Source organism: Centroberyx affinis, unplaced genomic scaffold (assembly GCF_046629955.1).
Source record: "Centroberyx affinis isolate AG114_WGS23_722 - 3 ecotype Tasmania unplaced genomic scaffold, CSIRO-AGI_Caff_v1 ptg000590l_1, whole genome shotgun sequence".
NCBI lineage: Eukaryota > Metazoa > Chordata > Actinopteri > Beryciformes > Berycidae > Centroberyx > Centroberyx affinis.
In genome coordinates, this window is record NW_027279230.1 from 11016 (window position 1) to 83104 (window position 72089).

Below are 72089 nucleotides of genomic sequence, written 5' to 3' on the forward strand. Positions count from 1 at the left end.
CATTTTTCAGCATGACAGTAAAGCTCCTACGAAATGAATTGAACTCCCTCTCGTTGTCTGCAACACAGCGTATAGATGTGCAGTTTGGAATGGGAACCCACTTATTACTGTCTCTCTCTGACTCATTTTAGCTCTCCCCCACCCTCTTAGAATAAATAAAATCTCAATCGTGCTTTCTCTCTCTCACTCCCTCGGTGTCTATTTAGCTCTCATCCACTCTGTGGCTCCTTTTATGCATGTTCACTTCAGAGTGAATACTGACATTACTCTTTATCTCTGACTCTCTAACTAACTCTCTTAGAATGAGAACGGTTTGACTCTTTCTCTCTGACTTGTTGGGCGTTCAATCCAAAGTGGAAATCCATCTATTGCTCTCCGGTTTTCCCTTTCTCTCTCTATTTGTTAGAGAAAGTAAGGTAAGTAAAGGTAGGTAAAGTTAAAAATGGTGGGAAAAGACTAAATTTAATCTCTGAAATACATTGAGTGGAGATAATATTTGCACCACCCTTAAAGACAAATATTCCTATAGTGGATAATTGTGTCTCTGTAAGTTCATAGTGACCTTATTATTGTACTTTTTTTTTTTATCTTCAATTGTAACACTATGACCTTATCATATTTTATATTATTTTTATCTCCTATGGTATCACGATTGGATTTTTTTTTGTGATATATTGCTTGACCTATAGTAGCTGTGTAATATTTCTATGATTCTATTATAGTGGTATTCAATAGAGGCTTTGCAGTTGTGTCACAGATCTGCTAGCAACTATAGCTGGCACCATCGTGGATGTCCAGTGAGGAACTGGCTTATTCCTAATAATGGTTAAATATGTAACAACCAGGCTAGAAGAAGAGCTGTTGTAATCAATATATGTTGAATATATACAGTATTTACATGTTTTCTTGTAACTTCATTGTTTTTCTACTTTCCCCAACATTTAGGATTAGGATAGGTGACACCAATGGCGTAGCCACGGGTGTTCCAGGGTGTGCCTGTGCCACCCAAAGAGGCAGCTGGCACACCCAAAAATCAGATGCAGAATTAATTTTTAGTTATAGCCTTACTAAAATGTTTTGTTCGAAACTTAGGCTATTATGGTCTAATTATAATAATTGTTAATTTTAAAATAAATTCTAATTTATTTTTGTCAAAAAACAACATCCACCGTCATGCACAGCCTGCCTACCAGTCAAATTTAGTAGCTGTTGACCTGTGACCCCAGCGAGCATCACTAGCAGTGTAAAGTAAACAACGCCTGCAGCTAATGCTAGAATATAGCCGCTAGTTTATCAAAATGAAACAGAGCTCGCTGTTTAGCTTAACTGCAGGCACTCATAACAGGAAATTACCTTCCAGGTTTGCCGATTCGCATGTGACCTCTACAGTGGGCAGGTCTGCGCCCATTAGGAGTGACTTGGATTTGCATTCATTGTGGATTTCGATTCTTGACAGACAGCTTATGGAACTTAACAACCGTTTTCAGTGTGACTCCTACGGAATAATGAAGGCTGCTGCCTCCCTGCTACCCGCGTCAGACTCGTTTGGCCAGATGGAAATACTACAGGCTCCAAGCAAGCATTATGGACTTGGAGTGGAAGGGCCTGAACTAACAGTATTTGGGCAACTGATCAAATGAAAGGTGAATGGAGGTCACTCGTACCCGTCCCTAATTGAAGTCTTAGACTCATGTGATAAAGACGTATTCCCCAGCATGAACAGTTTACTTCGTGTGTTGATCACATTGCCTGTTACAAGCTGTCCCGTGGAGCGCCTGTTCTCAACAGTCAACAGGATCAAATCCAGCAGCAGAGCAACCATGCTCACAGGAAGACTAAATAGCCTCTGGTTGCTGGCGTTTGAAGGGGAACTTACAGAGACTTTGGAATCGAATTAAATAATTGAATCATTTAAGACCAAGCCACGCCGTCTTGCCCTTTAAGCTGTCAACTTGCCCAGGTAGGCTCTGTGTCCCAATAAAGTTTCATGTAAATGTAATTTGGGGGAATGCTGTGTGGATTCTAGTCTTGCCTAGTTGTTATCTATTCTATTGTAGGCCTATTTTGTTTTATTTGATAAGCCTATAAGAATGATTGCACTGTGACGTTTAAAATAACAATCAAAGAATGAACTGTACAATGACTAAAGCACTTTTTACACTGTGTTATGGCTATGTTGTAGGCAAGCCTATATGGAGAGTAATGGAAGGTTATATATTTGCGGAGGTGCACATCAGTCTACCTACTGTGTTGTAGAGAAAATTAGATGTGGCACACCCAGTTTTTCTGATGCACACCCACAGTCTTTTTGTGAAAGTGAAAGGAGAAGTCAGAGGTCAAGGGGCCCCAGCAAGCTCCTGTACAAAGCCAGTACTGTAGGTGCCAGAAGAAGACAACATAACTGATAAACTATTGTTCAGAAAACCCCTTTTACTCCTGACCATTTATGGTAATATCAGTACATTCCGTTTAGTCTCTAATAGCAGGATAAAAGCGGACTGTTTCTCACTCAAGGTTGGAGAAGGAATGAGCAGACAGGCAGATGGTGTTCATCCTGTTAGTTCTCTCTCTAGCTCTGAATTCATTCATGCAATAAACTCTGAACATCAGACTCCAGTCTCTTGGCGAAGTTGCTTCACAACAGAGCGATATCTCAAAAATATCGTTGTGGTGTGTGTACAGATCCAATGGTCTAAGTAAAAGTGAATAGTAAGTAAGGCTTTATTTATATAGCACTTTTTAAAACACACAGTTACAAAGTGCTTCACACACACACACGAAAAATATAAACAAATAAATAAATAAAGCAAAATGAATTACAATATAAAATACAACACAATGAGAAACAGACCAAAGTAGAAGGAACAAAAACACACGACACAACACAACACAGCACAATGAGAAATAGACCAAAATAAAACAAACAAAAACATATGACAGGGATAGAGATCTATAAAAAGGCTTGCCTGTAAAGATGGGTTTTTCGAAGCCGCTGAAAACAGTCCAAAGATTCAGCAAATCTGACAGATTGGGGAAGTTGATTCCAGAGGGTTGGGGCTAAAACTGCAAGTCACCTTTTGTCTTGCAGATGGAGCGGGGGATGGATAAACGGCTGAAATTTGAGGAACGAAGTGGTCGAGAATTGGAACGAGGAACGAGGAGATCGGAAATGTAACTGGGTGCAAGGTCATGCAGGGCCTTATATGTTATCAACAGGATCTTGTAGTTTATTCTGTATTTTACGGGAAGCCAGTGGAGGGATGCAAGAACAGGGGTAATATGGGACCTACGGCTAGTTCTAGTTAATAACCTGGCAACTGCATTTTGAACCAACTGTAAACGATTTAGAGCAGCTTGACGAGTAGAGGGAATTGCAATAATCTAGACGGAAGAAAATGAAAGTGTGAATTAATAGTTCGAGATCCGTAGAAGACAACATACATCTGATTTTTGCAATATTTCTTAGCTGAAGAAAACAGGACTGGATGAGCTTAGTAACATGATGGTCAAAAGTCATATACTGGTCAAAGATGATACCAAGATTCTTAGCGGTAGAATTGATATTTGAGTGAAATGGACCGATAAACTGATCAACTGCAGTGGCAAAGTTATCAGGTCCAATTAAAAGAACTTCTGTTTTGTCAGGGTTTAGGTGGAGGAAATTAAGAGACATCCAATCTTTGGTGGCGGCTAAGCAATCATAGAGAAAGGAAAGTTGATTCAGGTTATTGGGTTTGGCAGAGAAATAGATTTGTGTATCATCGGCATAGCAGTGATATGACACGTCTTGAGAGCGGCTGAACAAATGACCCAGAGGAAATAAGAATGAAACCAGTTTAAAGCTGTACCAGAAATGCCAACCCAGTTATGCAACCTATCAAGTAAAACGGCATGATGGATGGTATCAAAGGCAGCAGTTAAATCGAGTAAAATAAGGACGGAATTTTTGGAGAGAAAAAAAGTTATATCGAGTCCACAATTTACTGTAACGTGCGCACAAGATACAATTCGTTCCCTCAATTTCGTTAAACTGTGTATTTTTGGAAAAAATGCAACTTAAAAGGTTCCTTTTAGGTATTGCAGATATGCCTAGTAAGGATTAGGTATGTTAATATCCATTGTCTGTTTACACTGAATAGGCAAATCCCCCAAATATTGCAACATATTTAGCCGCTTAACCTTCAGGCCATGTAAACACAATCAGGTGGCTGCAACACACCCAGGACAGGCCACATTTAAACATAATCACCAATATGTAATATTTATAAGCTTGTGAAGAGTGCATGTATTATATATCGAGAGCACGATATCACTATTTCGAGGGCACGTTTTGGCAATTTGTGGGCACATAAAGAGGAAATCGAGGGAACGAATTGTATCTCATGCAAACAAAAAAAGAAACCGAGAGCTCAAATTACATATTGTGCACATTACAGTAAATCGTGGCCACGACATAAATTATTTTTCTCCCGATGGCCACTCCCGGGCTCCGTACATAAGTCATTCGGGCAGAACCCAAAGGACCAAAGGAATCTCTTATTGATTTCACTTGACTCATGACGGAGAGATGTAGATGAAGGGGGGGAGGGAGATAAGTTCAAAAAGATTTTTAAAGATTGAGACAAATGCGTGGATGGATTCTGCATTACTGCGTTACTCATGACTCGTCTTTTGTGTCTCTTTCTCTGTATTTCTTCCGCTTGATGAGCTTCTCATCAAGTCATAAGAACAACAACAACAGCAGTAACAGCAGCTGAAACAACCATAACCACAGTGAGCAGACATCTCTCTCTCTCTCTCTCGGCTTCTGTCACGGGTGTATAGAGCTGGTTTTGCATTACACAAGCCAGTGGGTTCAAAGAACAAATGAAGAGAGTCACAGATACCACACATGCGCACACACACACACACACACACACACACACACAGAAGCAAGGCTGCTATACAGCTGCAGAAACTGAGAGACTAATGAGAGAACGAGGAACAGAGAGAAACCCAGAAAGAGTGACAAAAGAGGGAGAGAGATAGAGAGAGAGTTGGACTAATGAGAGGCTGTACATGCCCAGAATGTCACTGACACAGCAGACTAGAGCTGTGATAAGGACCAGCTGAGCAGCAGGCTGTGAAGGACTGTGTGTGTGTGTGTGTGTGTGGGTGTGCATTAGTATGTGTGTGTGTGCATGAGAGAAGGTGAGAAAGAGGAAGAAAGAGTGTGAGAATACAAGGCTAATGAGGGTTTGCCCACTGTCAGAGCACTGTAGGTGTGATATTACACTACCGCACTAGTTTGTGTGTTTGTGTGTGTGTGTGTGTGTGTGTGTGTGTGTGTGTGTGTTTGTGCATGAATACCAGTTTGATTGCCTGCACAATGCAATATCTGAGAGAGTCTGACATACGTGCAGGTCATACGTGTGTGTGTGTGTGTGTGTGTGTTGTGACTTGTTAGCTAGCCATTAGCTGGCCAGTAGAGTAGTTGTTAGTACAAGGCCAACAAGCCGAAGAGGAAAGACAGGTTTGGAGAAAATAATTGAGCATGATGTGACTGATTGTCACCTGAAATTAGAATTCATTGTAGCTTGAGGTGTGAATATTTTTCAAGACGCTCCAAAATAATGGCAATGTCTGGCTCGGCTCATGGGAATCGCACAGCGAGCGGTTGCCATGGTAACCGGGGGACTCAGCGGGGATGCGGTTGCTATTCCTGAAGTTGCTGTAAAACATGAAATATACACCCTTGACTAGGAACACCATTTGAAAAGTTTTATGCAATGCTCTTGGCCAAGACTTGACAATCATTCAGTTCCACTTATTCACACAGTCCAACCACAGCTCTCTGCTGCTGGCCACTGGAGGTTAAAGCTGCACTAGGCAAGATTTTTTATCTAAAAAATACACCCATCCTACCAGCCTGAAACACAAAGTGGGGCTGCAAGAGAAGAAGAGAAGAGTGTCCCATCCCTACTAATTGAGAAACTGTAGATTCACCCTATTTGCCCAAATTAAATTCTGAACTCTTGTATGGACACTGGCGAGAAACCTTCTTCACCCACAGGGAGTGACAAATCAGAACTTAGATCTTTTTTTCCTCCCTCATCTCTTTGGTTTCCTTTGGTATAAAGCGTCACAACCCAAATGAATGTGCTGTGTGCAGTTTCACCTTGCGGGATTTCTGGGTATATTTAAGATGTTAAAATTCAAAGGGAATGAAAGGGAAATCAAGGAAATCGGGGGGTAATTCAAAGGGTTAATTCAAAAAAAGGTTTGGCACTTCAGCATGTCACATTACTGGTCAAATGTAGAAGTCATTTTTTTTTCCATTTGTGAGTGGACAGCACAATAGAGTTTCTGCTATAGTCAAACTGCAAACCTCAATTTCAGGGTCGGTACATTCTGTCACATTTCTTACAATTGTACTGCATAACGCTTTTAAGGAAGAATGACTTTCTCAACCTACTGCGGGGCATTTGATGTGTTGTCCACATGGCATTAATGCATATTGTCCATATGTGAATTATCTACACATCAGTGGCGTCACAGAATGGCTTGTTTTCCCAGTGTTATTTGAAGGAATTTGACGGTCCTCCTGGTGGAATTCATGCGAGGAACAGGAAAAATACATTTAGCCGCTACACTGTCCATATCTGGCACCGACTCCCGGGTGAGAAGGTGTGTGAAGTACACATATGTGGGGATTATTGGCCCATATGGTCGCTTTGCATCCCCCCCCGTGTTCAAATGTAAATGTGCTGAGAGTAGGTAGAGGGGGAGGGGTGGGGTGGGGAGATGTTTCAGCTGCAGCGGTGGAATATGTTTAAGGAGTCATACAGGAATAAAATGTTCTCTCCTTGTTATTTTCATTGTGCTGAAAGCCATTCAACCTGATGGAACCACAGCAAGTGAGTAGGCTGCGGCGGTATTGAATCATGCTCCCGTCTAGAATGGCTCAACAACGGGGCTGTGAAATTACCACACTGACGACGAGCATCAGACACATAATTATATCACCGATTTCTGTCACTTCTTAACACTTTTTTTTTTTCCCTCAGACTGGTTGTAGCTGGCTGTGTTGCCTGGAGGAAAAAAAAAAAAGTCTCGAGGAGTTCTTGTAAAGTGAGAGTTCTGGATATGAATGCATGATAAAGTGGAATCTCGGGGATTTTCAGGGTAGTCACAGCAATATGGCTGGTCATATTTTGTACCCCACTTTAAATTTCAAACTTTAGTCTCAGCACTAGTAAAAAATAATAAATCCTGTTTTAAACTGGCTGAAGAGGCTGATCCGGGGAGTCGGCAGGGTCTATAGTCTAAAACTTTATTTGTAATATAAAACAAATGTGAAGGATTAGTAAAGCAATCCTTCAATCCTGCACTGCATATTACTTCAGAGAGGTGAGTGTGTGAGTGTTTGTCTATAGTACATTATAGTAAGGCCCTAAGTCTCTATCCAGACTCTTCTTCTGTGGTTCCTCGGTGGTGGAACGAGTTACCAAACTCCATTCGATCCACAGAGTCCCTCTCAATCTTTAAGAAAAGGCTGAAGACCCAGGTTTTTAGTGAACACCTTCTCACCTGATGGACTGTGTAATTTACAAAAAATAAATAAAATGCACTCTACGTACTGCCTCTGCACCTATGTGCTGTCGGACCAGAACTTAGCTTTATGGCACTTACTCTCGTTGTTCTCTCCTGACTAGATCCTTGTTTGTGTTCTATTAAAATCTCATATGTACATCACTTTGGATAAAAGCGTCTGCCAAATGGGAAATTGTAAATTGTACACAGTTGATCCTGTGCTGAGTCTGTCTTAAAGGTCTTCTACAGCTTGTTCCTTCAGAGCAGCGTAGAAAACATCAGATATCAGGCACAGTGCAGTTGTAGAGCAACATACACTACATTGATAATTATAGGTTTTAGAGATTATGAGATTAAACAGTAACTAAACCCCAAACCCAAATCTGTGGTGAAGCCTGACACCTACTGGTGAAATGTAGGGTACTAAAGTGGCCATCTACTATTGGCTGGTCTTTGAGCCAGGTGATGTCATCTTTTATACAGTACAACAGGTGGTGACGTCACCTGGCACAAAAACCAGCCAATAGCAGATGGCCAGTTCAGCACCCTACTTTTCACAAATAGGTGACAGGCTTCACCTAAGATTTGGGTGGGGTTTAGTTACTCTTTAAGCAAAATCCTGATGACGTATAAAAAAAATGTGTTGTACATGATCAGATAGGTATAAGGCTATACTGTCACCAATGAATGTAGAAAAAAAAACACTTTCTACTTTTAGGTAATGGGAAGGCAATGTCATCTTGAATGGAATACAGTTACAGCCATGGCAGAAGCAAGCTTCTTGTACAAAGACAAAATTAGCCAGAATTCTCGAGAAACTACAATTATCTCTTTTCAGCTGTCAGAAGGTACAAAGATATGGTCTATCAAGATGATATCAGAGAGTGGTTTGAGTTTTTTTCACAAAATACCTCTTCAGGTTTTTGTTTTTTTTTAATCATTGAGAAAGAACAGGCTATAGTGTTCTTGGCGCAGGTTGGCTGCATGGTAGGGGGGTCCTTCTATAATGGCTAACAGCAGTCATATGGGTTGATTGGCCAATTATCCACGCTGGTGATTGCCCATTTATGCCACTTACTGATGACTTTAAACACAGTGATTGTAAACACTAAATTGCCTTCCAGTCAAGATTTTCACTGCAGTGTGTCTACACTTACAGCATGAGACTACCTTTCCTTTCTGTAGTCCTCAGGTACTTGTGTTCCTTGCTGAGCGGACCATTGACAGGGAAAAAAAATCCCATCCTCTATCTAAGTTTAATGAAAATTGCAATTTGAAATTTTCAACTTGAAATTTCAATCTCACATTACTGAAAAATTGAAAATATGGAAAATCTCAACATTTTTAACTTTCAAGACCCATCATAACTCAAGGCATGTCTGCTTTACATCGTTTCCAGACGATACTACAGTATGTAAATGTACGTTATACAGCGTCAAAATAGATAGTCAGTCCTTGTATCAGATGCTCAGGCAATACATTTCAGAGTGAAAAAAATCCAATACATACTTCAAGTTGTCATCGATGAACCGGAACCCGAAAATGTATCTGGTGACACTGAGACGTTTGATTTTCCCCGGGTTTAGTCGTCCTCTACCGGTAGATCTAAAAATGGCTTCACCGGCTAAGCGTCACACTTTTAAAACCTTCTGGAAGCTGTCAGATTGTGCTCTGAGACAGAACCTGACCCGCCGTATGTAGTGGAAAGTTACGAAGACATTGTGAGTTGAAGTCTTTTGATCGAAATCGCTTGTTCTCACTCTTTTTCCATATTTGTTTGGCGACTATTACTGTCTGATCTTATTACTGTGTGGGTTTAACTTATGGGTTCACTCACAATGTGCATCTAAAAGTGGGAGTATTTGCTGTGTTCTTTTATCTTTCTATTTCATTTGATTTGAACTGCACTAGTTTACTTTTTAAGTCTTTTATCTTTTGTATCTCTTGTCTGTACTTTTGCACTTTTTAATTGTAAATCTTTTACATTTACTGTATTTTTATCACTCTGTACAGCACTTTGAATTGCCCCAGTGTATGAAATGTGCTATACAAATAAAGCTGCCTTGCCTTGCCTTGCCTTGGGTTGAGGCGCTGGAGGGTTTTGTATGGATTTTCAAGGCTTATCGTTAGCCAAGATAGGAAGGATCTGTTTTGTTGTCATACTGTGAATGACACTGAAGGAGACGCCCTGCATCGCCTTGCCATGTATTTGGTACCAAATTAAAGGGAAAGTTGTGTTTTTTTTTAAATGGAAAAACTTGTGATTGTCAATTTCTTTTTATTTTTGAGATATAGCTGTTTGTTTGGGATGAGCGAGAAAATGCTGATTTAAGTGAGAATTCCCAGTGAACCGCAGCAACATTCTAGAATTCTACTGGGATCTAGAGGGTTAAGCAACTGAAACTCCTGTCTGTGGTTGCCATGTTTGCGTTGCGTTGCCTTGCTCATCCCTGCAGGCCCACACTGACACGAGGCTGGAGGATGACTCGGCTGGTGTGTTGACCGCATTTCCTTTCATGCCTCTGATGGCCGGTTTCTCGGTGGCCAGTGGCACTGTTTGTTCCTTCATTGATGCTTTTTCCTTAGCTGCGCTCCTGCCTCCCCTCCTCCCTCATCACGTCTGCCTTCTTCTGTATCTCTGCCCGTTCTTTCATGTCGACCTTTCTGATCGTGGCCATCTCTGCCTTTTCTCTCTCTGGCAGGCCTCCCTTTCCTCACCGATTTTTTTCCACTTTCGATGTTAAAGGCCTTCCTCTTCATCCGATGTGCCACAGTTTCTTTATGGAAGATCTCTCTCTCTCTCTCTCTTTCGCCATGTTGTCCCTCTCCAACTCAAAGGCTTTTCTCACTGCGATCATGTCGTGGTCTTCTCTTTGAAAGGCCTTCTCTTTCTTTGATCACTCTGTGCCTTTCCGTCTCCAGGTCCTTCTTCTTCCTGTCTTCGTCTTCCTCATCATGCAAAAGAGATGAACTTTTCTTCAATACTTCCTCTGCAGATTATTTTTCTTCTTCCTTCATCTCGTCCTCCAGCTTTTGTCTTGTCATCTCTGCAGACTGGCTCTCTTTCTCCCCGGCGATCTGAAGCTGGAGTGCATGGTGTTCTTTCACTTTCTAGAACATGGGTGGATCATATAGTGGGAAATCCGTATGCTGCAACTCATTCAAAGATCTTTTTTTTTATTACAGGCAAATGATACACATAAAACACACAACAATATGATGACATGACAATATATCCTCACAAAAAAAAGAAAAGGAGAGAGAAAAAAAGTAGTAAAAAAAAGTAAAGATAATAAAAACAATTATTCTGTTAGGTAAAATATTTATATTTAAAGCTCAAACAAGAACTAATTTGAATTTAAGTTTCTTAAAAAAATACAGTGCGAAGCCAGTTTCTTTTGGAAAAAATAAATGCTACAAACCATTACAAAGTAGCACAACACAATATGAAATGGGGAAAATTTTGCTCTAGTGAAGAGTGGGAGTATATAAAACTCTAAATACGCTCTACCTGTCATATGTATAGTTCAGTTTCTAAATGTACTGGTACTGTCAATCTAATAATTTGAATTACTGAAGGGATCCTATTATTAAGGTTAAGTGTGAGGTTTGATATAAGGGCTCCAGTGACCTTAATGTCAGGGTTAGGGTTAAGGTAAGGGTTTGGTCAACGTCTAAATAAAGGTTCTGACATTGTTCTGGTGATGCTACCTGCTCAGTTTAGCAGGATACCATGTGATGTGAAACTGAAACAATGTACTAGTGTAGACAAAGTTACTACAGAACCAGGATGAACTTAGTGGTACAACATATATTTGGGAAAACTTTGTCTGTCATACATCTATCCTGCATTAGTACTGCAGCTGAAATTTCATAAAGTACGTCTGAACAGGCAAAATCATTTCTCTCCATCAGTAACCAAACCATCCCTTTTGCATATTGTCACGTTTGAAGAGTGAACGCAGCTTGAATTTCAACTAATATCATTCCCTCCAGGAGGCTCCAGTGCAGTGAGGCCTTGCTGTAGTGCAGCAAGCTTGCAGCCGAAAAGTTGGCAATGAAACTCGATGTCGTACCGTCATTGCACTGCAGTCAGACAGCGCACTATCATGGAAGCAGAGTAGTAGCTCTGTGGTTTCACCCACTGCCTCCTTACAGCTCGCATCTACACGAGTCGAATTAGAACAACTTGCAATGCAAATATCTTTGCTGTAATGAGTTTTAATAACAGGATTCCTCTGTTCTTCTTCCTCTGCTTCTGTTACAGTGGAAGGGAGGAGGAGAGACGAGAACGCGGTGAGGGAGAGAAAGAGGAGGGCTAGAGAGATAGGGAGAGTGGGAAGGAGAGAGGGGAAGACAGACAAAAAAATACAGTGGATGAGAGAGAGGGATGTTCAGGGATGTTTTCATTATCTTTTCATTTCTTTCCCTCTGATTGAATCCAATTTTCTTGCTTTCAATTAATTAAACTGAAAGGATAAAACCCCGCGATGCGTTCTGAATATGCATACGCATCTTGATTAGGAGTTACCCACAATCCTTCCCTCCCTCCTTCCTTCCCTCTCCAAACTACAATCTCTTCCTCTCTCCACACACACACACTTCCTCATTATCTTACAAAGGAACAAGCACTGCCAATATTGTGCACATGGCATGGAATTCTTTCATCTCTGCTTTCATTTATCTCTTGCTTTCCCTTTCCCTCTCTCTATGCTTTTTTCCTTTCCCCTTCCCTCCTTCCGTCCCACAATTCTCCCCGATAAGCTTGTCAAAACAGTGAGTAGCTAACAGTTGGAATATAGCTGCTGTTTCATCTCTATACCCAGAAAAAGATGGGGTCTTCAAGAGTTCTTTGGTTAGGGTAGTGGATATATAGAGCGGTAATGACTCAAAGAACCCTCTGATTTGTGTAGATAAAAGAAAAATCATAAACAAACTAGTAAATGAGAATAAAAAAGTGGTTTCTAAAAAGTTTTTAATGCTGCTGATTGGAATATTTCATGGAATCTAATAGGGTTTTTATAGTGCCATAAAGGTGCAGAACCATTTGACCATGGTGGGTAACCCTAACCTTGAAGAACTATTTTCTGGGACTGTATAGAACCCTTTTTGTCCAAGGGTAATTCCAGTTACTTTCAACCTGGGCCTTCCTACTTTTTGCCATCATGACGATTGACTGTGTCCAATATGTCATCACTCAGCTACTTCACTGTAGAGTTTTTACATACCTCCAGGTCGCGGGAACTCTGCTCTCCAATACATACAGTACATGCAGAGCCAACCAGTCATCTCCTACAGTTGAATCCAAAAAGCAGTACCAATGATTTTATGAAGTGTGTAATCCTCTTGGAAACATCAAGGCAAAAGCACAAAATCACTTGTGTGTAGTGAGTTCTAGCTATGTGCCCTCACTGCTGCGGTCCTCATTGACTACAATCTTTCTAGCTGTTCTTTGTAAGGCTTAGGATATAAAAACATTTGGGCATAATACCGTGCTCGAGCCCATACTTAAAGATCTTGTGAGCTTAGAAGAGGAAGGCATTTATGTTCCTGCGTTTGGCAAACGAGTCAAAGGCACTGTGTTTAGTGTAGTTGCAGACAACCTGGGCGCCCATTCTATTGGAGGATGTGTCGAGAGCTTCTCTAGTTCTCATGTCTGCAGGTTCTGTCTTGGAGAACAGTCAGAGTTCCAGGTGAGGGAAGTTAGAAAAGGGGTCTTTCCACCCAGGACGAAACAAGTTTGACTCATAGCTACAGTGTGAAGAGGTAGTTCGCACAGAAAATGTAAAACATTTTAATAAGGCCATAAGTCTTCCTTATGACCAGTTCTATGACCAATCTTTTTTATCAGTGTTCCAGTTGCAAGCAGACCATTTTTGAGCAACACATCCAGGAGCTTGATCATGGTGAAGTATCTATAAAACTACAGGAATGTTCCCATAGGAAGCGCCAAATTGCACTTGCTCCAACTCCTAGTTGTTGCTCTATGCCACTGACTTTCCCTGATAGACCTCAAAATCAAACACCTTGCCACTTGGAGTACCAAGAACAAACATCTTCTGTCATAGGTAGAAACTCTGGGCCCCGCCCCTCTAGGAGGAGCAGGTCTACTGATTGATGCTCATTATGGATGATTCGGTGGCCTATTTAAACTTCTCTCTGCTCTCTTCCAGTGTGAGAGTGTTTGCCCAGCTTGTGCCTGGTAGTTTTTCCATTGCATTCAAGGACTGCTGAATTTTTGAGTTTGCCTTCAGTAAAGATTTTATTGCTTCCACTCTCTGCCTCTGTGTGCTTCTGCTTTTGGGTCCTTGCTACTGGTCATTGTTACGGCTTCAGACCAGTTTGCCTGGAAAAAACTGAAGGAAGAGACACCAGTGAAGTGAATCATTTGTTGATGAATGGAGACCTTTCCAAGCCGGTGTAGGTTTAGGTGGCCTCGTTGGACTCTCCTCAGAAGTGGCCTGACTTTCCAAAAATAAAAGGACATACGACTAAAGTTCGATTAAAGACCAAAGTCGAACTTATGGTGTCTCTAGTACTGTCTCATACTGACAGCAAGAACATTGGCAGGAATCTATCCTTGAGGTTTTCCACAAGGAAAGACTTACCATTAAACATACATTTCTAGAGCACAATCTATAAAGACTTTTGGTCCACTTGTGCCATCGTGGACTATATAATTTGAAGCTAAACAGCTTTTTGAAGCGTCGCCATAGTTTTAGAAACATGGTTGTGTATTATCTACAGGACTGTAATCTTGTCCAATCCTCTTTTGCAGGTCACACCGCACACAACGGTGGATTTGAATGTGCTAAGGGAAGACATCTAGGAAGCACTGGAAACAAAATTCCCAGGTGAGGCATGTGTCCAGATGGCAAACTTAGTATATTACAGTGGTACTAATTTCTCTTTTGGGATGATCTTGGCTAAATGTTCAACAGGTGGACTGCCAGACTTTGGACCGTTGATTGAATTTGTTGCTTAGTACCGTGTTATGAGCTTGAAAACACCAATGGAGTTGTCTGATATGTTCCCCTTAGCAGCATACATGGTTGGACGGAAATGTCTGGTGACCCTGAAGCACTATATTTGCTTGCCCTAGATGGGTAAATTCTAGCAGGCATGTTAATGAGCTGTACCTTTTTGTAATAGGTATTTCTTACTATAAGAGCACTTCAGGCCTTTGACTGTGTAAATGTTCAGAGCGTGCTGCTGACGTTGGTGTTCACTATGTACATATTCATTGCTATATGTGAAATATGATGTCTTTCCATTACAGACACTGTCTCCAATGTCTCAACCTGCTCAACTTCGGGTCATACTTCTAGACCACAATATTCATAAACTAGTATTATTCTCTGGAGTACCTTGGGACAGTGGAGGAGCTTGAATCTATTGTACAAGAGACATTTGAAATCTCAAGTATTTCTCTTTAACATCAAGTGACATAAAGGACAAAGACACAGTCAACGTGGTTTACGTTCTTGAACTCCCCCCATCAGTTTGACCTTTAGTGAAGTGAACAGTTCCATCGCTAGAGTAGCAGACAGCTCCATTCAGCCATTGGATGACACTGCCGCACCTGGATCCCAAGATACAGAGATTATTTCATCACCAGAGAGTATGACTCACCGAGAGTGTGACTCACCGGTCACAAGGTTGGTCTTCTGAATTTCCAATGCCTCGCAATGCGTACAATACAGAGCTTGCCGCTTGAATCGGGTAATGAAGCCTTCAACTCTGGATGGAACTCTACTGAGCTGTACCTCAATGCTCCCAGACGTCCTTGAGAAAGTAGCCGAAAGCATCTCGACGTGAACGCCGTGAAAAGGCAAGTAGCAGATGAGAAAGTACCGGCGAAGAATGTGAAGAAGCCAGGGAAGGTAGAGGTGAAGTACGTACCACATCACCCGCAAGGAGAAACAGATGGCAGTTTGGAGAAAGAAAGAATGGCACTCCTGAGTGAAGTGTACAAGAGGGACAATCGTCAAATCAGGAGTAAGAAAATGGCAAAAACATTCTCATCTCGCAGGCAGCATGTCTAGCGTTTGCTTTTCTCTTGTCTCTGTCTCTTCTACTTCCTCCTCTTCCTCTTTCTTGCTTCTCAGCCATGCCCTACTTCTTATCTATCTATCTATCTATCTATCTATCTATCTATCTATCTATCTAAAATATCTCATTATAACTTCAGGACTATATTCCTTCCCATTTCTTTCTCCTTACATCTAGCTGCTCCCCCCCCCCCTTCTCTCCTCCAGCCTGTTTATTACCAGTCCATTCTAGTAAAAAGTAAAACAGTCACATTACAGCTGCAGGGCCTATATGAATAAATCAACACAACTCCCAAATCAGGAAGGCTGAGTTTGGAATGCATATTTACACACCAACACACACACACACACACGCATATTGAGTTCCGGGTGCATGTGCATACACACTCACATCGCCACACAGAGAATTGCGAATGCTACACACATGCATGCACACACACACACAGGCACAATGTAGAATGAACTTGGACTGCAGCCAGTTGAAGGTCAGTATTGATTGCCATAAATATGGGTCATATTGGAGGACTCCTTTAACAATTCATGACATTCAAACACTGACGTCATGAGGGTTTTGTGGTTAGTGTATTTACTGGCATTAGTGTTGCCTTCCAGTGGGGTTCAGCGTACCTAAGGCATGCCAGGAAAACGCATCACACACTGTATCAGAGCTGCCAGAATCCTTCACCATGGGAATCTTGGGTATCTGTAGACCTTTACATACACTTTGCATCTCATTTGGCAGTTATCTGTACAAACACATATCCTCATACATAAAGTTCAAAAAGCCTATTTCAGCACATAGTCACAAAGTTTGACACGTATACCAGCACACAAGCAGCAGCACATGGTGTGGGCTGATATTATCCGGTAATGTTGCTTTTCACGTGTACAAAATGTTCCATAATCCCACAACTAAAAAAACAATTTTGAACCGAAAAATGTTAAAGGTCCCATATGGTGTAAAACAGGACTCCCCTTGCCTCTTTGATCATAAAGGAGTTGGATGGTCTATCTAAACATGGTGAAAGTATCAAAACGCACGGTCGCCAACTAAATCCACACAATCCATATTAGTGCAGCGAGCCTCTAAACGAGCCGTTTGGACTTCCGTAACTTTGTGGCGTCACAAAGGTTCGCTCATTATCATTTCTGTAAGAAATAATAGACTAACAAAGTGTTTTTTTCAAAGAGGTTGAGCGGTTGTCATTGTTTATTACCGGAGAGTTTTCCCTACCTGTAGCTGCCGGGCCGCTGTGTCTCACGTTTCACTCTTGAAACGGTCAGCCGATCGGAACAGAGGGGTCGTTAATATTAATGAGCCTTAAAGACACAGCGACAGAAACGGCCTGTTCTTGGTAAGGCTCAGAGAGATACTGGAAAATGAACGTGTAAAAATGGATTGAGAGTGTTTTTGGTTCATGACACCACACACACAGCTTTGAATGGACCTCAAGACAAAATAAAACACTGGAAAGTGGAGAATTTGGACCTTTAAATGTCAGAAAAATGCACACGTCAAAAGGACAATCCAGCAGTTATTCTGGTATTTGAAGTTCAATACTTTGGAGACACAAAGTTTTCTGCAGGCTAAAGACGATGCTTAGCAATTGGAATATTCGGTCAGGCTCCTTCAAGCAAAATCCATTTATCTGTTAAGAAAACATGTTCGGAGTTGTATTTCTTGTATTCAGTGAACCGAATTCGGCCTTGCACTTTTAACACAAGTATTTTGAAACTTGGAAAATATTGTCTGCAGGGTCCCAACACTCACAAAAACACAAACGCACACACACACACACCCTGTTTACTTGTTTTCAGTAAACTGAATTTGCTTGCACTCTGAGTATTTCTGATTTGACCCTGTTGGCCAAAATCTGTAGGGCTGCACACACTATGAACACATACACACACACATAAACACACACACACACACACACATTGTCAGAATACATTTGTGGATCTGGCAACTTTTGACTTGATTCAGTTGTCATAGCCGCCGGTATGTTGGTCTTACTCTAAAAAGAAAATTTGATTCCTGCCCGTTCAACCATGAGGTGTTACATTCTGCTTATTGTGAGCAACACAGAAAGAAAAAGCAGTTTCGATGGGTGGCTTGTGGATGTGTGTGTGTGTGTGTGTGTGTGTGTGTGTAAACTCCCAGTGGTCTTGGTGTGCGTGTGTGTGTGCGCGCATGTATTTGTGTTAATATGTGTGCAAAAATTCAGCAAGCAATGATGGAACAATGCCTCCCAAATTCAGATCAATGTTTCACGTGCCAAAAAAAATGCTAGAAATAAAAATAAGCAAAATAACTGTAAGCAACAGGGCTTATGGGAAATGTAGTCTTAATTTGGAGAAGCATTTACAATACCACTGGAGAGAGATAGAGGCAAGCAATCATGGTCTCATTTGTTTACAGTAATTACACCAAGATATCACTATTAATCTGACAATGATATATTGATGTTTAAAAAAAACTACATGTAACACCTAAACAAAAACTGCACTTAACCTCCAGCAGCTTCTTTAACATGAATCCACAGTGGGAGCCATTGATGAACCTGCTCACTGCATGCATTAGTGAAACACGGCTGCTGAATGCAAATGCTGCCTCCCTGCGAGGAAAAAAATAAATAAATAAATAACAGAAGATTTTGTTCTCTCGGCTGCTACAGGGCATAGCGAGCGTTTGGCAATTAAGTCTGTTACAATATTCACTGCTAATTAAGGGGTAGTCACCGAGCCAAAGTGCTTCTATTTTTGAGGGCTTTGTTGGATAAATGCCTCCCAAATCCAAATCAATGATTCCAGAAAAAAAAAAAACAGATATGAGAGTGAGTAATTCTGAAGTAATATGAAAAGCATAGCCGCGAGTGCCAGTTCTGCGGTCGGAGCCAAAATGGCAAAGCGGAACTTGGCATCTTTAGACAGCCGCTCCGCTTTACGCATTCATTCATCATGGTAAACTGTTTGACCATGCAAATAGCACATAGCACTTTCATAATGAATATTGAATACCAAAGCCTCCCAAATCCGCATACCATATTTGGCAAAATATGATATGAATGTTTTTTTTTTTTCCCTTCCAAATTTTTTCAGTACGATGCCGATGGTTTAATAATATGCCTGGAGAAAACATGTTTAACTGAAGATGACTTCAGAAGAGATGGAGGGGGCGGGGCTTATTTCTGTTCTTGTCCGTCTGCTGGTGTCTGCTTCACAGGGAGAGAGAGAGAGAGAGAGAGAGAGAGAGAGAGAGAGAGAGAGAGAGAGAGAGAGAGAGAGAGAGAGATGCTTGTTCATCCACTTTTTGTTCACACATGGAATTATCTAAGTATTTTGATTACTAATGTACTACTAATGTACTAATGTGAGGCCAGTTTTTTCTTCTTTTTCTTTTTCACTTGGGAGTGGATGAAGACATCATCCACATAATAATGAACGTAATAAGCACATACTGTACACTGATGCAAGTGCACACTGACTCATGCAGAGAAACGCACACACACACACACACAACAGCAAACAGTCTATTTTTAGACCATACAGCGCTGGATGTGACATCAGGTGTGTGTGTGTGTGTCATCAGGTGTGTGTGTGTGTGTGTGAGTGTGTGGTCCAATTGCTGTCCAACACTCCAGCAAATGACCTTGCATTACCTTTACACCACTCATCTGGCTTTGCTCCAGCTCCATAGTGTGTGTGTGTGTGTGTGTGTGTGTGTGTTTGTGAAAATGAGTGTGTGCGCCTCTGGCTTGCACATTATCAAACAAAATCAAACTGGAGCTCATAGAGAAAGATGAGAGAGAGAGAGAGAGAAACCGAGCTACAAAGAAACACAGAGAAGAAAGACAGGGGAAAGGGAAAGAGAGAGACATACAGTGAAAACAAAAGGGATGTAATTGATTGTTCCTTGTCGCAGCAGCATAATTGATGCTTGACACATTGTAAATGCTGCTGTGGACCCGGTATCACGACACTGTTACTGTTATCAAGTGTCTTTTATTGCTATGCGGGGCTCACGTGTCGCTTTGGCAACGCAAACTAACAATTTGCGAGCCGAGAGGGGGGGAAGAGAAGGCGATAAACACATGCATTATGTCAAGCTGCCTTCTGGATGGTGTGGTTTGTCATCTGCTGTGTGTTTGTGTGTTTGTGTGTGTTGTTACCGGTCTCTTTTCACATCTGTCAGCATTACAGAGTTATCAATGCTTAACGTTTTTTTACAGTCTGTTGACAGCAGAGACAAATGCAAGAGGGGGGTGAACAAAGAAGAAGAGAAGAGCGTCCCGAATGAAATGAAATTCTTCCTCTCCACACAGAAAGGGACCAATTGAAATTTAAGACCTATTTGGATGTGCAATGATGCCAGTGTGTAATGTTGCCCTGTGTAGCTTAAATGCAATAAATGAATACTGAATTCATAGTATTCCCATGATGCCACATGCATCTCCTACCAATATGGTGCCTTACAATATAGACAGTTCATTGGCTGCGCCTGTCGTTTGATTATAATCAGCTGTTCATTTATTACCATCACCTGTTATTTTCCTACCAAGATGGCCGTGTGATGATGTAATAGAATAGAATATTAATAATAACTTTATTTGTATAGCACTTTTCAAAAAACAATGTTTACAAAGGGCTTTACATACAATAAAACCCAAAAGCTGTGATGTGAAACTACCACAATGAATGATAAATAAAAATAAATTAAAATATATATATATAATAGAAAATAGGAATAAAAGGTAATATATGGAGGTAAACAGGTACAACTAAAAACACACAAACAAACAGAGATACAATTAAAAACAGATCAAACTTTAAATAAAAGTGTGTGCCAAAACACAAGAAAGCAATAAAATGGAGATACAGGTACAAGTAGGCTACACTACCGTTCAAGAGAATACTATGAATACCAAGGGCTAAAGGATAAATTACAACAAAATACAATGACTACTTGGGTATTAAGACCTCATGTAAAAGTTAGGCTAAAAAGGTGCGTCTTAAAGCTGCAATAAGCTAAAAAAAAATGTAACAGCAACACAATTGTAAACAAGCTCACAGCAAAGGCTATAGGCTAATAGCTAAGCTAACTGTACCTACAGAGAAGTGTCACCAGTTACCAGTCTCACTCTGTCAGGCCTTGCTCCTGCTGAAGGTTATATGTGTAGGAAATAAAATATGATATTGTGTGTTTGTCCTATATATCTTACAATGGAGTATTCAGTAAAGGATTGTCATGTGATCATGTCCGGATCACATGAAGAAGTCATGCGGCTGTCATGAGTGCATGTATGACTTCCACATGATATTAGAAGTTCGGCCATCAGACTAGTGTTAACTGTTAGAGACAATCATGTAAGAATAGACTTTATGTTAGTGTGTATTGTAGAAGTGGTTTTGAAGCGTGCATATTACATTAGCCATATATTGATTTCTTAGAAAAGGATGAACAAAGCAACTATACATACTGAAACGTATAAGAAACTGATATTTCTACCTTTTGGTCAGAGAATATCCCGCAGCCTACTTAAGTGTGTGCTTAATTCTCTGCCTGGTCAGATTTGACCCGGAACACCACAGATGTAACAATTTTATTTTAGAGACCTTCAAAATCAAATAAAATGATAACCATTGGTTTTGTTGTGTTTATATAGCTGTTTTGAAGCCTTGTTCCAATAAAAAAAACTGGATAATATTTATGAAATATTTTAACTTGAAACGGGTCAAATTTGACCCGAACACAATAGGAGGGTTAATGTGTGTTAACAGAATATTGAACTGGGGAACATAGGACCCTGGGAACATAGATACGTTCCCGTTTTATATCATCACCATGTCTCAATGAAATCTCCACATGTTAGTTTCAGGCTCGGTTATAAGGTCTGATATCGCTTATTTGCAGGTTTAAGATTATGTTTAAAGATGTTGACAGGTTGTGAAGCCCTCAAGTATCTAACAGCCTTCAGAAGTGTTTCAGTCCTCCTTGTACTGCTGTCATCTAGTGTTGAACCGCGTGTTCTGGGATGTTGGCGCTTTCTTCAAGAAGCAAAGCCTCCAGTTCTTTGAGGGATGAAGGAGGCGGAAATCTAGTTCACACAAAACTTCAATGATGCTCAGATCCGGTGATTGGAGAGGACATGGGAGGAATCATCCTGCTGTCCAAACCACTTTTGAATTTGGTTGCCTGGAACTGTAAAATGGTTCATATTCCTTGGCCGTTTTTTTCTTTCAGATTTACAAAAATGCAAAACGCATCTCCAGAACCGACTCTCTTTTGAGTCATAAAGAGTGAAACATAGTTGGATTGGATGGGACTCTATATGCAGGGGATGAGTGTGTACCACAATACTGTTTTCCCAACTCAACTCCATCTAACAAACCGCATCACTTCCTGTACACCAGAGGATTTTTTCCCCGGGAAAGACTCCAGGTGTTTAGAAAAGCTTTCATGAACTGGATATAGGTTGAATCACTATTGTCTCCTGGCAATCAGTGATAGAGAGCAGCAAAATGGACATTTATTCATATGAAAATGCTGCAGATTATTACTTCATTTTTGACATTTTCTATTTCTTTAATATTGTGACAAGGGGAAGCATTGCCTCGACATTATCATCGCACCCAGTCTTAATTTAATAACTAACAAATTCTACTTTCTTGGAGCTGTGGCTTTGGTTGTTTCACTCCTAATTAATTAGCCACTTGTAATTTTGATGATGTAGAAATTAAGAGACCTAAATGCCTGAAATATTACCATTAACAGGCACACATACATTCACAGTGACACACACACACACACACACACACACAGTCAGCCTGTCAGCACATAATCAGGCTGACAGTTTTGACAGCCTCCCTGGAATACAAACTGGATAAATAATAATCTGCAGCATGTCGTGACTCTTGAGTGTATGTATGTGTGTGTGTGTGTGTGTGTGTGTGTGTGTGTGTGTCCTTGTATCAATGTGTGTGTTGGGGTGTGTTTATGCCTCCGTCTCTTTGAGTGTATGTGCGTTGAGTGTATGTCTTTGTGTGTGTGTGTGTGTGTGTGTGTGTGTGTGTGTGTGCTACCCTTTGTTACCCTTCAATCATGGAAACCTCAGGGATTCTTTACGATGGAGGGATTTCTCTCTGCCTCTCCCAACGTCACTCTACATTAGGGACTCTTGTCACTCACTCTCTCACACACACACACACACACACACACACATACATATGTATATACACACACATACCAACACACAAACACATGCCTATGCTAACACTTGGATGCTTAAATGCACGCTCGCATACACACACACACACCAGTATATCTCAGCCTCCTTATCAATCTAATAGGAAAGAATGGACAGTACCAGACCTGTTCACTGCTTAGAGGAAATTACATTTTGCCTGTGTGTGTGTGTGTGTGTGTGTTTTGTCAAAAGGGAAATTTGCAATTACCTGTCTCTCTCATTCCCCGACGGCATTCTTCCAAATGACAGAACTTTGTTGAGTCATCTGTTCTGCTTTCAATTGGGCCTCTTTCTGTGGGGCGAATTGCATTAAATATTGAAATCTCCATGATACCGTATTAATACATGTCATCTAACAAAAACTATTACACACAGACGCGGAAAAGACACGGGATAGCTCCGTTTTACTTGTCGTTCTGAGCACAAAGGAGTACAAAACTAGACGGAGAACAAGAACAAAACTCAAATTAACAAATAAGCAGACAAACACAATCCTGACTTAACACACAATCCAGGTTGCGTGGCAGAATCTGTCATGATAACAGATTTGTATTGCTTTAATTGTGTTGCTACTTTGTTCACAGACTTCTTGAGTGCCGCACTTGCAGTATCTGGAAGTCCATTGTTCATGATAATTGGAGAAGCGACTTCTTCATCCTCTGTTATTAAAGTTGCTTTGTGTAGGATTTTTAAAACACCGATATATCATTGTCAAAATTCATTGTGATACCTTGGTATAATTACTGTGAACAAATGAGAGCATGGGGGAGACGATTGGTCGCCTCTATCCTCACACCGGTGGTAGTGTTAGTGGTAGAGGTTCTCAAAATTAAGACTACATTTCCCATAAGCCCCGTTGCTTGCTGTACCCCCCTCCCCCTTCCTGAAGAGGTTAAACATGTTGGAAGTGATTTCTCCATCAGCTCAGTTTGCTCTGGAAGAACAGCATCTTCTTCCTGTTTTGTGCCTGTAACAACGCGTTATGTAATAACACCGCATTATGTAATAAAACGACAAAACGTAATAAATTTTCATTATGTAATAACACCCGCATTTTGTAATAATCTGCCGCATTTTGTAATACACAGCTTGAACGCAATATGTAATAAATTTCCCCGCATTTTGTAATAAATGTGTGTGTGTGTGTGCCTCCTGACATTTGTGTGTACCAGTACTTAGATGTTTGTGTCAGTATAACAGTGTCGTGCAGTTTCTATGTCTGTATGAACCCACAAGTACAGTTTCTATTAAGCTAAGGAATACAGCGACACTTAATGTAGTTTTGACCAATGAAAGATACTAATCTACTGAACTAATAGTGTCTTTTTAAAATGAATTTTGAGTCAGTGTGATTCATGCTAGAATGCAGAAAATAAACATTGTTGTTATAATGTTTTTTTTGATGATTTTTATGAATGAAGACATCCATTTTTGTTGGTTATTACATAATGCACCATATTATTACATTTTCATCAAAAAAAAGTGCAACTCCTGTATATTGTAATAACCACCGCAGTATGTAATAATTTATTACAAAATGCGGGGAAATTTATTACATATTGTCGAGTTATTACATAATGCGGTGTTATTACATAATGCGTTGTTACAGTGCCGTAAAGCAATCCAGCAGATTTCCCGCCAATGTGAGTAAAATGTGACTAAAGTGTGATTTTGTAACCTCCGCCAAGGAGGTTATGTTTTCGGTGCCGTTTGTTTGTTTGTCTGTTCGTGATTACAGAAAAACGACTGGCCCGATTTTCATGAAACTTGGTGGAAGGGTGTAGCATGGGCCGAGGAAGAACCCATAAAATTTTGGAGCCGATCCGGATCCGACTCACGAACAAGCAATAACAGCACGAACCTTGGCGGAGGTCTGCGCTCTCCGAGTGCCCTTCTAGTTTAATTTAGGCAGAGGTGTTGAGCCTTTTTAGATGCTTATTTATCATGTTGATAGATCACGTACAGATTTGGGCCGAGAAACAGCTCGTAGTTTACGTCTTCGCGATTGCTTTTCTGACAGACAAAGGTGAAAAACCACCACCTACGCACCAAAATCACTCTGCTCGCCAAAAACAGGCTGGTACGATAAATGCCTATGGTGACAGAATGTGTCACAACTGGTAATTAAAACCAGCAGCTTCGTCTGAGAGGTGAGTACCATTCACTGTGTGTGTGTGTGTGTTTACCTGCACATATGCTGGATTGTGTGCATGCATTTCCAAACCTGTGTGTGCTTTCTGCTGTTCATGCCATTTCAAAGTCTATTATGCGTGTGTGATTTTTTCCACGTCTTTTTTTTCTTTATCTTCCTGGGTGAATGTGAGCATACCTTTGCGTGTGTATGTGTGTGTGTGTGTTGCTGCTGAATGTATGAATGTGTAAACACTCTAGAGTCTAGGTTTATTCTCAGCTCTGCTCTTTTTGGTTTTTGATGAATGCTGAAGCGCTATTCCCACGTAACGCACTCCTGAGACCCTTCAGTGCAGTTTGTGTGCAGAGGTAAGGTTTTACAGCCATGTCGCGTGTGTGTGTGTGTGTGTGTGTGTGTGTGTGTGTGTGTGTGGGTGTGTGACAAGCAGACACACCAGAGATGGCTTTAAATCCTTTACTGACTCGGGGGGTCTAGAATGAATGAGCTAATTTGGCTGCTACGTAAAACCAAAGTTTCCGCTAAAACACCTGGGGCCTCGTGTAAAACTTGGTGTAGATTAGCCTCTAAAAACCCTTTATATGAAAAAAAAAAAGGCAGATTTGTAAAACGCTTACACCTGCATGCATGTTTTTGCTATAAATCACAAGCAGTTACACAGTATGCGTACATGAACAAGCTTAATCCACGCACTCTCAACTCCCATAATTAGCCATAAATGATTGTTGCTACACTCAAGTTCACCTACTTGTAATTTAATTTCTCAATCAACACTTTCTCACCAAGAAAATAGTAAGCACAAAGCAGTATGCCTCAACAATATCAGCTTTGTTATTTGACTTTTTCTGGTATTTAACTGATGCTCTCTTTCAGAGCTCTTTACAGTAAGTGAAACAGTAGAAAAAGCATCAATTCCTAGATCACCAACATTGCAAGAAACCATTAGTAAAGAGTGAAAGGGTCAGTACATAAGAGAAATAAGAGAGAGATGGAAGTGATTTTTATGTATTTGCTTCAAGAGAAGAATATATTAGTGAGTGGAGGAGGAAAATGTGAGTGAGGGTGTATTATGAAGTGGGGAGAGGTTGAGGTGAGGTAGTTCTCGAAGTGATGAGTTACCAGGTGTGACTGCTGTTCTGACTGGAGTAAGAAGGTCAAAGGTCATTCCACCATTGGGGAACTAGGAGGGAGAAGCTCTTTCTCACTTTCTCACGTTTTTGTGTACTCCATGACGCATCTGTACCTTAACTTCCAAAGCACGATTCCAAAACAGAAGAAGGACAGATAGAAATCCCAGAAGTTTACTTGCCAGTCGAAAGATGCGTCGGATGGTGACCCGACCAACGAGAAGGAATGGGAAGCCCCAGCCTCATTGCCAGAATGAAGCATCACGTCCAAACAGTGCTCTAGTCTATAACGTAGGGCTGGTTGAAACAGATGGGAAGTTATTAATTAATCGCTTCTCTGCTCTCACGTTCTTGAGAAGTTTGTCCTCTCCCCAAAATATGACAATTTGGGAAGAACTTTCTCCACAAGAACACAAGTATTGACTTTCTTGTATTTTATATTTAGCTCATGGACTGGAGGTATGGGGGTGTAAGACTGGACCATGGTCTGGAGGTATGGGGGTGTAGGACTGGACCATGGTGTGGAGGTATGGGGGTGTAGGACTGGACCATGGTCTGGCGGTATGGGGGTGTAAGACTGGACCATGATCTGAAGGTATGGGGGTGTAAGACCAGACCATAGTCTGGAGGTATGGGGGTGTAGGACTGGACCATGGTCTGGCGGTATGGGGGTGTAAGACTGGACCATGATCTAGCAGTATGGGGGCCTAAGACTGGACCATGGTCTGGAGGTATGGGGTTGTAGGACTGGACCATGGTCTGGCGGTATGGGGGTGTAAGACTGGACCATGATCTGAAGTTATGAGGTTGTAAGACTGGACCATGGTCTGGAGATATGGGGGCCTAAGACTGGACCATGGTCTGGAGGTATGGGGGCCTAAGACTGGACCATGGTCTGGAGGTATGGGGGTGTAAGACTGGACCATGGGCTGGAGGTATGGGGGCCTAAGACTGGACCATCGTCTGGAGATATGGGGGTCTAAGGTTGGACCATCATCTGGAGACATGGGGGTCTGGGACTGGACCATGGTCTGGAGATATGGGGGTCTAAGGTTGGACCATCGTCTGGAGACATGGGGGTCTAAGACTGGACCATGGTCTGGAGGTATGGGGGTCTAAGACTGGACCATCGTCTGGAGACATGGGGGTCTAAGACTGGACCATGGTCTGGAGGTATCGGGGTACAGATCCCTTCATGACCTTGTATGACAGCTCCAGGGTTTTGAATTTGATATGAGCAGCCACAGCTAGCCAGTGGAGAAAGTTTAGGAGGCGGGTGCCATGGGAAAAATTGGGGAGGTTTAAGACACGGCAGGATGCAGCATTATTGATTAGTTGGAGGGAGTGTTTCAGGAGTCCAGTCAGGGGGGAGTTGCAGTAGTCCAGACAGGAGATAACTAAAGCTTGAACGCAGAGCTGGGCTGAGTCCCTGGTGAGGACGTGTTGTGACTGCAATGTTATCTAGAGTCACACCAAGATTCTTGGAGGTCTGGGCAAGAGTGTTTGTAATCTCTACCAACTATAAGACCATTGTGCTTTACGTTTTATTACTGGCTGTGGTCCAGTGTCCATCTCTGTATGTCCGCAGACGTTCGCATTGGTTGGCTTTTATATATAAATCTCTCCTTGGGCTGGTTCCTCCTTATCTGTGTACATACGTGTGTAAAAACCCAAATCAATATGGCCTTGCTCTCATGATATTCTACAGATGTTGGTCCCCAGAGTTAGAACAGAATTAGGCAAAAAAAAAGCTTTTAAATACGCTGCCCCTTCTTCCTTGAATAAAGTAGAGAAGGACCTGAAATTGTCAGAGCTGATTACTATGGGGGAATTTAAGTCAATTTAAGTAACTTTAAAGGATCGAGAAAATAGTACTCTTGGTCGATGTGATTGCTCCTAAATTTACACTGAAATCATTTTAGAAAATTGTACCTGTTTATGCATCATAACTGGATTTTTGTCCTTGACCTTGTATTGCATATGAACTGGATACTCGTTTGTAGTGTGTAACAGTTGTATTTGTCTGTTTGTCTGTTTGCTTGAAAAAGGGATTTTAATCTCAATGAGACTTTTACCTGGTTAAATAAAAGATATAAGACTGATCATTGTGGATGAGGTTGAGTATGAGTCCAATGAAATAAAAGTTATGATTTTGAGGCATTTGGTATTTCACAGAAATGAACATTTGTCAGATCTAAAGTGATGGTGTCGCTCGTACCGGCGACTTCTGAACATCACATCTAGATACATTCTTGCCCTCAAGACAGTGATTTCACTATAACCAACTATGTTAGCTTAATACTAATACTTACTAATAATTAATTAACACTAACAATTAATGCTGTTGCATTTACTACAATTCTTAACAAAGACCTAGAGTTGTGAGATGTCTACACCGAGGGTCAACACTGCATGCAAGAGCATTGGACCAGCTGCAATGAAGACCATCTCAAATGCATGGAACTTATGTGACTGTCAGGGTTAATATGGCAACAGGCTAGGTATACAGTATAATGACTCATTCTTATTCTGTTTCATCCCTTACTGGTTGATTTATATTCCTATGTCAACCCAGGATGTGTTTAAGCACATATTTCTAACCCTAAATATTGAGCACTCTAAATTAGGCTAATTATGAGTCAGTGGAATGACAAGACATTGTATAACCTAGATATTTACATTGCATTAGCCTACCTTTACCATCTGGCACTACCATATCCCACATCCAAATCTCCTTCAGTGCACCTGAAAATCCACGATAATACACATATTCTCACATCGACTTTTCTTTTTAGAAATCCCAAACTTTGTGTGGAAAGATGTGTACGTTATTTCCTACTTTCTGCATTTATTTTCCTGATTCTCTATTTCCCTTCCCTCTCTATCTCCCCCTCCTCTCACTCTTTATCGCTCGGCACACATAACGTAGCACTAGTGATAAACATTATTGTCATCCTTGTGCTATAATTAGGATAAATTGCGTTTGTGTATGTGCAATTATTTCTCCCCAAAGTAACGTCTCTCTTCCCCTTATCTGTCTGTGTCTTCTGCCCCTATGTTTGAATGCAAAATGAAGTCATTCAGCTTTTATTTAAATCTTAATTAGATTGTCTTAAGGCACTAAACCAGTTAATGAAGTGTAATTAGGTGTTGTCAGTACTTGGAATGAAAACATGTTAGACTTGGGCAAATCATTTAACTCCCTCATTCAGAATGGGAGATTATAGACTATGCCTACATGGCTTGATAGGCATCATTCTGTCATTATCCAGTCAAAGACATGAAAGCACACACACACACACACACACACACACACACATATTTTTGTCATACAGGCAGGCGGCAATTAAATTAACGACACAAACAGATATAAAAGTAGTTGGACAGCTGCATTGGACAACTGAACCTTTAGGGAACCTTCAACATTTTGTTTAGGGATGATGTAAAATCTGCATTTGTTTCGAATTTTCAAATTTATAACCATTGATTTCTAGATCAATAGTCTTTTTTATATCTATCTTTAAAGCTGCACCGGGCAACTTCAACATTTTGTGGCCCCAGCTGGCAGCGGGAGATAACTTTGACTTTTTGAAAGTTTTGAAGGACTTCATTACCCAGGAATCATGTAATGTGATGTCAGTAAACTAAACTTCTTGTGTGTAGTGGGGGGAGGGGTGGTGAAGACACTTTTTATTTCACTTTTAAATTTCGACTCATCATTTCCTACTGTTTTCATGATTTTGCTTTCAAACCTACTATGGCTCAGGATAAGAATAATGTACTTCATGATGTTTTGCAAGTCATCAGTTTAGTTAAAAGTAGAAACTGAATGAATTTGAAGACACAGTCCTCACAGGCAGAACAGTCACAGTTCTGGGCCCTGATTGGCCGACGACTCCAGACTCCTCGAATCCTAATGAGGTAAACCTGCTGAGTGGAGGCTTTCCAGTTCAAATGCGGCAAACTGGCCTGATTGGAAGGACTTCAGTCATTCTTTAATTAGGGAGCCAATTAGGACCGAGTCCAGCTGTGATGCGTTTCCTGGAGTTTGAAAGTCTGGAGTCTGAAACTGCCTGCAAAAAAGGATGGAATTTCAAATTTAACCAGTCAAACAAAGCCAAATTGTAACAATGTATTTAATTGTATTTAATTTAATCATATATGTATGCATATAAATATAGGACATTTTCAATTTCTATAATAGGGGACCTTTAATTTGGGTAAATAGGGTGAACCTATGGTGTCTCAAATCTTGCCTAGTACTTCTTTAAATATGTGTATCTCGTTTAGTAAAGAATCGTTATCTATAGCTTCTGACACTTCTTTAATTGAAGTTGGAATTATATAGATTATTTTTTTTAACATGTGACCTATCAAACACACTCTTACTCACACAACACACAAACACACACAGATATTTGTGACTTGTCAGGACCTCCCATTGATGACATTCACTCCCTCATTTTAGCCAAACCTCAACCTAACCCTTACTCTAACCTTAGCTCAAATAAGTGTCAGCCCTTAACATTTTATAACATTTTCAAAATGTTCTTATTTTCCCCTAAAAATATTTTCTTCTGATGTCCAGAACTCAAAACGGTCTCTCTCTCTCTCTCTCTCACTCACACACACACACACACATATAGAAATACAAGCCTCCAGTGCCAGAGTTGGCATATTTTTAGTCAGATGAGTATCTGGAGGACTGCTAACACTGTGTCACACCAAATTAAAACAGTTACCGGGAGCATTGTCCCTGTTGGTGACCCAAACAACACATACACACGCATGTAGAGACAAATCATTAGCAGTGTTTGTCACTGAACGCCGAGTGCAAAAAGCATCATCCCAGCTGGATACTGGTGTGAACATACAGGTTTATCAAGGTGATGGCCAACGCTCTGGTGTACAAAATTAAAGCATTCACAAGTAACATTCCACCTGCTGTTTTATGACCTGAAACTTACAGAACACACATACACACACACACACACACACACACATAAACATGCTCACACACACATTACTACTACATTACAAGTAATATTTATTTATTTAATAGTTTAACAGGAACAATGGGCAATTAAATCAACGCCCACACAGTTAGTATGCTAATTTTATTCTGCAGTCACTAGATAGATGAAGAGTGAAACCACAGATATAAGCTAGAAACATCAAGCAGGCAACACTCAGAGGTGGTAGTAGTAGTAGTAGTAGTAGTAGTAGTAGTAGTAGTAGTAGTAGTAGTAGTAGTAGCAGCAGTAGTAGCATTAGCATTAGTACTAGTAGTAGTAATAGTAGTAATAGTCATAGTAGTAGCAGTAGTAGTAGTAGTATTAGCATTAGCATTAGTACTAGAAGTAGTAAGAGTAGTAATAGTCATAGTAGTAGTAGTAGTCGCTTTAGCATTAGTACTAGTAGTAGTAAGAGTAGTAGTCATAGTAGTAGTAGTAGCATTTGTACCAGTAGTAGTAGCAGTAGTAGGAGTAGTAGTAGTAGTAGTAGCAGTAGTAGAAACAGTAGTAGTAGCATTAGCATTAGTACTAGTAGTAGTAAGAGTAGTAATAGTCATAGTAGTAGTAGTATTAGCTTTAGCATTAGTACTAGTAGTAGTAAGAGTAGTAGTCATAGTAGTAGTAGTAGCATTTGTACCAGTAGTTGTAGCAGCAGTACTAGTAGTAGTCGTAGAAACAGTAGTAGTAGCAGTAGTACTAGAAGTAGTAGTAGTAGTAGTAGTAGTAGAAGTAGTAGTAGTAGTAGTAGAAGTAGTAGTAGTAGTAGTAGTAGTAGTAGAAGTAGTAGTAGTAGTAGCAGTAGTAGCAGTAGAAGCAGTAGTAGTAGTAGTAGTAGTAGTAGTAGTAGAAGCAGTAGTAGTGCTGTGTGTACAGTATATTCCATTACATCCATCCAACTAATCCATGTCATATATAATGGAACAAATGATTTTATGAATCTTACTTTATCACAGGAAAATAAGTTTTACTTTTACCTGTTATCTGTGATGAATACAAGGCTATTGGTAAATACTTATTTTCTATGTTATTCATATTTTCTAATTGGTTAATGGGGTGAGAAAACCATCCACCATTCATGTTAAATTATCCACCAGCCACTGTGGCCTTGGATGAAAAAGTTAATTTCCTATCTTTTTGGTAAATACCCATTTTCCCAATTTCTGTAATTAAGCGTTAACTCTAATTTAGTCCAGATCTAGTGTGTTTTCATGCACAGACGATTCTTGACACTAGCTCACATCCTGTTTACGATCGCACCATTTACTTAACTGATTGTTTATGACATTCCAGTGAGGGCTAAATCATGTTGGGTCCTGTCCTGAACACAACACAGGACATGATGTACAATGCACAACAGCACAACATAGCTGCCATTCCAGGCTGGTGGAAGCTTGCAGGAAAGTAGTTTATTCTGTCCTGTGGTCATCTAGGAGCTGTCTTGTACAACCACAGTGATTTAGTGCTGGCCAATGAGGAGCTCCACTGGTTCACGGGGGACTTAGGTGTCTTGAATGTAATAAAGCCAGCAGCAGGAACCGCTTCAGGTGTGGAGAAGGAAATTACCTTGCTGCCCCAGAATATGACTTTTAAATCCCTTCTAAATCTATGATCCCAACAGACACTTTTGAAGGTAACTTTGCAATCAATGAACCGGGATGAATAGAATGGGCATTCCCAATCAAATCAATATATATATATTTTTTTTATTTCGTCTCCATCTTTGTTGCTTAGCGCTCATTGCTGTGGTGTTTCTGCACTGCATCCCTTCAATTCTACAGGACCTATGTTAGGTGTAGAGAAAAAAAAAAACCTAAGAGTGTGCTTTCTATCCATTTCAGCTCTATGATCCCCCCCCCCAACACAAGCATTACCTGGTGTACTGTGACCCCAGTAGACAGGACAGCATTATCTGGAAATACCTTCGTCCTTCATTGCACTTTTTTTTATCTCCGTCTCAGCTGGCTCTCCCTACGGGTGGAGAAGGGTATGGGGAGCTTGTGTGGGAGGGGTGGTGGGGGGGGGGGGTGACGGGGGTTGACAGGAGACGAGAGGAAGGTGCGGAGAGGGGGGAGGAGGAGGAGAGAAGACGAGGAGGGCAGAAGACAGCAGAGGAGAAATAAGGGGAGGAGAGCAGGGGGCGGCAGAAGGGAGGGATTAAATTGGGTGCTAACTCAGGTTAATGCCATAACATTATACCACCGAATCAAGACAGAGGAGATATGGGGGAAAGGTGGAGGAGGAGAGAGAGAAAGAGGAGAGAAGGGAATAAAAAAGACAGGAAGTTAGAGGACAGGAGAGGGGAGGAAAGTGGTAAAAAGTGCAGATGCTGTCCGGTCCCACAGTGCATCGGTGGCAATGACATATAGACCCAATTAACACTTTATTTGAATGTGATTTCAGCTCTCTGGCTCCCCAGCCAATCAGCTGCCTTCATCTCTTCTGTGGAGAGTACAGTAACATTAGGCTCACTGGCTTGCTAGCTAACGTTAGCAACGGAACCGCTAGCCTATCCCAGCATGCAATGGGTGAAAGGCAGGGAGACACCCTGGACAGGCTGCCAGTCCATCACAGGACTAACAGATGAACACATAATCACTCAGTCACATTCATACCAATAGGCAATTTAGAGTCTATACACCCCGTTTAAAAATTAGGTGTACATTTTTATATACATTATTGATACTCTCTGTATTATTAAATATTCTTCCTATTTCCAGGTACACTTTAGGTCATGGCTGGAAATTTGACGATTGAGCAGAGGAAATGGATCCTGAAGAAATCATCATCACAATCATAAAATTTGTATACCTACTTTTTAAACACCCAGTATACATGCTATGTGTGTATATATATATACATATATATATCTATCAAGATCAAAGTAGACTGTCGATGTACACATTGTTCAAATACCTTTGATACAAAAGTATTCAACCATCCACATACGGGTGAAAAATATAACATCAAGGAATTTATCAATTGCATGGCTACACATGTGATTTATATGCTCAAATGCCCATGTGGTCTCATACATCTAGGCCAAACCAAACGCAATCTTAAATTAAGAATTGCGGAACACAAAGCAGCAATAAGAAATATGGAAATATGGATTATGCAATAGCCAGACATTATAAGGAAAGAAATCATGGTTCTGCTGCTTCACTCAATTTTATTGGCATTGAGAAAGTTTCGCCCATCCCAAGAGGAGGCAACATCATCAACCAACTACTGAGGAGGGAAGCATATTGGATATACACCCTAAACAGTAGAGCCTAATGGTCTGAATGAACTCCTTAATCCGAGCTCATTTTTATGATGTATTAACATACCTCTCTTTGTATCTGCAGGTTATTCCTTATATAGGGAGAGATGAGGCACTATAGATTTCCTCTGGCACTGACCCCTTCCCCTATAAAGAAGAGATGAGGCACTATAGATCTCCCCCAATATTGACCCCTATAAGGCATTAGATGACTATGTAGAGTTGTGTTGTGATGATATTGTTGCCAATTTGTGGCCCCATCTGTGGAAGTGGTACTTGTAGTGTGTGAAGTAGAAATAGTTTGACCACGATATTTTGATATTTTGACAGTTCCACCATGATGATATTTGTTGTTGTATTGTTGTATTTGTTATCGTTATCTTGTGTGTTTGTCTCATCAAATACTGTTAGTAATGTAAAACTGATGTTGTGATACAGTGATGACTTCTGTTGTCACATGATCTGGAATTATTACCACCTGTTGGCACAGAAAGTATTTGTAAACCCACACCCGAGGAAACCACAATGCGAAACGCGTGGTTCGCCCCAATATTTTATATGAAAAACTAAAACTAAAAAGTCGATTTGAACACTCCTGGTGTGCACTGGATTACTTTGATCTTGAATGTTGTATTGTTCCTGCTCTAGCTGCACCCTGGATGATATATACACACACACACACACATATTTATATATATATATATATATATATAAATATTAGGGGTGGGAATCACAGAGTAACTCACGATATGATATTATCACGATATGTTGCCCATGATAACGATGGCAATAGCAATTCTGCGCTACTCGATATATTGCAAGACAATTCATCTACGATACATCACCATATCTGTGTAACGGAAGAAGAAAAAATACCCCTAAAAAGGCAAAAAGCAGGAACTGTGGTGCCTTTCCCCCGCTGTCCGCCATTTTCCCCTCTGTGAGTTATTCGTCTTCTTCACCGCGAGTTAGTTAACTTCTGTTCACTTTACCCTCATTCATTTGATAAGCACCACCGCGAGGAGTCATTAAGTAGTGACTCTGGTAAGTCAAAATGGTAACAGGCTTAATGCGGGGGAATCCATTTAGAGCGCCTGCATGTTTTAATAAAAATATCGATATTTGGCGCCAGTGTATCGATAACGTATCGCAAGAGGAAGTATGACGATATATTCCAGTATCGATATTTTGTCCCACCCCTAATATATATATATATATATATATATATATATATATATATCACTGCATATTACTTTAGCAGTCCATGCAAACCAATAGTTGAAGAACCCAGAAGTACGTTCTTTCTTTTGACGACATCTGCGATGATTTGCATATGCAGCTAAATTGGAGCTAAATTGCAGCTAAAATGTGAAGATTTATAGCTCAAGTGATTTTTGTAAATAATACTTTTACTTGTTTTAAAAAATATACACTTCTCAATAAAGAAAAGAGATGATTTACACAAAATAACTTTTACCACAGCATGATGAAGCTTCATAGCCCCCAATCACAGAGTCTCACTTTCTGGTTGCCCTTGCTCAATTTGGCTGTAGAAGACAAAAATATATTTATTTATAAAAAAAACAAAAACAAAACAAGTGCTAACTCAGGTTACTGACGACATATCACCAAATCAACACACTCAACATTTGCGATGACCTTTCCCGCTTCCACTGGAGACTTCTCGCTGTAAGGCTCAGCACCGGCGGCCTGCCTCTGTCACTCCATCTGTCCGACTTTATTAGAAACGCGGTTTACGTCATCGGAGAATAGACTGGAGGAGAGGAGAGGAGGAGAGGAAACAGAAGAGGAGAAATTAGAGTACATAAATAACGAATAAATACGGGAGAGGAGAAAGAGAAGGAGCAGCTCAAGACTACATTCGAAGAAAACCGGGAGGAAAAAAAGGAGGAGGAGGAGGAAACGGGACACACTCTGAGCATACATCTCTCCCTCTTTCTATCCCTCTCTCCTCCTGTTTCCCTCTGCTCCCGCTCCCCCCCCCCCCCCTCTCTCTCTCTCTCTCTCTCCTCCCTCCATCTCATGATAATCAATATTCCTCGGTGGCTCAGCCTGCCGTGCCACTGCGCCGACAATGCTTTCCGTTGCTCGCTCATTCAGAAAAAAAACAAAACGTAGAGTGAGATAGAAAGGTATAAAGAGGGAAAGACGGTGAAATTGAGCAAGAAAGCGAGTGACAGGGGGATTGAAAAAGAGGAGAGAGAGGGAGGAAGAGAGTACAGAGGGGAGTTTGAGCGTGAAGGCAAGTGACGGATAGAGCAGGGTATCTGCAAGTCATTAAAAAGTCTGAGAAAATTACCTAATTACCTAAATTTAAAGCCTTAAAGAAGCATTAAAATGTCTTAAATACAGTAATTAGAGGTCTTTTTTTTCACAAAGTTAAGCTAGTTGCAAGTTTTCCTCAATGATATTTAGTCGAGGCAGAAGTGGAAAGTAAGGCAAACAAAAAAAAAAGCAAATATCAAGAATTGTGCACAAAAAAAGGGTCCTATAGGATCCTGAGAACATAGGACCTTGGGAACATAGGACCTTGGGAACATACGACCCTGGGAACATAGGACCCTGGGAACATAGGACCTTGGGAACATAGGACCCTGGGAACATACGACCCTGGGAACATAGGACCCTGGGAACATAGGACCCTGGGAACATACGATCCTGGGAACATAGGACCCTGGGAACATAGCATCCTGGGAGCTTAGGATCCTGGGAACTTAGGACCCTGGGAACATAGGACCATGGGAACATAGGACCCTGGGAACATAGGACCCTGGGAACATAGGACCCTGGGAACATAGGACCTTGGGAACATAGGACCCTGGGAACATAGGACCTTGGGAACATAGGACCTTGGGAACTTAGGACCGTGGGAACATAGGACCCTGGGAACATAGGACCTTGGGAACATAGGACCCTGGGAACATAGGACCTTGGGAACATAGGACCCTGGGAACATAGGACCTTGGGAACATAGGATCTTGGGAACATACGACCCTGGGAACATAGGACCCTGGGAACATACGATCCTGGGAACATAGGACCCTGGGAACATAGCATCCTGGGAGCTTAGGATCCTGGGAACTTAGGACCCTGGGAACATAGGACCTTGGGAACATAGGACCCTGGGAACATAGGACCTTGGGAACATAGGACCTTGGGAACATAGGACCCTGGGAACATAGGACCCTGGGAACATAGGACCTTGGGAACATAGGACCCTGGGAACATAGCATCCTGGGAACTTAGGACCCTGGGAACTTAGGACCCTGGGAACATAGGACCTTGGGAACATAGGACCCTGGGAACATAGCACCCTGGGAACTTAGGACCCTGGAAACTTAGGACCCTAGGAACATAGGACCTTGGGAACATAGGACCCTGGGAACATAGGACCCTGGGGACATAGGACCCTGGGAACATAGCACCCTAGGAACATAGGACCCTGGGAACATAGGACCCTGGGAACATAGGACATTGGGAACATAGGACCCTGGGAACATAGCACCCTGGGAACTTAGGACCCTGGGAACATAGGACCCTGGGAACATAGGACATTGGGAACATAGGACCCTGGGAACATAGCACCCTGGGAACTTAGGACCCTGGGAACATAGCACCCTGGGAACTTAGGACCCTGGGAACATAGATACGCTCCTGACCTTATTCGCATGGCAGCCATTCCGAACACTTGGGGTGGGAAACTTGGACTAAACACAGCATTAAACACAAGTGAGGACAAAATACAGATAAACCTAACAGTTACCAAATTAGCTAGCAATCTTGAGAACAACAACGACTTTTTGAATTCAGCAGGGAAGATAGTTAGCTTACTAGCTAGTTAGTAAGCTACTAGCCACCTAGGCTAGACTCTGGTAGCTAGCGATAAATATTAATGTCCCTCTATATTCTTGCTCCATTGGTTTCAGAAATGTTTTTCAGTAGGGAATCTGTGAAATGATAAATGGTTATATGATGTATTTTGGTACACAACAGTAGGACAGAGCGGACTGGACTTGCTCTAGGTAGAGATTATTCAAAATTAGGGTTGCCAGATGCCCGGTTTTCGACCTGACTGTCCAGTTTTCAGATGCATTGTCCGGGTCCGGTCAGAAGGCTCAACTGGACGTTGAAATGCAGTGTTGGGGAGTAGTGAACTACATGTAATTAAACTAGTAGTTTCACTACATTTTGCAGTAGCTTGCTGGTAGTTCAACTACTCCTAGATTTCTCCCTAGGGTAGCTTTGCTGTAGTTCAACTACTTCCAGTGTGAAGTAATTGGTAGCTTGCAAAGCTATGCTTTCAAAGCAGCTTCCCCAACACTGTTGAAATGTCAAAATCATTCTGTAAATAATAATTCTAGCCCTGCCTATATTTCCCTGTCATGGGTGGCTGTCTGTTGCTTTAACAAGCTAAAATCGCTCAAGACTACATCAGGGCAGATTCCACCAATCACAAGTGACCATATCACCCCACATGGATGAGTGTTTTATTGTGTCGCATTGGCCACATAGTGCAAAGTTTTGAATGGGCTACGTTATCAGCGGACCTATATGATGGAGATAAAAAGGTAAAAGAGGCAAGCATCCGTCTGTCTGTCTGTCCCTTTCTCTCTCTTTCTCTGTCTCTGTCTGTCTGTCCAGGGACAGACTGTCCGTCTCTCTCTCTCACTCTCTAAATTCAGAACTTTAGTTCTGCTCAATCGGAAATAAACACATTTAGCCCAGTTTTCAGTTTCTTTTTTGGGTTGTTAAATTGACCCCGGGTTGCATTCAAATGTCTTTAAAAGTCTTAAAGTTGACTCTCAGAAACCTGCAGACACCCTGCAGAGAACAGAGCAGACCGGGAGAGAACACACCGCAAAGAACGAAGGAAAACCTCAGGTGATGACTCATCAGGGCGAGAGGGAGGAGGGCCAAAAACAAAAGGAGAAAAATCAGGAATAGTAAGAGAGAGAAAGAAACAATTTGCTCTGTAATGGCCGGCCCCGGGGCGAGAGTTTGGAGAGACAAACTCGTTCAGTGACTCTCTGGAATTCAATTTACCAGCTTGGTGATTTAAAAAGCCTCTCAAGTGGGGTGTGTGAGTGCGTGCGCGGTGATGGCTAGCAAACCTATAGGCCCGAGTGGCTGTATATCCATCCACATCACATTGAGAAAACACACACACACACACACACACACACACCTACCCTGCCTGCATTCTGTGAAGAGGTATACAGTACTTTCTATAAAGGGGAGGTTCTGCTGATTGTAAATGTTTCCTGAGCACCAATTTTATCCCGTCTGGAACACTTGCTGCCATGTAACCATCACTTTCTTATCTTTACTTCCTCAATAAAACGTTCCAGTCAAAATTACCTCCTGTTTTTTTTTTTTTTTTAGAGATTTCCAGGGTTCTCAGGGATTTCATTTGACCCTCTTTTCCACTGCTACAGTCTTCTGAAGCTAAATGTAATATCTTTCACAATGCTTGTATAATGTATAATGTTGTATATATGCTCAACGACAGACTTTGTGACCTTATTCCAATCTACCTTCCCTCGCATACATATAGTATTACCTGGGGACCTCTAGTAATTTGTAATAATTGCGGAGGTTGTCTGTGATCTTAATCCCATGCGAATCTATGGTCCGTAATTTGTAAAAGTAAAAATCCCACCACAAATTACCTACCATATTTCACCAAACACAGAGGTCATGTGATAATATTAGTCCCGTGCGAATCGGCATCTCGGTCATTTGGGGTCGTATATTTTTTTTCCAAGGATTTTTGTTGTTTTTGTTGGCTTTTGTTGAGCCTTGACATCATATCCGGGGGATAATGTCAGTAAATTCGAGTAAAATACAGACTTTGCTTATCCCGTGTGAATGTGCTGCACGAAACACAGATGTAGGGTCACATGAGGTCCCCAGGTAATAGTAGTCCCGTGCGAATAGGGCTTAAGAAACGTAAACTTAAAGGAGGGGTTTTATATAATTACCTGGTGTCTATAAAATATATCTGTTAAGTTTTTTTCAGTAAAAATCGTTTAGTTAAGCTTTAGCTATTCACTTCCCAGTGTTCGTTTCCCACCTACAAGAAAAAAGGTTGTTTTACATAAGCAGCTTTTTATGCTAATGAGCTACTGTTCTGATTGGCTGGCCATTCTAGAAGGCCCGCCCTCCTCTTAGCGCTGATTGGTCGATTTCAGACAGTCCAGTTTCCACATAGACACTGGAGCAAAATCTGACTGGCTTGTACAAGGGGGCGTGTTTTATAGTTGGTGACTGTGGGGAAATGGCATAGCAATATGATTCCAAGTACCAAAATCACCAGAAATACTAAGAATTGCCACATCCTAGGATACCCCCCCCCTTTAAATGTACGAGCTTTAGTGTGGTTTGCAGAGGTCCACAGGTGTGGAATGAGCTTGATAACACTATAAAAATGTCATTATCTGTGTCTGTTTTCAAAAAGAGTTTGAGGCAGCAGTTACTGCTAAAATATGTTTAAGCTTGAACACCCTGAACGGCTGGGGACTTCTAAACTAGTTACTCTACTCTGAAATCCATTCAAATTGTTCTGTTATTTCCACTTGCCATATGTCTCTACTTATTGTATCTTACCTTTAATCAATGTTTAGACTGATGGAATAAATGTCTTAGGACCATTTAGTAGTACTTTTTAGGGTCTTAGGTTAGTCTTAGGTGTTTTGTAGGTTGTAAATGTTACTGTATAATACATGCACTTTTTCAAATCTAGATATGTTAGAAAACATATATTTTAAATACTATCTGCTTAGTGTCTGGGCCCCTATTCTCAAGCTTCAGATAGCTTATCAGGGTGTCCCATTTCACATATCTCCATTATGTCTCATATGATTGTACTTTAACTGATTTTAACTGATTTGTGAACAAACTGAACTGAACTGAACTGAGTGCTGTTGAGGAGACAATGCCTCATTATCAATATGCGTTCTTGTGTGTTGTTGTATCCTCCATGATGCGTCGTAACAGCTGGAAAATGAACAGCTGTGTCTTAATTCGTTTGTATTTCACTCTTAAGTTTGGATTCATCACTTCCAGTGACCATACTGACAGCAGAATTTAATTTGGGCAAATAGAGCGAATCTGCAATTAGTGGGGATGGGACACTCTTCTCTGTCGCGGTCCCACTTTGTGCTTTAGGCTGATAAGATGGATTTTTACATAAAACTATTGCCTAAAAAACTAAAACACAGTATTAGGGAGCATAATTCATTCAGATTTCAGGCTACATCTATTAATCTAAGTCATTACGTGCTGCCGTTTACAGGCATGGGATAACATCTCGTCACCCATCCATAATATCAATTTCTGAATATATGAATTCTCAAGTAACTGATTCAATATGTTTTGCCTTCTGTGGATCAGTGTGCAGTCTGCTGACATGGTGTTGACACTGGGAGATTGGAGATGGGCCATTATTCTGGTAAAGGGCACTTGGATGGATCAGCACACTGATTACCATTCATGACCTGTGAATTACCACATGTCCCTACTGAGCATTGACCCCCCCCCCCCCGCCACACACACACACACACACACACACAGGTGCACGCATACACACCCTAACCTTCATCAATATGAGTGAGTCCTCAGCAGGTCTTCACTGCAGCATAAAAATCAATTTCACCAAAACTGTTGGGGAACAGTTTGTGTTGTTTGTTAATTTGCGCACCCCAAGCAGCAAAACACTGTAAACTTCCTGACTTCCCTCATCAGAGGCCCAATCAATGTGTGAACACTTTACTAAATGAAATGAAACCTCCAACCCTTTAAAAAAATAAATAAAAGAAAAGCGACTCCCACTCACTGATACAATTATTAAAAACACAAAATGAGAGGAAATATATTTTTTTAAAGCACAGTGGGTAACTTACAGAGACTGGATCTTATTTTTAAGATCGATTTTACTTAATTACACTTACTGATGAACATCAGGTAATGATTTCTTGCAAAATGAATATTCAGAGTTTACGGACAATTTATGAGCTACCAACAATTCCATCCTCAAAAATATTGCACGAATAACGTCAAAATTCTTTCATTAAAGAGTAACTAAACCCTAAATCCAAATCTGTGGTGAAGCCTGACACCTAATGGTGAAAAGTAGGGTACTGCACTGCTCATCTGCTATTGGCTGGTCTTTGCGCCAGGTGATGTCACCACCTGTTGTACTCTATGGAAGGTTTTTTCACCATTAGGTATCAGGCTTCACCACAGATTTGGGTTTGGGGTTTAGTTACTCTTTAAAGGAATAGTTCACCCAAAAATGAAGATTCTGTCATCATCTACTCACAGTCCATATAACACACAGGGAGGCTGCCAGCACAACTTGGTAGCAGCCTTCTCCAAAACAACTGAAGTCAATGGGGACCTGTTCTTTAGAGCTCCAAAACAAAAACAGCCAAACAATCACACTGTGAATAGAAAGACCTATACACTAAATGATGGTGTAAATATACTGTAGGTCTTTTTGGAACTCTGAAGAACTGGTCCCCACTGACTTCAGTTGTTTTGGACAAGGCTGCTATGGAGTTGTGCTGGCAGCCTCCCTGTGTGTTATATGGACAAACTTCACCTGTGTTTCAACTGGCATGAGGGGGGAGGAGATGATGACAGAATTTTTCATTTTTGGGTGAACTATTCCTTTAATAAGTCCTCATCAACACAGAGAGTCACAAAGCACTTTTCAAGACAAATACAAACGGGAGCAACAAATAAAATCGTGAACAATAAATATGGAAGAGAAAAAAAAGCATAAAGCACAAAAGGTCAAGTGCACAGAATACAGACCATCAAGTAAGAACAAGCTTAAAAATGCCTTTCACACAGATGGAACGTGGCACAAAGCACTGTAGGACTTCTGAACCGCTAATAGGCTACAGATGGCCTCAAGGCTCACAACAGCTGTACAGCCCTGTTCCTGATTCCCCTCTTTGAATCAGCCCCTGCTCTTTTACCCCAGAGAGGACAGTCTTTCAATGTGAGGGCGGGCCGGTGGAACGCACGCTTAAAATTCATCACCAACCCCTCTCCCCCCCCCCCTCCGTCTCCCGAGCAGCTCTCTCTGTTATGTCTTATGATATCCGACGCGGAGCGTTAAAAGTCTTTTGTGTTCCTCGGCTGTTAGCTGTCCGACCCGACGAGACGGGAATGCAGGAGTGGCTGTATCGGCTCTGAGAGTGTACGTCTTCATTCGCAGCCGCATACACACACACACAAGCGCACACACACACACACACACACACGCACACACACACGAGTCCTTCAAAGTCACTGAGATACTAGCGGAGAGATTGAAGGCCATTTTTCAAAAGCGCATCGACCCGTCTGGCTTTGTTCACTATTTTGGTGACATTTATTAGACAAAAGCAGGTAGAAAGCAGGGATTTTTTTCAGAGTTTTTTTTTTTTCCCTTAAAGGAATAAAGATTTGATGATGTAGTGTATTCAAATGTTAAATAGTCCATTTAAAAAAAGGGGTTTCAACCAAAAACGTGTGTTCATGGGACCTGTTGGTAGCTGAAGTCCATCTTCATGCCTTTATCCTGCATCTATCCTGTATATGTAGACAATTATCTCTTAAAGTTTTCAGAGCAGAAACAAATTGGTATATTGCAACACAAATCTCTCCACCAACTAGGCTAGTTGCCAGACCAATTCCTATGATCTAAAAAGTTAAAAAACACATTTTATCTAAACACTTCTTCTTGGTGATGGAGCCAAAGTCCAGCAGTAGTTCAGCAAGCATGCAGTAAACAGTGGAATACAGCTTTTAAAATAAAAATCTGAACCTCAGTAGTTACAACATTTGAAATATAGAGGTACTAGCCCAGTGATTCTCAACCTTTTTCATATCAAGGACCCTTAATTTAGTACCCATTAGAGCCACGGACCCCGGATTTTGTCTCTCGGTCCCAAATCTGAGAATATCTATTGTTAGATATGATTTTGTCCAGAATTCCATGACTTTCTGTATTGTAGGTAGAGAGATAACAGTGAAACTATGATCAAAACAGTCTTTCTTCTACATTCTCTAATTGTGTTAAGTTCTTGTAAATGAAATAATGGTGACGTTTAACATTTCATTAATTTGCTGGGGACCCCTTGGAACCCCCTCAAGGACCCCCGGTGGTCCCCGGACCCCACGTTGAGAACCACTGTACTAGTCTGATAAAGTGATGGCATTTTATCAACCGAGGGCTCAAGTTTAAAAAAGTACCATCATTTGCTTCAATTTTGTGAGATAAAGTGTCACTTTGTTGGAATGGTGGGTGTCTCATTTTAGAGAAAATAGAACTACAAAGGATTATTTTCCTCATAAAGGGCAAAATTTGGGTGTTTTAACTGATCAGTAAGTAAGAATTCTATTATTCTACTTTCCTTGAAGCCACACTCATCAAAACCTATAATTATTCTTATCATGCTGGAATCCAGAAGAAGTTGGCCCATGACCATTTTTCTGAACCATATTTTTTTTTTGGAGACAAGGACTTAAAGGAAACGGTTAATAGGGGCACAGGAAAGGTTAATAATGTTAGTGCACTCTGCTTGAAATAGCTTTAAAGCACGAAACCTGGTTAGATAGAATGTGATTAGGTTTGAAGGAGAGAGAGAGGCAGTGAAATGTGGATGGACCAGATTCATGGACCCAACCCAGTGTCCCAGCAGGGAAACTAAGCTGCATTAAAATGTCCACTGTAGTGATCTAGTCTTGGATTGTCTCTGAAAATAGTTAATTTTTCTTCAAACAATTGAGAAAAGAAAAAGTGTGAAAATCAGTGGGCGGGATCTTACTTGTTTAAATGTGATCCAACTAATTTAGGGAACGTTGTCAGACCTTCATAATACTCATTATCACATTTTAATATAGAAATGAAAATATCTTATCAAACGTACGGCAACATTTTTTGTTTTAAATGTGAATCTACTTGCAGTAATACTGATACTATGTAAAAAGATGAATGTGAAATGAATGCTTTTCCAAAATAAAAATAAAAAATGTCAAAAAAAAAAGAAATGAAAATATCTCACTTTACATGTAGCTGTTGTTAATGCAAATATGACACACATTTTGCATATCCCGCATATATATATGCTGTAAATTCACGGATTTGTTTTCTTTATAGTCTTACTTTTTCTGTTTATATGTATAATCTTTCATTTACTCTCATATTGCAAATATTAATTTCTTTGTCTGATTGCTCAAGTACTTTTATTTTGCACATTCTGCATCCATGCTATGATTAATATTTGTCATGCTTTTTATTCTTATACTTAACATTCTGGAGTTGTAGATGGTTGTGTTATGTTTAATACCACCCTTCCCCATTCGCTCTATCATTGATTTTTCTTTGTTGTATCCTATTCCTATTTTGCTGTGGCAATGAGCCAATTTCCTCACAGGAATAATTAAAGGTTCATCTTATCGCATTTAATTGTTTAATGGTCTATTACCATATGGGAAACGTCCACTAGATATCAGTATGAGTTACTGATGTTTCCTGGTTCCAGTTCACCTCATATGACTCGACTATGTTAATAACGGACTGGAGACACCTTTGAACATTATGTTGGGGGTTCTGGATGAAAACTGTCCCCAGATAATAAGTACAATTATTCTGTCAGGTAAAATATTTATATTTAAAGCTCAATCAAGAACTAATTTGAATCTAAGTTTCTTAAAAAATACAGTGCGAAGCCAGTTTCTTTTGGAAAAAAATAATTGCTACAAACAATTACAAAGTAGCACAACACAATATGAAATGGGAAAAGATTTGCTCTAGTGAAGAGTGGGACTAGGCTATATAAAACTCTAAATACGCTCTACCTGTCATACGGTATGTATATTTCAGTTTCTAAATGTACTGGTACTGTCAATCTAATTATTTGAATTACTGATTACAGATTATTTTTATTTTGTCTTTTTTTTTTTCCTTTTCTTTTTTTGTGAGGATATATTGTTATGTCATCATATTGTTGTGTGTGTTATGTGTATTATTTAACTGTAATAAAAAAAAATAATAATAAAAATAAAAATAATGGACTGGAGAAAATGCAGACAGTGTTAAGTCACCGTGAACACGAGTGCCTGTGTGTGCCTTGGTGTGTGTGTGTGTGTGTGTGTGCATCAAAGTACCGATGTATCAGAATGTGAGAAATGCAGCTGTGTGTAAGTGCATATAACTGAATGAGCGTGTATAAGTGTGTATGTGTGTGTGTCTGAACACAAATCAATACAATCCCAACTTCTATCAAACAAGCTGTAGAAGGCAAACTAAACTATTTCCTGCTAAACTACATACACAAATGTAAACTCTTACATATAAAAAAAGACCTACTCTAGTTCAACAAAACAAGGGTGACAAATAAAAAAATCCCATCTGTCTTCGAAGGGCAGTGTAGTGCAACAATGAGCACTTTAATGAAAAGAGAGTGAACAAAACAGCGAACAAAGGAAGTGACAGAATTTTAATTTCAACCCGCCTTTTCAATTATTCACGGCAGTTTAGCGCATAACTTTTACCTGGCAAATTCTGAAACCTCACACCGTTGTGGGGCTTTGAGGAAACATCAAATATTGAGACAGAGAAAAGTGTGCGATAAATATTGCAGGTGTAAGAGTAATCTGTGCACAGGCATTAGGCCCAGAAACATGTAGCCTGATTCATATGGGGTCAAGAGAGGTAGACAGAGAGATGCAAAGAGAAAGAGAGAGAGACAGAAAGAACACGTGCTGTGTACTATATGGAAAGGGAGGGGAGAGAAAGAGGGACAATGCATTAATATTGTAGAGGCGTAGGGAGAGAAAACTTAGAAAACAAGGTAAAGGGAAGCTGGAAGGATGAAGAGAGAGAGAGACGTACTCAGTTTAATATCCATTTAAATTCCTGCAGATTCCATAGAGTTGGCAAAGGATAGAAAACAAAAATCAATGGACAGAGAGTTAGGGACAGAGACCCCATTTACACCTGGTGTTAATGGTATTAAAATGCAATATGTATCTGGCTTTCTCATCTGGATAAGGAGCAATGTGTATTATTGCAAGGTAAATGCACACAGCAGACATTGCGATGGGAATGTGGTGAGATCCGCCGGAGTCGGCCAAGCGGAAAAGCAGTCTGGTACAGTATGTTCACATTAGTGAGAAATGGGGGTGGACGTGGGGTAGAAACGTCATCACTCCCTGAGTCGAAAGGTCATCTCCTATGGGTAGAAACATCATCATTGTGGGTAGGAACGTTATTGCTACAGGTAGGAATGTCATCGCTGTGGGTAGACGTGCCATCGCTGGGGGTAAGAACATCATCGCCGGGGGTAAGGAGGTCATTGCTGCAGGTAGACATGCCATCGTTGGGGTAAGAACTTCATCAGTGAGGGTAGAAACTTCAAAGGTACAGGTAGGAACATCATCGCTGCAGGTAAGAATGTTGTCGCTGCAGGTAGACATGTCACTGCTGAGGGTCGAAACGTCAAAGCTACGGCTAGGAACTGCATCGCTGTAGAATTGTCAATGCTGCAGGTACAAACGTCAGTGCTGTGGGTAGAAATGTCAATCCTGCAGGTAGAAACGTCAAAGCTACGGGTAGAAATGTCAACCCTGCACGTAGAATCGTCAATGCTGAGGGTAGAAACGTCAATGCTGAGGGTAGAAACGTCAATGCTGAGGGTAGAAACGTCAATGCTGCGGGTAGAAATGTCATCACTTTGGGCAGCAACATCATCGCTGAGGTTACACACATCATCACCATGGCTACAAACATCATTGCTGTGGGTAGCAACGTCATCGCTGTGAGTAGAGACATCCGTCAAAACAGGTAGAAACATCATCAAAGCAGGTAAAACGTCAACACCCTGGGTAGAAATGTCATCACCACAGGTACAAACATCATTGCCATGGGTAGAGACTTCTTTGCTGGGGGTAGAAACATCATCACCTTGGGAAGAAATACCCTGCGTAGAAACAGCATCACTGTGGATAGAAATAGCTTTACCGAGAGTAGAACACGATCACACGAAGGGTAGGAACAGCATCACAACGGGTACAAATATCTTGTCTGTGTGTAAAACATCATTATTGTGGGTGAAGATGTCATCACAGTGGGTAGAAACATTAGCACCGTATGGCCATGGGCACTGCAGCGGCTAGAAAGAGACTGTCCTCCCCCAAAAAACGACCCCATAGGTCGTTTGTACAAGCAGCTTATCACGACCTATAGTTACGTTGTAAAGTTAAGCAACCTCTAGCGGTCGTGTAAATAAAGACAGTGTGCTACGTTGGTCTGCATCCACGTCACGTGACTGTCAAGTTTCTCTCTCAACATTGAAATAGCACGGTGGAAAGTAAGGGTGTTGTGGGTGGGGATGGTGGATGGGCGTATACGTTTGCCTTTGATGTCGGCGACCGGGGTTCCATTCCCAGCGTTTCCAAAGGACATACAACCGTGAGTCACATTTGAATTCTTTTTTTATTTAACCATGACCAAACAATTTTCCTAACTTTAACCAAGTCGTTTTAGTTGCCAAACCATAACCATAACCCAAGTTGTTTTATTTGCCTAAACTTTACCATAACCTTAACCTTGACCAAACTTGTTTTACTTGCCTAAATTTAACCAAAGTGGTTTTAACTGCCTAAATTTAACCACTAACCAACCTTTGGGACGTAATTCAATTTGTGGTGGAGGAACGTTTTCAAATTCGTCGAGGTCATGTTCATTTCACGTATTTTTGTGAGATCACGTTGGAAACGCTCCTGTGGGTCGTATCAGAGGGTAGGAACAAACCACCTATGTGGTCGTATGGGTTGGAGGACTTGTCATCACCATGGGTAGAGACATCATCACCATGGATAGAAACGTCATCATTGCAGGTAGGCATGTCATCACCGTGGGTAGAGACGTCATCATTGCAGGTAGAAACATCATCACCGTGGGTAGAGACGTCATCATTGCAGGTAGAAACATCATCACTGTGGGTAGAGACGTCATCATTGCAGGTAGAAACATCATCACCGTGGGTAGAGACGTCATCATTGCAGGTAGAAACATTGTCATTGCAGGTAGAAACGTAATCACCACAAGTAGGAACGTCATCACTACAGAAGGAAACAGCATCAACGCTGCTGGAAAAATCTGTTTTTGTTGCAACCTCCCCACTTGCTTTGCCAAAACTGAGATGTGATTACAATGTGGCCAGAATGCAGACAACTAAAACGCATATAAATGCCAATTCTCAACTGTCCCAAACACACACACAGCAAGGTTGTCTCCCACCATACCATTTTACGTTTGTATTTGTACTCGTTTAACTGATGCTCATATCCTCTTACAATGAGAGCAACAGAAAAAACACTGCCCTCATAGGCCATTTTATATGTTCTGTGCTTGCTCAAGCTGTGCAACAATGCACAATGATACATAAAGAATGACATTTTGTATTGAAAAGCAACAAATCCTAGAGACCTACATTGCAAGCAATAGTAAGGAGTTCAAGGATCAGACAATATTCCTGTGACCCTAGAACGATCAGTGCTAGAAGTGCTAGATGAGAAATAAGAGCTAAGGAGGGTGGCAGAAAGAATTTTAAAATATGATTCTATGTATGAATGTTGCTATTCATGTATTTACTTTCCTTTTTGTTTCAAACACAGTAAAAACACAATGCATTGTCAATCGTCCTCCCAAACGCATTGTAATATACATTCCAAACACATTCAGTTTTAGGTTATTAGCTGAAAGAATGAAAGAAAGAAAGTCAGTGTCGTCCACCTCGGATATGATGGGCATGATGCAGTTCGATTGATTACATATTTACTGTAGAATTGATCAGTGCTACTCTGGTTGTCTATGGGAAGCCCTTGAATATGCATGAATATGTAATTGGTAGTTCATTGTTTACCGTTTATTAAAAGGCTCCCCATTAGTCTTCCTGGTATCCACACATAATATCACATTACATAAAAGAAAGAAATATAGTCATTAAAAACAACAAAGGAAAGAAAACAATACGGTACACACAAGTAAGAAGAACTAAATTAAAGAACAATGGAATAACAACGTGAGAAACAAATGCAAGCATACGTCTAAGTCACAGCACAAGCTGGCACTGAACCTACTACTGTTCAGTATGTTATCTATATTAAAGTAAATGCACTGGGCTGTCCTGGTGGCTCAGTTGGGTGAGGTACACATTGTGTAATCCTGACATCCTGGGTTTGAACCCAGCCTGGGACCATTGTTGCGTGTCACACCACCCCGCTCTCTCTCCTTATCCTTTCCTGTCTCTCTACTGTGACCTATCCATTACTTAGAACTGTGCACAGTATGAGTACAAACTGTTTCACTGAGCAAGAACTCAGGGAGTTCAAAAAATGTGAGCTGAAGGACAGCCTCTTCTCAACAGAGAGCCATGAGAGGCTGGAGTGCATCTGTTCAATGTCAGTTCTGATAGATTCTGTTTGTTGTGGGAAACTTGTAATTTTATCAGAACATGTTTTGATGTACTAGATGCCTGTTCGACTGAACAGTCAAGGTGAAATAAAATCAAAGTCAGAGACCTGACCCAGGATACGTGATGGTACATACAGTATGGAGAACATCTTCTTATGAATCCACACAGAAAAGCAGTGGAAAATCGGTTCCTAATGTGTCAGAGAAACATGAAATAGAAAAGGTGGGAAACGGTATAATGCTCAAAAAACTATTTATTTATTTGCTACAAATAGGGCTGAAAAAATGTAAAAGCACTTCAAAGCAAAAAATGAATGTTTTCTGAGCATTATACGGTTTCCCACCTTCTCTATTTCATGAATATCTTATGACAGAAGTACCTTGAACTTACTCTTAGTTTTGGATCTATTTAAAACTAATTTGTTTGTCCGAACTCCTCCTCCTCACCTACAAATCCCTCCATGCCCTCGCCCCCCTGTACCTATCTGACCTCCCCCACCACTATACCCCGTCCCGGACTCTGCGGTCCTCAGACACGGGTCTGCTCTCCACCCCCCACACCAACCTGCGATCTTTTGGGGACAGAGCCTTCAGTGTGGCAGCCCCCACCCTCTGGAACTCTCTCCCAGCAGAGAACCGCGACGCCCCATCTTCGGACACTTTTTTAAAAAATCCTGAAAACCCACCTGCTAACCAAGGCCTATGGCCTCTAGTTAACTCTCTCATCCCCGGCAATTATTGCTATTATTATTTTATGTTCTTGTCTTATCTGTTTTGTCTGCTTCACTGTGTAAAGCGTCCTTGGGTTTCTTGATAGGCGCTATATAAATCTAAGTTATTATCATTAGTACTGCTACTATCACAGGTTTCAATGGAGAGTTTTAGTATCCCATGATGGTCTAAAGGCTGTTTCAGAGGCTTTCTCACTCTGACAAGAATACAATTCTGGGGAAACACTGAATACTTGTACTTTGGTCAAATTTAAAGATGATATGTCGGCATATATCGGCACAAAAATGTCAGCTATAGTCTATAGTCAGTCTCTCTCTTTTACTCCTATCCCTTCTCTATGTCTCTCTCTCTCCCCCTTAAGCCGATGAGCCATAAACATGAAAAGCGAGTTTCAGGAGGGCCATCATAAAGTGCCAGCATCATAAGCCCAGCAAATACTATATTACACTCACATTTAATTATGTTCAAACAGTGTTGAGACAATGAGAGTACAGTGTCAGGAATGGGGGGAGAGAGAGGTTGAGAGAGAATGGGGGAGAGAGAGAGAGACATTTGCATTCAAAGCAGGATTACGGCTCTGTCTCCTTATGGTGTGCTAAAAGGTTGTTGAAGATTAAATGGGTGTGCACACACACACACACACACACACACAACACACTTTGGCTGCGGAGTATATCACTTACACTCATCACACAAACAACACACAGAGAAATGTGTGACGGGCATTCCTTTCTCTCTCTCTCTCTCACACACACCTTAGCTGTGAAATGACTAACAATTCTTTATCACACAGGCACACACACATGCATGCACATTGGTTTTGTGGTGTGGTGTATAAATCTCTCTCTCTCATCTCTCTCTCTCTCTCTCTCTCTCTCACACACACACACACACACACCCTTCGTCACAGTGGTGAGTCATCCAACGCCATAGGAAAAAAAAAAAAGCATTTAGGCCACTCTGCCAGATAACCACTGACATCTCATTTCAAATGGCTGTTTAAGATGAATTCTGGGATTTCCCTTGTCACACACACACACACACACACACACACACACACACACACAGATGCAGGCAGTCACATAAACAAACACACGTGGTTGAGAAATGATGAACATTCATTACACACACATATCCAGACACACAGATTAGAAAAAAAATACACGTGCAAGCCCACACGTGAGCATTAAATCACATGGACAGTGTGGATTTATGTAGTTGTGTGTGTGTGTGTGCGTGTGTGAATATTTTCTCTCTCTCTCTCGCTCGCTCGCGCGCTCGCACACACACACACACACACACATGCCACTAGGTAAAATGTTGGACAAAGCGAAATTCCAGTAAAATCTTTAAAGTAAGAATCCACTGTGTGTGTGTGTGTGTGTGTGTGTGTGTGCGACAGAGAGAAGAAGCTGAGTTTGGTCCAGATGTTTGATTGGTTTCACCATAATTGACTTTTTATTTGAACGTTCTTATCTTTACTGCTGATTGGCTGATTGGCTGGCAATCAGAACGTTTTATCGCTGAGGAGTGTGTGTGTGTGTGTGTGTGTGTGTGTGTGTGTCTGTACGCTTAGTGCTAAGTTGGAGGATAGAAAAGAGCGTGGGTGAGGGAGAGAATTATGGAAGCTTGTAATGATTGTTTATTAAGAGAGGATGCAAATGGACATTTATTTAAGTGCACGCGCACACACACACACACACACACACACACACACACACACACACATACACACACACACACACAACTGCCAGAAGCACATGACACAGCATAATATTGCACGACTAAGGCACAATTGCAAAAGTCACCTCTATAAGCTGGTTAAATAATATGCTAGCAATGAATTTGATTTACTTTTTACACATACACAAGCAAAAATATCTGGTGTCCATGAACCGTCACAACCTATAGTGACACACACACACACACACACACACACACACACACACACAGCTTGATACAGCACAAAATAATATTACAAAGTCACCTTTTAAAGTTGATTATGTGATAATATACCAGTGAGTTTGATATACAATATTGGAACAACTCATACCTCAAATATACAAAAGCATGGATACCTCTATGCATGCAAGCACACACACACACACACACACACACACATAGCTCACGTGTGCAACGTTGCTTTACAGTAAAAATCCCACAGTCACCTCTATGGGGCGGCTGCATAATATGCCACCATTGAATTTGCTGCAGCATACATTATTGGGACAACCATATTTCTCCCTTCTAGCTTTTCCCTTGAGGATAAGCTAAACACACACACACACACACACACACACACACATGCACACGCACACCCCTGTGGTCCGGCCCATTCAGGGTCATGCCCCGTCGTTAAGCTTCCTTCCCCTTTTCCCTCCAGCGGATGATTGATTAGCTAATTAGTTTTAAGATTAATGTCTTCGTTCTTATGCTTAACTTGACCCCCCTCCCCCACCCCCCCCATCTCAGGATCCCATGCATATTAAAGCCATAATACGCTGGTGTGAAATTCAATTTTTAAGATATGAAAAATAATTATACTCGCTGAATACAAAATATTGAAATGAAACCACTTGTTAATTTGGGCTCTGGGTTAATTCCTACTCTCTGCTGGGATGGCCTCCATTCATTTCACCATTCACTCAGTTCAGTTAAAGGTTCCATTGTGGCTAAAATCCCCCCTCATCCCAGGATTACATGTATATTTACTTAGCTTAAAGGAATATACTTTTTGGGAGATTGTCCCATTAGTCAACTGTTAAATGATGAGAACATACACACCAAAAGCATCCATGTGTCCCTGGTAGAGCATTGGCTCCGGTGGTCCATGCTAACACTTTAGCATGTTGAGTGATAGTAGGCTCCATGCTAACGCTTTAGCATTCACTATGTTGAGTGATACTAGGCTCCATGCTAACGCTTTAGCATTCACTATGTTGAGTGATACTAGGCTCCATGCTAACGCTTTATCATACACTATGTTGAGTGATAGTAGGCTCCATGCTAACGCTTTATCATACACTATGTTGAGTGATAGTAGGCTCCATGCTAACGCTTTATCATACACTATGTTGAGTGATAGTAGGCTCCATAACACTTTATCATACACTATGTTGAGTGACAGTAGGCTCCATGCTAACGCTTTATCATACACTATGTTGAGTGATAGTAGGCTCCATAACACTTTATCATACACTATGTTGAGTGATAGTAGGCTCCATAACACTTTATCATACACTATGTTGAGTGACAGTAGGCTCCATAACGCTTTATCATACACTATGTTGAGTGATAGTAAGCTACTAGCATTAACTCAAAAGTGAGAAAACTTGTCGCAGCTCTGAAACGTTAAAGTATCTTAAATGATAACTGGCTATGTGGTGATTGGTAGCATTTATACAAAATATGATAGATGGTGTCAGTATATTCTCATCACTTAACAGGCAAGTTGAGCAAAGGCACAATCTACAAAAAGTTGATGTAATCCTTTAAATTTAAGACGGTGGTGAAATTCTGACAAGTCAAGGGTATTTCATTTGATATCCAATCTCACCATTGTCAGTGTTCGCACACCCATGATGAAACTCTGAAATGAAATATTGACTGGTAGCAGTGATTTGAAGTCCAGATTGGAACACTGAAAAACAAACCAAACTCAGTCAACTCATTGAAATACTACACAAATCTGTCAAAACTGAGATGATGATAGTGGGACATGAATCCATTCAGAGACCAGAAACCTTGCCACGTTAAAGATGCTATATGTTAAATTTTTTAACATCGATATATAATTGTCAAATTCATTGTTTTGTCTTAGTATAATTGCTGTAAACGAATGAGACCACAGTGGAGATGATTGGTAGCCTCTATCTCATGCCAGTGGTAATGTTAGTGCTAGTGTTTCTCAAAATTAAGACCAAATTTCCCATAAGCCTTGTTGCTTCCTGTCCCCCCCCCCCACCTCCCTGAAGAGAATAAAGATGTTGGAAGTGATTTTCCCATCAGCCTTTCACTCCTTCCACCATCTGCTACCAGAAACTCTGAAAACTTTTCCTCCGTTTGCTCTGGAAGAACAGCGCCCTCTTCCTGTTTTGTGCCGTAAAGCGATCCAGCAGATTTCCCTCCAAATCTGACCCAATGTTAAGAGCACTCTGCCTTTCACACAGCGGGGGAAACAAGTTCAACAAGAAAACAATATATGGTGTTACTTCAGACGCCCTGATGGAAAAAGAGACTTCCCCTTAGCCACGTGTCCTAGATTAGTGTTTATGATGATGCGGTTGAGTGGACGTTGAGTATCGACATTAGGGTTAAGGGTTTTGGATGGGAGAGGGAGGGAGACCGAGAACAATAAGTCAGCATTTGTCGGCCGTCTAAACTGATGTCTAACTATGAGTGATGAAAGACGTCTGAAATCTCCCCCTACCTTGGATAGCGTCCTCAATCATTGATCGCCTCTCCCTCGCTCTCAATTTTGCCCGAAAATGAAAACCACGCTTGTCCAAAGTTCAAAGACACCACGGATGATTGATTGTCGAAAACACTCTTTGTGATGGTCTGGGGGGTTTTCGACAGCATATGGTCCATCAAATTTGGCAAACTTGTACAGCATCGAAACAAAGTCACCCATGCTTTCAAATTTAATCTATTCTCTCTTGTTCCCCTTCGCATTCCGTCTCTCTCTCAATGCCTCTCTGCCTCGTTCCCTCTCTCTTTCCCTTCGTCTCACTGTTATGATCGAGTGGTATAATCTTTTAGGAACAACAATATTGGTTGCGGCATTGCGAGGGGGAGCAGTGCTTACTTTGGTGGTGTTTATTGTATTATATCATTATGGCTCTCTTTACCCCCGAGTAGAGTCGCTCCCCATCTGCTTCTCGAAAATCTGTTTTTCAGAAGACGCGGCGTTTGACAGCAACATTAAAGCCTTGGATCTTTAAAAGAAATATGGTTCTTAAATATGGCACTGTGCTTCTTTTCAGCCCTGTTTGATTCACTCAGTCTAATGAAAACATCATAATGTCATAACTCTGTCCATGTGGCAACTACAAACGGGCCCACAACCCATTTAGGGTCACTTTAACAAACATGTTAAAAGAAGCAACAGTTATAGCTGAAAAAGAATATTCAATGCTTTGCTTCATTTATCTCATCATAATAGTAATGTATTTTTTCTGTAGCTAGTGATGGCTGTGGTTGATTATGGATATGATTTCACCTTAAATTGAAATATTTCCCTTTTAATCTCTTGGGGAATTGTGTTACATAATTACTTCTTTTTCTTTCATTTTGTAGCCGCAGTGAAAGTTTTCTTGAGCTAATGAACATCATGGAAATGAAATAATGTGTCCACTTTTGAGACTGTAGCCTTTCGAGCCTGTGGCCAGACTCATTAACCACCTTCATTTGTTTGCATAATTGAAATCATATTCAGAAATACTTTACCAAGGTTTGAACTTACCCCCATCCTACACATCCTTGGACATTTAATTGGCGAAAGATGACTGGGATGAAGCTAAACATCTTGGCCAGACAAAGCAGAGACAGCTCCTTACTGAGTCTGTCTCAAAAATCCTTCATAAACTTTTTTCCCCTCACCAAGGCAGGCCAGCTCTTTCAGATTTAAATCATTTTACGAGTTCCAGACATAGGGAACGAAGGCCCTTTTTTTCCTAATGCAGCTTGGACCTTCGAAACAAACAGCAAAAACTGTAGACAATGATTTGCACCAGGTTTTCTGAAGACATAAGTGCAGAAATAACAAGGAAGCAGACTCGGAATGGTCTTATAGATGAAAATGTACCAATGAATATGTGTACAGGGCAGCCAAACAAGCAGAGTGTACAAGGTCCAATGATGACAACTTTCAGTCAGTAATAAAGCTCATTTCTCCATGATACACAGTCTGTAATGCATGAAGACACTGGGAGGAGGCGACTGAATACCAAACTCTGCTTTAATCCAGCGCTATATTATGTTCTTATGTGGTTTAGTGATGTTTTATGTTATAAACTAGTTTAGTGAGGTGTTTATGGTACAACCTAGTGATGTTTCCATGTCATAAACTACCTTAGTATCGTTTTTTTTTATGTTATAGACTAGTTTAGTGAGGTGTTTATGGTACAACCTGGTGATGTTTCCATGTCATAAACTCCTGTTGCTTAGTGATGTTTTTAGGTTATAACCTGTTTTAATGATGTTTTTATGTTATGAACTACTATAGTTTAGTGATGTTTTTAGGTTATAAACTGGTTTAGTGATGGTTTTATGTTATTAACTACTGCTGCTTAGTGATGTTTTATGTTATAATCTGGTTTAATGACAATTTTATGCTAAGAACTATTATAGTGTAGTGATGTATTCATGTTACAACATGGTTTAGTGATGTGTTTGTTATCAATTATTGTAGTTTAGTGATGTTCTTATATTATAAACTACTGTAGTTTTGTGTTGTTTTATGTTATAAACCAGTTTAATTATGATGTAATGTTCTAGGCTGTAGTGTAGTGTTGTTTTATGTTTTAAACTGGTTTAATGATGGTTTTAATGTTCTAAACCACAGTGATGTTTGTATTTTATAAACTGGTTTAATGATGCTTTCATGTTATAAATTGGGGTTCAGGTAAAGTATTACAAAAAAGTGTTTACTGTCAGCTACAAGTGATCCAAAATGACGTACTTCTAGTATTTTGAGATCACTATTTAGCTGTTACAACCATGAGGTCACAATTTAGCTGTTATAACCATGAGGTCACTATTTAGCTGTTACCAGTCAACATCAAGATATTAACAATAATAATTCTCATCTGATGTTAAATTAATGCAAACTAATACTCAAAAATGTAATGTATCTGCTGGGAGTCTATTAGTGGGGTACCAGACTTTCTCATTTACCCTGTTGAATGTATAGACTACAGGCCTGTATGTGACCTCACTAGAGGATTTCAGTGTCAATTGTCAATTATTGAATTTCCCCTCAGGGATCAATAAAGTTAATCTCAACTTAATTACAGTAAGTAGTCATAATTATATATTCACACAATTTTACAATGCATTATCAATGGTTTGATTTGGTCCTGGGGTGACAATGTGAGCTATCGAGTGCAAAATCATAAAAATTAATGAAAAAATGACAAAAGTGAAGAAAGCTTGCGATCCATCACTGGCAGCTTTCACTCTAGCGGAGCCGCCTTTTGTAGCACCACACATTAATATACCAAGCTTTAGCTACCAGCTAAAAGATACGTTATACATCATGTTCAACAGAGTCTCACGAAAACATAGAGCTAACATAATAGGCCCACATCTTACACGCCTTCAGCCCATCAAATCTCCATTAAGAGTGGCCATTACGAGGTGAAAAGGGGCAAGATAATTGGCCCACGTCGTATACCTCATTAGCTCATCAAATTTCCATTAAAAGAGCCATTAGTACAATCCCTCTAAACTACAGGTATAGCAGCAGTGAGGGAAAGCAAATCATCACTGTAGTCGGGAAGGTAGTCATTATAGAGCCGAGATACTGTATCGCTGCCTGACTACACACTGCAGTAATAGTCCCCACAGCTTATGTATCATTGGGCCATCAAAGCTCTACAATCTTTGGTTACTAGAACTTGAGACAGTAAAATGTTATCCTGACCTGAGATACCATACCACCTGCAATACAAGGGGCCGACTTGACTCCAAATGCTGTGCACAGTTTAGTAGAAATTATATCATTACAAGTAGTGGTGTGCGTCTTACTCTTTTTTCTTTGTATTCATTACAAGCTCAAATCCTTTACTTAAGTAAAAGTAGCAATACCACAATGGAAAAATAATCAAAAGTTGACTTAAGTAAACATATGGAAGTATTAGCAGTAAAATGTACTTACGTTTCAAAAGTAAAAGTAGAGTGTTCAATTATAGATGCATTAACCTGTAAGAAGCATTTTAATGTTGTCGGTGTTAACTGCTTCATATACTGTTGGGGAGTTTAAACTCTAGCAATGCAGCATATTTTATGAGCTTATCGTATGTTTTGCATGTAAAACCTTACTCTGCAAAGTAACTAGCAACTCCAGCAATTGTACTATTCCAAAGTCAATGTCATCAATTCCTGAAAAGTTGGGAGGTATTTTCCTGCCGGTAGTGAAGTTTCTTTACAGAGAAAAATTACAAAATCTTCTTTAGCTCCCATTACTTCCACCAGACAACACAGCACAAATCAATCCACATCAATAAGTAAACAACACAAATGGTAAACAAGTGTGGTGTGAAAGTAGAAAACCCTGTCAGTCTCTGCCCCCAGCGTGGCGAGTGCTTTTCCCTCGACACATCGCCTGCCTCTACGCAAAAACCCTCCGATCGTCATTCAACGTCATTCATTCCCAACTGATATTACAGCTTTTCCTCTTGTCATTGCAAGTCGCTCTGGATAAGAAGAAAGTCAGCTGAGTTGCCTAAAATGTAAAACTTTGCTGAGAATGAATTTAAAAGTATGAAGGGTTAGGGTTAGGGTGACAATTCTTTTTTTTTTCAATTTTGCACGTTGGCGGCCCCAAATGGCAGCGAGAGGTAAGTGTTTGAATGTTGAGGACTTCATTACCCAGAAATCTCTCGTGAGGTGAAGAGGTATAGGACACACTTTGGAATTTCACTCTTAGGTTTGGATTCATCAGTTTACCAGCATTTAATTTGGACAAATTGGATCTATGGTGTTTCAGTTAGGGCAGATGGGACGCTCTTCTCTGTTGCAGCTCCACTTTATGATTAAAATTGATAAGATGGGTACTGCATTTTGGAAAGATTTATTCGCAATTGGTATTACAACTAATTGGCAAAAGCACAGCCAAAGCTGACTAGCAACCAAGCTGTCCAACAGAATGCTTCAATGTGAATTAATTAGAGAAGATTCATAACTTGCTGATACCTCAGCTCATAATATTATAGATCATCTGTATATTTCTCTCTCTCTCTCTCTCTCTCTCTCTCTCTCTCTCTGTAACACAGTGTCCAATCACAGAATAAAACAGAGGTAAAATTGGCGCCAAAGCTGGTGATTGCCTCAAGCTAACCAAGCAAGGAAAACAACATATCAATCTCAATGTGAAGTATAGTATTTTGGGAATCTTGAAACTTGAAACCAACTCTCATATTTTGGCAGAAGTTTAATCCAAGATCCCATCAGAGATTGAAGGGGAAGCAGCGGAAAGAGCCAAAGCTGGACTTAACAAATCAATCCAACCAGGGGAGTCAATCTAGAAATATATGAACAGTTGGTTCATGGTTTGGTAACAGTGTAACAAGGAATGCATGAATGAGTTCCCTGATTGCCCTGCAAGGCACTGTGGGTATGTGGATCTTTGTTATCATTACACACACAACAGAAGTTCAAATGGCTATATTTGTATTTAAATCTCACCGTATCCACATGTGGCTTGGCAGATCTTTTTAAAAACAATGCTTCTGAGCAACCTGTAGAATTTCAAGTGGATTGATGACTTTGTCATGATTTTACAGTCAGTTTTTTTCCCACAGGTTTTTGTGCAAAGTTTAAAATATTTATAATAATATTTATAAATACAATTTTTGGACCGTTCCCTTAGCTTTTCGCAAAATAATGCTAAAGGCAGACCCAATTCATGCACTTGCCACAATTTTAAAGGTTTTTCAAAAAATACAAAATAGTGGCCAAAAATTTATGGCAGACATTATGGGTCCTGGAGGCAAAAATGTTCAGTATGTGTAGACAAATATCTGTACTGAGTTTCACATCTCTATGGCTAACGGCATGCAGGCCTTATAGCGCCCCCTATGGGCCAATCAGTACCATTCTTGTGTCCAGGTTATGAGTCACTAGGACTACTACTATTTGGACCTACAGTACGTGCCAAATTAGAAAAAAAGTTACCAATATATGCCTGGTGTTATTGGGCTGAATACAGAATAATAATAATCATAACTAGAAGGGCACTCGGAGAGCACAGATCTTGACCAAGGTTCATGCTATTATTGCTTGTTCGTGAGTCGGATCCGGATCCGCTCCAAAATGTAATGGGTTCTTCCTTGGCCCATGCTACACCCTTCCACGAAGTTTCATGAAAATCGGGCCAGTAGTTTTTCCATAATCGAGCTAACAGACAAACAAACAAACAAACAACACCGAAAACATAACCTCCTTGGCGGAGGTAATAATCCCTAGAAACATAATAGATTCCCACAAAGAACGGCTCAGTGTGAAGTTTTTCAGGAAAAGCTCGACTCCCTGCTGATGTTGCAGTTTCTCATACTCGGGATCGTCTCTCTATCTGTCAGACTTCTTAATTTTTGATTCAAGAAGCCATCGGGGGGGATTTTCCGTTGCCGCTCAGATGGAAAACGCAACTTGCCGGCAACGCATCAGCAGCTTCCCATAATACAAACACATGCTTCGGTGGACGCATTCATCGTTTACCTCTGAACGGAACAAAACCTGTGGGAATGCCGCCGCAGCCTCACACGAGCGCTCGCCTTGATATATGACTTCCTGTAATCTTTAGGTCCCCCATGTATCCTTTGCAATACACTTCCCGTCAGTGTTGAGTTCTGTTTATTTGGGGGAGTAAAGTGGCACAAGCGAGAGCAAATCATGCGAGTGTTTTGTTTTTGTTTTTACTTTCGAGAACCCTTTTGAGATTCCTTATTTATACACGGATTGAACTGTCAAGTGCCTCTGCACGAGTTGAATGTCATGCTAACTTTGATCCGAGAAGCTCCGTTGCATTGCCTGTTTATGGTCAAATGGAGGAATACTGAGAATGCTACAGCTTCTTGGAATGCAAATAGCACAGGAAGAGCATTCCGCAGAATCTCTCTCTCTAGTCTACCTTGGTTCTGAATATGTTAACATCACGCATACTGGTTACATTTTGAAGACACCAGAGATTTCACTGTCCCCATTCAGATGGGGGGAAAAAAACACTGGGAATGCAGCTAAAGCCCTGTTTGTACAGGACTAATATTACCAGGGGACGTCTAGTGATTTGTTATAATTGTAGAGATCATTGTAGAGCTGCAACAATTAATGGATTAATCGATTAGTTAGTCAACTATTAAATTAATCGCCAACTATTTTGATAATCGATTCATCGGTTTGAGTAATTTTTTAAGAAAAATAAGTCAAAATTCTCTGATTCCAGCTTCTTAAATGTGAATATTTTCTGGTTTCTTTCCTCCTCTATGACAGTAAACTGAATATCTTTGGGTTGTGGACAAAACAAGACATTTGAGGACGTCATCTTGGGCTTTGGGAAACACTGATCCACATTTTTCACCATTTTCTGACATTTTACAGACCAAACAACTAATCGATTAATCGAGAAATAAATGACAGATTAATCGACAATGAAAATAATCGTTAGTTGCAGCCCTAGATCATTGGTTTAATCATTTGGGAATCTGCCATTTCTGTAATTTGTAAAGTAAAAATTCCAGTGCAAAAAAGACAAAAGTCCCCAGATGATACTAATCCTACTGATAATACGAATTCCAGGTGAATCAAACTCATGGTAATTTCCGACCTAATTTCTTCTTCTTCTTCTTCTTCTTCTGGATGTGCAATTTATATCTTTCTCTTGTCATGACAAATGAAGGCACTAGTGCAATCTATAGAGGATTTTCCCGTTTTGCTTTGCTAAACCGGGAAGAACTGTACAATCTTGACCTTACACAATTTCAGCGCACCTCATTATCCCATGCAAATGTGTTTCATCAAAGCTTGAGGGGGTAATTCATTAATTACATGAGGTCACCACATAGGCCTAATACCAATCCCGTGCAAACAGGGCTCTTCTGTACGCTTTACATACAGAACCTACAAATTTAAACAGTGGTGGCACTTTAATTCAAAGTGCACATGTATTTTTAGCAACGTGTGGCCCCAGTGGGAATGAAACCCCTAACTAACAGCAGTGTTAGTGCCATGCTCGACCCGTTGAGCTACACAGGAGCGCATTACTATGTAATTATCTCTATCTTTATTATCTCTTATACTGATCCGGGCTAACTTTGGATCTGAAAACCCACTGGATACGAGTCCTTGCATTCAAATGTAACGAAACATCTGGGGTTCTTGTTACTCAACTGCAGGCTTGTCTGTGTCCTTGTTGCCATCTCGTCTCCCATATGTTGAGTTTTGACTAAAACGAACCCATCGGAGATTTGCTGTTTACTCTCAAATAGGGCAAAAGCTCTGGGAATCAAACCGTTTCTTCTCATGACACAAGCATGCGCTCCTCCATCTGGCTCGCTCTAATCTGAGCATCTCCTATATGTCGAGTTTTGATCTGAGGAACCGTTAGAGATTTTGTTGTTTACACTTGGATGGAGTCATGCCTCGGGGAATGTTATGCAAGTCTTTCAACCCTTCCTTCCTCCTTGCTATAGCCTTTGTATGCTTCAGTTTACTTAACAAACTTTACTGTCCCTGTAGGGAAATCAGAGCTTGCTCTACTGTATGCCATAAAAGGCGCCGGAACAAGAATAAATAGCACATCAACATGAGGGTAACACAGCACAGTATGGGAGCTTTGCTATGATACAGAATGGGGCTGAATCTGTATCTGAGTATATACCAGGGTATAGACTCTCAGTGTGTAGTTTTGGACCTGAAAAGAGTCTTCTTAAATCCTGATTTGAAGGGCAGTTTCATTGCATTTTGTCATAATATAGGAAGTGGGAATTTACGACTTTCCAACATCTCTGGAACGCAGCATCACTCAGTACATCAAGGACCAATTTAATTTTACACTTTACATTAAGTGCTCATTCACTAATGTTAACTAATGCGTTTACTAAAATGATTTTTTTTTTCTCATTTCCAAAAGTATTTATTGAGTATAAAAACAATTTGACTCACGTTTTACAAGTGTCATTGACAGCAGTTAGGGTCTGTGATGAATAAAATGAAACTGTGTTCTGACCTCGGTTTTTCAACATTTTCAAAACTTTATGATTCAATGGTTGGCTCAATTTTATTTGATGCTGCAGGAGTGTGGGGTTTTGAGGATGCCCCTGACTGTAATGCTATCCGGAGTCCAGCCATGAGGTGCTTTCTTGGGGTGCGTAAATATGCTGCAAAGGGGGGTATTGAAGGGGACATGGGATGGGAGTCATGTCTTGTAAAGCAGAGATGTGAAATAGTTTGGCTGTGGAACCGCCTTGTCCAGTTGCCAGAGGAAAGGCTGACCAAAAAGATCATTTCATGGTTGATTTATTGACATTTCTCACTGGAAGAGACAATTACAGGCAAGGCAAGGCAAGTTTATTTATATAGCACATTTCATACACAACGGCAATTCAAAGTGCTTTACATAAATAAAATAAAAATAAAGACATGGATAAAAAGAGAGTGCAAGAAGATTAAAAAGATAAAGAAAAGTGAAAGTGCATTAGAATCACATTTAAAAGAAAATATAAAAGTATAAATATAATATGTAATATTTTGTAGCAAAAACAAACAAAAAGAACCCCACAATGTTAAACTTTAACACATACACCCAGAGACATACTAAAATGAATTTTAACATGAATAAGACATAATAACATAAACAAAGATTAGTTATTGTTAAATGCACATTAATTAATGATGTTATATGTGTTTGTTCATGTGTTTACTAACATGAACAGTGACATTAACAAACGAGATCATATTAAATGCACAATAAACTGCATTAAATAATACATGTTTGTTAATGCCAATGTATTGTCTCAATTGAAACCCTAACTCTTCAGATGTAAAAGCGGTTGGATTAGGACAGTGGTTCTCAACGTGGGGTCCGGGGACCACAAGGGGTCCTTGAGGGGGTTCCAGGGGGTCCCCAGCAAATTGATGAATTGTTAAACTTCACTATTATTTAATTTAAAAGTTAACACAATCAGAGAATGTAGAAGAATGACTATTTTGATCATAGTTTCTCTGTTATCTCTCTACCTACAATACAGATAGTCATGGAATTCTGAACAAAATCATATCTAACAATAAAAGTATTCTCAGTTTTGGGTCTGAGAGACAACATTTCATCAAATGGGGGTCCGTGGCTCTAATGTGGACTAAATTAGGGGTCCTTGATATGAAAAAGGTTGAGAATCACTGGATTAGGAGGCATAAATTATCAGTAGGGGTGTGATTGGCCAGCGTCAATCATAGCCAATCACAGTTGCCCATTTGACATCCGCTGATTCAGCATTAGCCCTTTTCATAAATTGGATTTTTGCTCATGTTTGTGTGTCACCAAGCCATGCTTCTCTGCTTCCCCTAGTTATTAGAACACTGCAGACCCAAAAAAAACATCCAAATACCACGTGAAAAAATGAATAATGAATGAACGAATGAATAACCCTCGAAGCTATAACCTGTTTCTCTTATGAATGGCGCGTTCTCGCAGTGTTCGATACAGCAGGAAATTACACTCTGTATATCGTATCAGCTGGAGGGCCTGCAGCAAGGTTTACCGCATGTTCAAGTGTCTCCAAGGAGTGTGTGTGTGTGTGTGTGTGTGTGTGTGTTCCTGCATAAATGCAAAGATATGTGTGTGCCTGTGATGCATACAGTACTTGTACATATTTGCTTGTGTGTGTGTGTATGCCTATATGTTTGTGTATGCGTGCATGCCACAGGTTGTGTATGAGTAAACAGCATGTTGTTTAAATATAATATATGGCTGGTGCTACTGTGGCTATACTGGAGCGCTGTCTATGTATTAAACATGAGGTCTGCTCTGAAAGACATAAAACCTACTTGACATGTTTCCCCCCTTCCATATGTCAGCTATTTACTAAAGCATTATGCTCTTATGCTCACAAGGTGCTTCAGGTATTGTCAGTGTGATAAACAGGCTGCCTCTCTTGTTCCTTTTTTTTTTTTCTAAATATATTTCCCCCTTGTGTGCCTTTTGACATTAAATCACAAGTAAATCCAGTGATCTTTTCCTCTACTTTCTCCCTCTTTCCCTCCCTCCAACGCAACATATCCATATACGCTGTGTACTAATACTAGAGCTGAACGATTTTGAAAAAAATATCAAATTGCGATTATTTTGACTGATATTGCAATTGCGATATGATTTGCGATATTAGAGGGAATGATCCTTTTTACATCGTTATTCTCATTTTCATTGAAAAACGTGTTAAAATGATTATGGTGTGATTTTTGCGGGGATTTGTACCAAACAAAGATGTTTTCTTAAGTCTGTAGAATATGATGTGTAGGCCATAACAAATATTGCGCCTACCGCGATTTGAAAATTGCAGTAGGCCATATTGCGATTTCGATAAAATTTAGATTAATTGTTCAGCCCTAACTAATACTGTAAATATCAATATGTGACCTATTCCAATAATGCAACCCATGGTCCCTAAGAAGTCTAAAAAACCCTTGAAATAAATTGTCTAAACTTTTAAAAAGTATTACCCGTCTTTAACTTCAGTTATTCGAGGCCTTCGTTTTTTCCCCATGTAATGACAGGGAGATTAATCCAGAACAGGCTTAGTAGTACAATATGAGTCCTATCTGCTTTACTAAACACAGTTGGAATTCATGTCCCTTACCAATTAATTTCCTAGTGTGCTTTTTTCTTATTCCACCCGTGTATAGTTCCATTATCTATGTTCAGTCAGAAATAGGCTTTTTTTTCCTCCTGGCTTTGATTCTTTATTTTGGTTTTCAAAATGTCTAAAATTCAATTCCAGGTAGCATTTAAATGGTGTAAGTTTTATATTCTCAAACCTGCACATGAAAAGCATTAACTGTTAAAAATTGGTGTATGGGAAATGTTTCATATCAAAGCGCCATATAGGCCGTCATATGGGACCCCAGGCTGACGTACGTCCCGATAGCGATCTGTTATTGTAATAGATTTTGAAATCGAACCGATTATTCTTTTAATTGCCATCAGTGTATCTCAGCAATAATCAGCAGATTGATGATGATGGGCTGGTTTCACTGGCGTTTGCGGTAATCGCTAAATGTCATTTAGCTTCGGGGTCTCATCTCCACTTAGCCGGTCTTATCAAGCTAACATCTACAGGGAAAATCTCCCATACATATTTATAGTCTGGGATTTCGCTCGTGCCAACAAATGATTCGATGATTATAGATGGGGAGAGGGGGAGAGAGGGAGAGAGGAGGGGAGAGAGGGAAAGAAGCCATTGGAGAAAGAACCGGAGCGGAGATGAAGAAAAGGAGAGAGAGAAAAACAGCAAATCCAAGAGCCTAATTTTTGAAAATGAGTTAAGCTGATAGAATGGTGATTGAGAGCTGGGCAGCACATATAGGTTCCAAAGCGTTGATAGTCTAATCATACAGGCAGACACACACACACACACATGAATAATCAATGGAATGTTAACCCACACACTAAGGCTGAACAATTAATCGAAATTCTACTGCAATATATTTTGCATATTTGTTAAAGGTGAAATGTGTCAAAATAGCATTTTAAAGTAAATATTGTGGTGCTGCAGAGATGTCCTGGCCTACACATCATATTCTACAGACTTAAGAAAACATCTTAATGCTTTTCATCAATATAATATCGATATAATATCGATATATTGCCCTGCCCTAGCTGGGCGTACAATCGTATGCACAACACAATAATAAAATTTCATTCATTCATTCATTCATTCATTACAATGAAACTACGCTAACAATGGTAGCTAGCTGCCAGCTCATGACACACACTAGCTCTGACCAGAACTCCAGAGTTCAGGACCGCTATAGTAGCCAGCGTGGCTTTTAGATATAAAAGGATTCAGTAGTGGTTTTGGTTGCAGGACTCACCTGCTGCCAAAAGGTCGATGCCCAGAAACATCCTGAACATTCAGAAATAAGAAAATCCAGGCAGAAGGCAGAGTCTCTACAGACACACACACTGTCACACACTACCAATGGGCCTTAAGTAACGATTAAGTATGATAATCTTTGGATGAGTTTATACTATCTCAAGGGGGAAAATCCTGCTCAGTATGCCTTTTACCCTAAACCTATTTTAAACTGATCCTAATTCTAATCTTAATCCTAAACCCAATTCCAAATCCTGAACTAGCCATTGAACAGTGAGGAGCAGCCAAAATGTCCTCACTCCACAGATCAAAAACTGGCTTTCACAAGGATAGAAGTACAAGAACGCACACACACACACACACACACACACACAGTCTGTAAAACTCCAGAAGCCACAATTAACATTTCTAACACCCACATTAACGCTCTGCGTCAAAGATGCTGTTAATGGGTAAAGATTCATCTGCATTACTCCACAGCTCCTCGAGTTTGATCTTAATTTTTTTCCCCCTCCCACGCACATTCAGCGGCTGCATTTGACAAACACCGGGGACATCGGAAATAAGTCGGGTTAAAGCTGCTATGTGTAGGATCCTCACATTAGCACATCCCCCTGGAATTAGCAGTGATGACACCTTCTAATGTGTTTAATTAGGCACATGTAAAAACAAAAAGTAATGACATGAAAAGTTCCTAAATATAAAAAAATACTATAAAGAGCAGTCTACTGACACACTGAGGAAGAAAACAAATAAATATGGATCTAAGATAAAAATGTATATAAAACATCTAGGGTGCCTAAGACTTTTGCACAGTGCTGTATATGTATTTCATCTGTCAAATCGGTAAAAGTCCTATAAATGTGGCTGGAAAATGCGAATCACAGTGCTTTGGTTACATGTCAATGCATCATATATATCCTCCACAGTGCTGGAGCTCTGCAGCTGCACTCCTCCTCATGAATTATTGAATCCGATTAGGAAATCGGCTGCATATTCACAGTTAAAGCAGTAGCCATGGTACAAGTCTCCCATCCTGCATCCATCCATCCATCCATCCATCCATCCATCCATCCTGCATTAGTACCACAGTGGTAGCCATGGTAAGAATGCTGACTTACTTACTACCTGCTTTCTTTAACTTGCAGAATCATATATATTATTGATTTTCCTGCATAAATCCAAGTGTTTAGTGCAAAAAAAACCCCACAAAAGTTCTAAATGCAGTTGTGTTTGTAATGCAGATTAGGGCTGAACGATTTTGAAAAAATATCTAATTGCGATTACTTTTAATGATATTGCAATTGCGATATGATTTGCGATATTAGAGGGAATGATCATTTCTACATCATTATTCTCATTTTCATTGAAAAACATATTAAAATGATTATGGTGTGATTTTTGCGGGGATCTGTACCAAACAAAGATGTTTTCTGAAGTCTGTAGAATATGATGTGTAGGCCAGGACATCTCTGCAGCACCACAATATTTCATTTAAAATGCTATTTTGACACACATTTTGCCTTTAACAAATATTGCGATTGAAAATTGCAGTAGGCCATATTGCGATTTTGATAAAATTTGGATTAATTGTTCAGCCCTAATGCAGATGTCTTGCGCTTATGAAGTGAAACATTATAGATATTGATGTAGCAAACTTCTTCCTCTGCCTCAGCTGTCGCTTTCTTGGTGAAGTGGGCTCAGAACGGGATCGAGAGGCAAGAACGAGGTGAGGAGACTGAACTAGAAAGAGATGAAGAGACAGATGAAGAGAGTGAAACTGAGAAACAGAGTTATGAAAGGACAGAGCAGATGCCGAGAGCGAGAGAGAGAGAGAGAGGGGGAGGAGGAGCCATCTGTGTCCAGATATCCTCATATTAATTCAATTGGGACACTCCATAATCAAATAGGCCTGTTTCTTCCACTCTTTGCACCTTCTTTAATAATGTTTCTGTGCGTGTTAAGAGGGTGAAAGTTGACACATATACTCTGCTGTAATTTACTTAAAACATGAAATAGGCAATGGATCGAAGGTGTATTTTTTTATTTATATATGTTTTTATTTCTAATTTTGACATTGATGTTGTTTTGTTGTGGATTTTGTTCAGTGTAATAGTAACTGAAAATGAATAAATAGTTTAAAAAAAACATGTTTTGCAAGAGTCATAATCTGTGCTTAGGTGGAAATTAGTTTGATAGTGGATATATAAAAGGTCTCCACACAATGTTTTTTGCTTGATAAATGAGGCCCATTATTTGTTTGTGTGTATAATTATCTTATAATTATCATACTTTAGTACAGTAAAGAGCATTACTGCTACTGCCTATTCTATTTTACGTCTTCAGATTTTTCCAAATCGAGAGGGAACAGTCCCATGCGACCATGTTTAGTCCGATAGAACAACTGAGCGGTTTCCTTCAGTCCGAAAGAAAGATGCTGATTCGGCAACTGAGCTACTGAACAAACTGAACAGTGTAAAATGACACTACCTGTGAGCACTGTGGCTTATAAACACAGTTTTTCAGTGCTTAAGCTGGTCAAAGCCTACTTAGAAGTACCATGAATGATGAAAGATTGAGTAATTTAGAGTATTGAGTCAAAAAGGGCTAAAGCCATAATCTAGAGGATCCATTAACAGGAGACAGGGTTTCCCATTAATGTGTTAGGCTATGGTGCACCGCCACAGTTTTACTATTGTTTTTGCGGTCTTTGCCTTCATAAAACCCTCATCCCAATGTGTGTGAGATGAGAGGCAAACACGTGCACACACACACACACTACGTGATGCTGCGGACGTCTCTCAACAGCAGGCCCATTCACACAAAGAGTGACAACTATAAAGATAACTATAAACTATAACGATATGCTGTTGCTCAAGCGTTCACACTACAGCGATATTCAGTGTTTCCCCCAGAATTTCTTTTCAGGCCTGGTGGTACGCACCAAAAAAAAAAAACTCTAAACAGACGGTCAGATGGCGCAGCAGGAGGTCTGCAATTTATATTTGCGATCAAATTTTTGTTGGTTCGGTATATTCAAGATCACAAGGAGGGGATGACTTCATAAGCGGCATTTATCGCATAAAAATAAGCTGTGCGACCTATGACCTTTGCAAAACATTAGCACATCGTGAACACAGTGTGCATGATTCATCGCTGCACTTTAATCTTCCTTGGCTTGGAGAAACATTTCACCGTGGCATCATGATATGGAAATTTTGCCACAGGAGGCCCATTTATTGAAATCTTCATGCAGGCCCCCCCAAGTGCTCTCCTTGCAGCCTGTCAAGAGTCAAAACCTCCGGCAATGGACCCGTGAAATTATCAACCATGTCATGAATCCAGGAAAACCGGTGTAACAATTGAAACCAGCAACCATAGACAAAATGAATATTCTTTAAACAAAATCACCACACACACATACACACACAAGGAGTCTGATATTGTCCGCCATTTGTATTAGAATATTCTTTAGTTCAAGACAGTTAAAGAAAAGAGTCCAAAGCTCAACAAAAAAGTAATTCCACTCCAGAATTACCTTATGGCCAAAAATAAAATAGATGCAAGTTCCTTTAGAATACAAAAATACATTTTCACAAGTAGCCTAATCCCCAAAAATAACGACATAACCGAT